The sequence below is a fragment of the Microtus pennsylvanicus genome, chromosome 13 (assembly GCF_037038515.1).
Source record: "Microtus pennsylvanicus isolate mMicPen1 chromosome 13, mMicPen1.hap1, whole genome shotgun sequence".
NCBI lineage: Eukaryota > Metazoa > Chordata > Mammalia > Rodentia > Cricetidae > Microtus > Microtus pennsylvanicus.
The window spans coordinates 7,933,479-8,005,567 of record NC_134591.1 but is presented as its reverse complement, the minus strand read 5'-3'; positions in this window follow the sequence as shown (position 1 = coordinate 8,005,567).

Genomic DNA, 72,089 nt, shown 5'->3' with positions numbered 1-72,089 from the left:
CTGTTTCAGTCAACTTTCTATTGCTATGATAAAACACCATGAGTAAAAGCAACCAGAAGAGGAAAGAGTTTATTGCTTTTAAAATTCTACATGGCAGTTTATCACTGAAGGAAGTTAGGAATGAAACTCACGGTGGAGATTGGGAGACAGGAAGTGGAGTAGAAGCCATGGGAAAATGCAGCTTTCTTATTTGCTTTTCATGGCTTACTTATCCTATTGTTTTATAGTACTGTCTAGAGGTGACACCACCACATGGGCTGGGCTGTTTGTATCAGTCATCAGTAAAGAAAATGCTCAATGGCCTTTAATGTAGACCAATCTTACTGAATCACTTTTTAATTGTTGTTTCCTCTTCTCAGATCATTCCACATAGTATTATACTGACAGTGTCCACAACAAAATCCATGAAAATGAAACCGGCATAACTCTCAAAAACAACAAAAAGCAAGCAACAATAATGGCATCAGTAAAACAATCTGCTGGTCTTATGCAAGCAACCATATTGTTGAGAGTATATGGAGTAATACCCCATCCTATTCAGAAGAATCTATTACAGAGCAGTCATCCAGGATTTTAGGCTCTTACATTCTCCCTCTATTTGTTTTACAATATCTCCTAGATTTTAACAGTAAGGGGTGTATTATAAATGTCCTATTTGGCCCTGGGCATTCAGGGTCATTGCTTATCTTCCTTTTGGGCAGTGTAAATTTTTCCAATGTTCTCCATTTACTGTCAAAAGAAGCTTCTTTGATGAGACAGATATAAGGATGAGTATTTGGAAGGCAACTGGAAAGCAGGTTACTTTACTCACATAGTAGCAGCTTCCCATCATGGATAGATAGCTTTATACCACCAGTCATAAGTTCCTTCCAACTGAGCAGGCTATGAGTCCAATTAGACAGCTGTAAGATGTTTTCAAGAAAGTAGTGCCATTATAGTCCCCATCTGGGATTATCCTCCTGGGTCTGATGTTGTAAACGTCCTCAGGCTTTACCTTGGTATAGGACTGTTCATAACTTCTCTCCCTTGGCAGTTCACATAGCACCTGCCAACATTATAAGAGCTGGCACTGGGTATGTGTCATGGGAAACTTCTTTATCAGGACCCACTTGATTTCTCAAACCAGTGATCAAAATATGCAGTATTTTTGGTAATAGATTTTTACTTTGAACTTCTTGTAGGTGACCAAGAGAACGTACAATAACCTATATTGTTTGGGTGACCTCTAAGACCCCTGCCTCCCAGACAAACAACTTGAAGGGAGGTATCACCACCAGAACCTAGAATTTTGTAAATAATCTCTGACTCTGGGGTAGGGAGGGACATCATTATCCCATTGCATGTGGTAATTGTGATACATACAGTCTTAAGTAGCTTCATAAAATTATTGGTTTTTCTATGACTTTTCCAAACATCCTTAGTGTTATTTTGTCCCTCTTCCCCACTTTCTGGTTCAATCCTCCGTTCCCCATTCAGAGCACCTGTGCCCTGCTACCTCTCTCTCTAGATCCCCTTCTGCTAATACTCCATGATCCCTTCCTATATTGAACAATATTTAGTTATGATAAGAATGGCTTGCAGCTTGTAAACTGTTTCCTGTCTTGGTGGGTTCTCTTTAATGACTGGGCCAGTGTTTTACATAAATTTAAAAACTAACCAATTGTATTTTGTACTGCTAAAGAGTAAGCACTAATTAAATACTCATGGAAAGAAGAAAGAGAATGTGACACCACAAAGGTTTTGAGGAAAAAGAAAGGCATAATAAGTTATGGAAATAAGTAAGAAGGCAAAAAAGAGTTGCAGAGCAAGAAAACAGAAGGGAAGAAATGTGTGCTGTTGTAAGGAGGATGCTTGTTCATTCCCTGGCCTTCCAGACTCCAGAAATAATCACACAGAAACCATATTACTTAAATCACTGTTTGGCCCATTAGCTCTAGTTTCTTATTTGCTAGCTTTTACATCTTAATTTAACCCATCTCCATTAATCTGTGTATCACTGAGGTCGTGGCCTACCAGCAAAGTATCAACATGCCTGTCTCCAACAGCGGCTCCATGGTTGCTCCCCTGACTCCAACTTCTTTCTCCCAGCATTGAGTTTAGTTTTCTCCACCTACCTCTGTTCTACTAAGCCACTAGACAAAACAGATTCTTTGTTAGCCATTGGTACTCACAGCATACAGAGGAGAATCCCACATTAGTGTGCACAGTTTGTCTTGATAGGGTTATCTAATACCGGCATTAATTTCTTATTCATTTTGTATTTCTAGGACTTAAGTAGAATATTAAAAATAACTATAATCATTAAATGAAAAGCCTATATTGTCCTAGGAACTTAATTATTTGCCAAAACTTCATCTTAAATTATATAAATTCACAACAAGTTTACAAAACCAGGTGTAGTTTCTAAACTATTTTTTTTAATGATTAGAAATATGAAGCTTCATAACCATGGTTCTCAAAGTATCCAACAGAGTTTCTTGTTTACATATCCCCATACCTTCTTGAGATCAAAACCCAGAAAATATTCATTGATTGAGTGACTGAGGTCACTACTGAAGTGATTGGAAGGGATGTATTTGTCCAGCAAATATTACGACAAAATTGACTTTATGCTTATCACCAAAAGCTTTAAAGAAGGTCTCCTGCTGAGGAAGACTTCTCATTCATTTAGCCACATATCATCACCCTTGTAGTTGTTCATTTGTGCATCTTACTCCTTACATAGTTTGTGGATTTCAGGTTGGTCTTTGAGATTCAATGATAAACATCTTTGTTCAGATGCAAATCCTCACAATGCTGTTACCCTTGCCATGGTCTTAACTTCAAAGTCAGGTAAACAGTATATGTAGTCAGAAGACCTTTCAATGGCTTGGCTGATGTTTAATATAGAAGCATCTTTATGCCAAAGTAGCATTATACTGACTGGTGAATCTGCAAGCAACAGTTCAATTACTGATGGTATAGGGGGAGGGTACCACAGGAAACCCAATTAAATGCCACAGGTTTTCACTTCAAACTATAAAATTGGTGTGATTGTGCCTATCCCCATAATGCTCAGGTGTACAGAGAGATTCACACAGGCTAATGTGAGTCATAAATTGCAGTAGATACACAAGGCTTTATTATCCTAGTTACACTGTATCCCTCAGTCTCCCTGCCATATTTTATCACCTTCTCGTTTAGTGAAACACTCAATATTCACAGAATGATTTTCTCTAAATCAATAATATAAACAAAGAAAACAAGACGATCTAGTAAAAGAGGCTCAGGAAATTAACTCTCAGGGTGTGTACATATTGTCTTGGAGCGGTAGGCTGCTATAATATGGCACTAACTCTCTAAGTCAGAGAAAAATTTACCAGAGAGCTGCAAGTAAATGCATTTTCTACAATTCACTGTAGTGCAGCATTCTCAGAAGATAACGCCACTAATACTCCACTTCAAATTTAAAAAAAACATATGCTTTTTTCTCCCTTAAAAACAGAAGCAAAGAAACATGCCCCATTTTCTTTCCTTTATGAAAACAAAAGCTTTTAAAATGATAAAAATTACCTCTGCTTGATCAAACAGCCATCTGCATCTGATTTAGTTAAAGGATTCTGTTATAGCTTTTTATATTATTTTTAATTTTTGGTTTGGGAAAATGCATAAACACAAAGAGAGGACTTTTGAAAAGGTCACACAATTTCTAATTCCACCATTAAACTTGATCTCACATTCAAAGTGACCCTAAAATATGTCTTCACCTTTAATAGAAAAATTTGAAATGAATCTTGAGAAACTATTTCTAATTATTCAAGTACCTGGCTTTGCCTTCCCCTCCTTTCTTCCACAATGCTGGTAAAGTGGTGACATTACAGATCTTCAAAATGAGGAATCTCTATAGTGTTTGGCATTTATATGACCCTCGGTTATTGCAAGCATTTTTATTAGTTGTCTTATGTTGGTTCTGGGAGAGAGACTGGATAAGCTTATTATTCAGAGTGGGTGAGTTCCCATATGCTGTTAACTCCAGTATGACGGTCACAAACACCAAATGTCATGCCATATGAAATAAGCACAGGACAGACTTTCCAAGACACAGATAAGATAAGGAGAGATGACATCTTCTACACAAATGTTGCAGCAGCTTCAGAACTTATCTCAGAGAAATGATTTATTTATGTTTAGGACAGAGAGCAGAAGAGAGGTTTGTTCAAAATGTTTTTAAATGGACTATACTGTCATTATCATCTGAAATTTGAAGGAAAAGCAGAGAGAAGAAAGTCCAGATGAGATATGAATTGTACATTTGTGTTTGGGTGGTGGCATAAATAAGGTAGTGCCCCATAATCTAGGGGTGATAGATTCTACGATTCCTCGTGGATACCCAAATCACAGTCTCTCTCTCTCTCTCTCTCTCTCTCTCTCTCTCTCTCTCTCTCTCTCTCTCTCTCTCTCTCTCTCTCTCCCCCCTCTCTCTTTCTCTCTATCTCTCGTGTATGTGTGTCATATATGTGATGGTTAATATTCAGTTAACCTGACTAGACTTTTATGCTTACCCAGTAGGTGGCAAGATGCAATTCAGAGTGTGTCTACAATGATGTTTGTCGAAAAGATTGGCATGGGTTATTAAATAATGGAGGTATGGTAAACTGAGGTTGTGGAAAGGATCCATATAGTACTCTGAGGTGTCTAGAAAGAGGGGCAATCTGATGATAAGATAGTGCAGATTTTCAAGCTCTTCTCTTCCTGAACTAGTGTTTAACAGTACTATTATTATCCACGTTTCAGCTTCTTTGACCTTACAAAGAGGACTTAACAGCAGATATTCCAGATGACTTTCAAACCTTCAGCATAAACTGGGATCATTTAGGCTTTCAAATTTGTGTACAGAAAAACTACCAGGTTCTCTGACTCTTCAATGTATATTTCGAATAATATATTATTCAAAAAATATATTCAATAATTTGTCTGTCTATCCTACTATCATGCAACCTGACCCAATATGTTCTATAAACATATATGTATGTATGTGAATATACACATTTATTCAATATATATAATGCAATATTTTCAATTATTCTAGCTATTTAGAGACTTTAGCTAATATATATTTTCATGTGCATTGTGATAAAATTTAAGTTTTCAGATAGGAATGAAAGAAATTATCAGTAAAACTACTAAAATTGAGACTATTAATGACATATTATAGGAAAAGATATATCAATATACTATTTTTCAATTTATCATTTTTTATTGAAAATAAATTCTTCTCTCATATAATACATCCTGACTTCAGTTTCCTCTGTCAACACTTCTCCCAGCTTTGCTCTTCTTCCTTTCTCCAGCATATTCATTATCCCTACTTCGATCTTCAAAAAGAAGCAGGAATCCAAGAGACACAGCCAAACACAACAAAACAAGACACAATAAGACAATGCTAAAGCCCTTATATTGAGGCTGAACAAGGAAACCTAGTAGAAGTCAAAGAGTCCCACGAGGAAGAAGAGTCAGAGGCACACTAACTCCCAACTGCTAGGTGTCCCTCAAAAACATCAAGCTAAGAGCCATAACATATAACCAGAGGGTCTAGTGAAGACTCATGCAGGACCTGTGCTTTCTTCTTCAGTCTCTGTGAGCCCATATGAGGCCAGCTTAATTTTTTCAGTGGGTCCTCTTCTCCTGGTGTTCTCCATCCCCTCTGACTCTTACAATCTTTCTTTTCTCTGTTCTGTGGGATTCCCTGAACTCAGAGGGGAGGAACACCATGGAGACCTCCAGTTTTGACTCCCTCCACATAATGTCTTTCTGTCTCTGCACCCTCTCCCATATGTTGCCAGGGGAATCCTTTCTGAAGAGGACGGACAAGGTTCTTATCAATAATCACAACAGAATATCATTGAAGGTTTTGTTTTGATTTTTCTAGTTATGTTTGTTTGGTCCTCCCTTAGGTCTCTCGGCTATCCAGTCTCCAATTCCTGGTCATCCAGTCTGTGTCAAACTTGGTCTCCCTCAACCAGCATGGGCCTCAGGTTAAAAAGGACATTTGGTGGCTACTTCTACAATTTGGCCACTCCCACAAGTTGTAGGTCAATATTGCCTCACCACATCTTTCAAATAGAACAGAGTGAGGTCAAAACTTTTGTCGCTTGTTTTGGTGTCCAGGTTTCTTTTTCAATAGTGTGCAGGGTACCTTCTCACACCAAAGAGATTAGAAATTAGGGGTGAAGAAATTCCCATATTGATTTTCAAAGTGGCTGCATAAGTTAGCACTCCACGGGCAGTGAAGGAATGTTTCTCTTGCTCCATATCCTCACCAGCACGAGCTGTCACTTGTGTTTTTGATCTTAGCTATTCTGACAAGTGTAAAATAGAGTCTCAGAGTAGCTTTGATTTGCATTTCTCTGATGGCTAAAGATACTGAACATTTCTTTCAGCATTTCTCAGCTATTAGAGATTATTTTGCAGAAAATCCTGTAAATTGGATTTAGTTTGTTGATGTCTGTCTGGTTTCTTGAGTTCTTTATGTGTTTGAATATTTGTCCTCTGTCAGATGTGGGATTGGTGAAGATTTCTTTTTCATTTTTTGGGCTGCATTTTTGTCTTATCAACAGTGTTCTTTTCCTTGCAGAAGCTTTTTCAGTTTCATGAGGTCTCATTTGTCTGTCTTAGTGTCTGTTCAATTGGCGTTCTGTTCAGGAAGTTGTCCCCTGTGTCAATGATGTCAAGACTGTTGCCCATTTTTTTTTTATTAAAAATTTCCACCTCCTTCCCGCCTCTCATATCTCTCCCCCTGCCCCCACCTTTCTCCCCCTCCCTCTCCAGTCCGAAGAGCAGTCAGGGTTCCCTGCCCTGTGGGCAGTCCAAGGTCCTCCCCCACTCCATCCAGGTCTAGAATGGTGAGCATCCACACAGGCTAGACTCCCACAAAGCCAGTACATGCAGTACAATCAAAACCCAGTGCCATTGTCCTTGGCTTCTCATCAGCCCTCATTGTCCGCCATGTTCAGAGTCCAGTTTTATCCCATGCTTTTTCAGTCCCAGTCCAGCTGGCCTTGGTGAGCTCCCAATAGATCAGCCCCACTGTCTCAGTGGGTGGGTGCACCCCTCGCAGTCCTGACTTTCTTGCTCATGTTCTCCCTCCTTTTTTTTTTTTAAATTATATAGAACTTTTATTCTTGTACACTACTTGTAGACATGTTGATCTTCAGTGTGGGTCTCTGTCTCTACCTCCATTGCCAGATACCAGGTTCAGGGTATCTGGCTTTATGTTGAGGTCGTTGATCTACTTCGACTTGAGTTTTATAGGGGTGAAAGACATAGATCCATTTCCATACAAACATTCGATTATGTTAGCACCATTCATTGCAGATGCTTTTTTCCTATTATTGTATAATTTTGGCTTCTTTGTAAGAAAATCAAGTGCCTATAGGTGTGTGGATTTCTTTTTAGGCCTTTGATTCAATTCCATTTATCAAACTTTCTGTTTTTATGCCAATGACTTGTAGTTTTTATATTATTATTATTGATCTCTAGTACAACTTGAAATCAAGGATGGTGATACCTCTAGAAGTACTTTAATTTTACAGTATTGTTTTATCAGTCCTTGATTTTTTTTGTCTTTACACATCAAGTTGAGCATTGTTCATTCAAAACTTATGAAAAATAGTGATGGAATTTTAATAGGAATTGCATTGAATCTCTAGATTGCTTTTGGTAAGATGGCCATTTTCACTATGTTAATTCTGACAACCCATGAACATGTGAGATCTTTCCATATTCTGATATCTTCTCTAATTTCTTTCTTCAAATACATGAGGTTTTTGTCATGCAGGTCTTTCACTTGTTGGTTTAGAGTTACCCGAAGGTAATTTATATTATTTGTGGCTGATGTGAAGGGTGTTATTTCCTTGATTTCTTTCTCAGCTTCTTTATCTTTTGTATATAAGAGGATACTGATTTCTTTTTTGACTTAATCTCCTTTCCATCCACCTCACTGAAGGTGTCTATAAGCTATGGAATTTCCCTGGTTGAATTTTTGAGGTTAATTATTATGTATACTATCTTACCATCTACAAATAAAAATACTTTGACTTCTTTTTCATTTTGTATCCTTTTGATCTCCTTCAAGTACTATATTGAGTAGATATGAAGAGAGTGGACAGGCTTGCCTTGGCCCCAATTTTAGTAGATTGTTTTGAGTTTCTCTTCATTTAATTTGATGTTGGTTATCAGTTTGTTATATATTGACTTCATTATTCATAGGGATATCCCTTATATCCCTGACCTTTCTAAGACTTTTGTAATAAATGAGTCCTGGGTGTTGTCAAGGGCATGTAGTGATCATGTCTTTTTTTTTCGGTTTGCATATGTGGTTGATTACATTGACAGATTTTTATATGTTGAAACATACCTGCATCACTGGAACCAAACTTGCTTGATTCTGGTGAATGTTGTTTTTAATGTGTCCTTGGATTTGTTTGTCTGTATTTAATTGAGTATTTTTGCATCTCTGTTCATGACGAACACTGGTGTGAAATTGTTTCTTTGTGGAGTCTTTATGAGCTGGCAAGACACCATTGGGGAAAACATCAGTGTATAAGATAAGAGCCTCATTGTGGTAGGATCTGATGGACCTAAAGGGGAACAATGACATCTAAAATGAGATCAAATAAAGGATGTGGTGGGATTCTGTGGAAGGCTATATACAAAAATCCATTGAGAAGTCATGTCTTGGTTCCTTTTTTTGTTGTTTTATCACAGTCCTTTATTGGTTTGAATATTTTGTCTTTGGTATCAAAGAAGTACAATATTAAATAGTTCAGAAAAATAAGCATACTAAATAAAACCAAAAAGAGAAGTGGAAAAATCAAGCAGAAAATCAAACTATTGGTTCCATGTGGGAAAGTGTAGAACGTCGTTGCTGAATGCAGGACCCAAGAATGAATTCTGAATGCATTACCAGTCTACATGACGATCATAGAGGCCATGTGTGTTATCTGTTATCATTTCTTCTGTTGGATTGTACTTTCAAATTTGGACATGACCAGTCAGATGGTGATTGCTGTGTTGTTTGCAGCTGTGGCTGAAGAAAGAGACTTAAGAGAGCAAGACACATCTGAATCAGAAGGCATCTTGTAGTGATGTATCTGTAAGACAGAGGAGGCTTTTTTCACACAAATTTGTGACAACATGGCATACTAAAATCCGCGTGGAATCTGAGAAAGCTTGAAAAGGAAACCTAGACACAAAAACACAGAGTTTAACACAATTAACACAGCTTCCTGCTGTTTGATGCCAGTGTGCAGCATTTCCTTTAAGAAAAGTTTTTCTTACTCAGTGTTAGCAAAAGAAAAAAAAACAGCCATTTTGGTTTTTTGGGGTATTTTTTATTGATTTTTATTACATGTGATAATTGTCTGTCTGTATCTGTCTCACTCAAAATAATGTTTTCTGGCTCCATCAATTTTCCTGCAAAATTCAAGTTGTTGTTATTTTTCTCTGCAGTGTAGTATTCAATTATGTAAATGTACCACATTTTCCTTATCCATTTTTTAGTTGAAGGGCATTTAGCTTGTTTCCAGTTTATGACTATGACAAACAAAGCTGCTATGAACATAGGTGAGCACATGTCCTCGTGGCGCGACTGAGCATCTTTTGGAAATATACCCCAAAGTGTTATTACTGGGTCTTGAGGAAGATTGCTTCCCAATTTTCTGAGAAATAGCTACACTGACATCCAAAAATGTTGTACCAGCTTGCATTCCCAACAGCAATGCAGAAGTGTTCCATTTCCCCACAACCTCTCCAGCATTAGTTGTCATCAGTGATTTTGATTTTGGCCATTCTTATGGGTGTAAGATGGAATCTCAGAGTTGTTTTGATTTGTATTTCTCTGATGACTAAGGCTGTTTATCATTTCCTTTAGTGTCTGTCAGCCATTTTAGATTCCTCTGTTGAGAGTTCTCTGTTTAGGTCTGTACTCCATTTTTTTTATTGGATTATGTGTTATTTGGTGACCAATTTCTTGAATTCTTTGTATATTTTGGAGATCTGATGTGGGATTAGTAAAGACCTTGTCCATTCTGTAGGCTGTTGTTTTGTCTTGTTTACCATGTACTTTGCGTTATAGAAGATTTTCAGTTTCAGGAGGTCCCATTTACTAGTTGTTTCTCTCAGTGTCTGTACTGCTGGGGTTATATTTAGGATGTGGTCTCCAGTGCCAATGGTTTCAAGTGTATTTCATACTTTCACTTCTTTGAGGTTCAGTGTGGCTGGCTTTATGTTGAGGTCATTAATCTATTTGGACTTGAGTTTTGTGCATGGTGATAGATATGGGTCTATATTCATTCTTCTACATGTTGATATCCAGTTATGTCAGTACTACTTGTTAAATATGCTTTTTTCCATTTGATAATTTTTGCTTCTGTGTCAAAAATTAGGTGTTCAAAGATGTGTGGCTTGGTATTTGGGTCTTCTATTCAGTTCCATTGGACCTCCTGCCTGTTCTTATGCTAGTACCAGGCTGTTTTCAGTATTGTACCTCTGTAGTAGTGTTTGAAGTCAGGGATTGTAATGCCTCTAGAAGTTCTTTTATTTTACAGGATTTTTCTGGCTATCCTGGGTATTTTGCTTTTTCATATGAAGTTGAGTACCTTTCTTTCAAGGTCTTTGAGTTATTTTGCTGGGATTTTGATGGGCATTGCATTGAATCTGTAGATTGCTTTTGGGAAGATTGCCATTTTACTATGTTAATTCTGCCTACCCAGGATCATAGGAGATCTTTTCATTTTCTGGTGTCTTATTCAATTTCTTTCTTCAAAGATTAAAAGTTCTTATCACACAAGTCTTCCACTTGTAAAGTTTGAGTTATTCTAAGACAATTTATGCTATTTGTGTCTATTGTGAAGGATGTTGATTCTCTGATTTCTTTCCCAGCCCTTTTATCATCTATGTACAAGAAGGCTACTGATTTTTTTTTGAGTTAAGCTTTCATCCTCCTACATTACTGAAAGTGTTCATGAGCTATACATGTTCCTTGGCAGAATTTTTGGGATCGCTTATGTAAACTATCATATCATCAGCAAACAGTGAGAGTTTGACTTCTTTTCCAATTTTTATCCCTTTGATCTTTTTTTGGTGTCTTATTTATCTAGCTAAAACCTCATATATTGAATAGATAAGAAGAGAGTGGACAACTTTGTCTTGTTCCTGATTTCAGAGTAATCACTGGGAGTTTCTCTCATTTTAGTTTGATGTTGGATTTGGATTGCAGTATTTTGCCGTTATTTTGTCTAGGTATATTTCTTGTATCCCTGTTTTCTCCAAGACCTTTATCAAGAAGGGATGTTGTATTTTGTTGAAAGCTTTTCCAGCTTCTAATGAGATGATCATATGATTTTTATTTTTCAGTTTGTTTATATGATGGATTATATTGACAGATTTTCATATGTTGAACCATCCCTGAACTCTGGGATGAGGCTGACTTAGTCATGGTGGATGATGGTTCTGATGTAAAAAAGCCAATTTGCAGTGCCAGATTTTTGGGTCATACTGCCAGTGCAAACTATGACTCTTTCAGACAGGAGATTCGGCTGCAGAGCATTTTGATGGGCCTTTTAGCAGACTGCTGCAGCTTGCTTAATGGCAACATGGACTGGCTCTGTGCCTGAGAATGGGTCTGTGTGCATTGATCAGAGGTTAGTGAGCAGCTCCACAATAATGAACTGGGCAGGCAAACAGGAAGACTGTATTTATTATAGTAATGGTGCAACTAAAGTTTTAGACTGGGTGGGCAAGCAGAAAGTACCATATATATTATAGTAATGGCTCAGCTTAAATTTTAAGAAGCACTTAGCATTTTAAAAAGCACTCCTGGACAGTAAAAAATTACAGATAGGCAATAAAGACAAATCCAGATGAGGCATAGTGTTGGATAAATGTTTGTAGGTTTGGAAGAGAGAAGAAAAATAGTATATAGAGTTATAAAATAAAGTTAATGCTTAAAAAAGGGTAAAGTCTTTAAAGACACAGACTACAGATAAACATAGATTAAAAGGAGTTAAAAAATGAACAAGCCACATAAAGATGGAATATACACAGAGTCTGGTTTATGTATATTATTGTGCTTTTTTTGATTTTTTTGACTATGAAGGAGCTAAGTACAGAGAGACATTTCATTGTAAGGACTGCTAAGCTAAACCAGCATGTATACTATAAAGGAATCTTGACTTCAAAATTTGGGTCTAAGAATATGTTGCTTTGAAAAAGAGATTTTTCTCCTGTTTCCACAGAGGATGAGAACCTGTAGATTGCTTCTAGACTAATAGATAGAGCATGATCCCCTGAAAGATTGCAATGAACAGCCTCAAAAATTTACTTTGCCCAACATCTAACTAAGAGGAACCTAGGACATAGGATACACCATGAAAGACCTGATTAACAGTGTCCCCAAACAGCAGGAACCTGTTATTGGAGTTTCTGTCCTGCCCAATTAGCCATTTAGTCCAAAGAAATCACAGAAAGGTCTATATTAGTTATAAACTGATTGGCCCATTAACTCAGGCTTGTTATTAACTCTTTTAACTTAGCCCATTATTCTTGTCTATTTTAGCCAGATGGCTCAGTATATTATTCAGCAAGGCAGTCACATCTTGCTTCTTCTGTGGATGGGTCATGACTCTGGATCAAGCTTTCCTCTTTCCAGAATTCTCCTGTTCTCATTAACCTACCTCTACTTCCTGTCTGATTATCCTACCTATACTTCCTGCCTGGATACTCACCAATCAACATTTATTTAAAATACAATTGACAGAATACAGACAATTGTTCCACACCACTTCCCCCTCTTTTTTAAAATTAAAAAAAAAAACTGAATCTAATATCCTTTGTTTAGCTTTTCTCCTGACATTATCCATAACAAGTTGTAACAACATTCTAAACAAAGGAAAATATCCATAGTCCATTTTGGGAAATGTGGGTGTAGTTCTCTAGGCTACTTCCTGTTCATTGTGGGGCACTGATAATCTTATGGGGGGACCTGAGGAAAAATTAAAATTATGATCACATCCTGAACTGGAGTATCCCTGTGACTCTTAATCAACTCAGCCAGCAGTCTTGAATCTGTTCTGGATGTAGAGCTCAGACATCTGGTCTATCTGTTATTACCAGAGATTTCTCGGGTGGTCTTCTTTGATCAAACCTGATTTTTTTTAACTCAGTATGAATCCATATCCTCTCATTTTCTGTGGAAACAAAAGCAAAAACTCTTCTCAAAGTAACATATCTTTTGACTTCAATTTTCAAGTCAAGGTATTTTCAAAATACCTATCTTGGATTAATTCAGCAACATTTATAAACAAATATCTTTTAGCAGCTGTTTTTCCTTCCTCAGAATTTAAACAATTCAAAAAGACCATAATTATATACAGTATCCAGACCTCTGTGTATTTTTCATCTTTATGTTGCTTTATTTTAACCTCTATTTCTTTTATTTTTACTTTTAATTTCTGGCTATTTGAGATAGGTTCTCTGTGTATCTTTGGTTGTCCTGGAAATCCCTCCATAGACAAGCTAACCTTGAACTCACAGAGATCTTCCTGTCTCTGCCTCACAAGTGCTGGTATTAAAGGTGTGTGCCACCACACTTTGAACTCACAGAGATAAGTCTGCCTCTGCCTCTGCCTCTTCCTCCCAAGTGTTGGGATTAAAGGTATGTACCACAATACCCTGAACTCACAGAGTTCTGTCTGCCTCTGTCTTCTAAGTTTTGGGATTAAAGGTGTGTGCCACCACACCCAACTACTCTCCCTTTTTATGGACTTAAACCTTTTTCTTTTCTCTCCCAAGCCTGCATATATTTTTAACAATGATCATTCCAATGTGGCCAAGTAAATTCACATAAAACCTGATATGGCTTGAAAAGTAATTCTAGATGAAAAAAAATATAGAGAGAATTTAACACAGCTTTTTGCTGTCTGGCAGCTTGCCACAGAGGGATTTTCCTGACTCAGCAGCCACATAATAAAAAACTGATAGATTTAAAATGCCAGCTTTCTGGGCTATGCTGCTAGTGCGACCTCTGTCCCTTGCGGGAGACAGAGCATTTGGCTGGGGTTTTGAGCAAAGTGTGATGGCTTGCTTTATGGCAATGTGGACTCCCTGTGCGACTGGAAGTGGGGCAGTGCAAGGGGCTCAGAGGCACATGTGGCTCTGCCATGCTGTACTGTGCAGAGTAAGAAGGAACTACCATATTTATATTAATAATAGCACAACTTAAGTTTTTGACTGGATAGGCAAACAGGTGGTACCATATTAACCTACAGATGGCACAATTTAAGTTTTTAAGAAATTCTTAGCATTTTAAGTTCTCCTGGACAGTAAATAATTACAGATTCACAATAGGACAGATTCAGACATAGACCTCTTAATGGGTCCACAGTGCTGGATAAATGTATGTAGGCTTGAGAGAGATAAGAAATAGAGTATAGAGCATCATAAAATAAAGTTAATTCTTTAAATAAAAAAGGGTAAAGGCTGTAAAGAAACAGAGTAGAGAGAGTCATACATTAAAAGGAGTAGATAAAAATATAAAATTCACAGAGAGTCTGGATTATGTATATTGGGTTTTTCTTTGAACTTTTTGACTGTGAAGGAGCTAAGTACAGAGAGACAATTCATTATATGGGCTGTTAAATTAAAAGAGCATGTATATTACAAAGGCACCTTGATTCCAAAATTTGAGTCTAAGGATATGTTGCTTTGGAAAAGAGGTTTTTCTCTTGTTTCCACCGAAGACGAGAACCTGTAGAATACTTCTAAACAAATATGGTTTGATAGACCACATCCCCCTGAAAGGACCCGTGAACAACCTCAAAAAATTACTTCCCCCAACTGCAGACTGAGATCACCCTAGAATACAGGATACACCATAAAAGACATGATTAACAGTGCCTCCAATCAGCAGGAAGCAGTATGGATGAATCTATGCCCATATTCTCAAATATTGTTTATAAATATTCTTTTATAGTTAAAGAAAGATATGTTATAAATATGCTATAGAGATTTGCATTGGTATGGATCTTACTTTATTGATATAAATTCGAGGTAAATTTTGTTATATATATTTGTATTTCTGATCTTTATTAAGGTATTGTGATTATGTAGCTTACTTAAAAATGTAATATATAATTAAGAAATATAAGTTACTAGATACTCATCTATAATAGTTAAGCTCGGAGTCATGTTAGATTTTCTAGATGTATAGAGATATATTTCAGTTAGATAGGTATTCTTTTTTTTTTTCAGAGATAGGATTTCTCTGTAGCTTTGGTGCCTGTCTTGGAACTAGCTCTTGTAGACCAGGCTGGCCTCAAACTCCCAGAGATCCACCTGCCTCTGCCTCCCGAGTGTTGGGATTAAAGGCATGCACCACCACCACCTGGCCTAGATAGGTATTTTTTAAAATCTTTCAGGGACCTGCATAATATGGCATGTAAAATGTTTTAATAAATTTGTACTTTTCATGACCATGAGACACATCTGCTCCCAGCAGCACCAATCTACTTCAGGAGGAGGATGGATATTGAAGAGACTACTTATGGAGATGGTTAGCCATTAGGGCAAGAAACTGCTCTTGAATGGACTGCTTCACTGGACATGCAGTACCCACAAAGAGATGACTGCTGAACTTGAATAAAGGTGAGATATTCCTTCAGGGTTCGTGCTTCATGAAAGATTCTGTGAGACATTCTGCAGGACACAGAAAAAAAATGATCAAATTGTCTTTGAAATTTCCTGCTTCATAGAAAAGCCTGCTGGATACTAAGGACATGTAGGCTGAAGATGGATGCCCCAATGGTACAGAAGAACTTTGGGTGACTGTCCAGGCAGTGAGATGTCTCTGTCAATTCTACAGTTTTGGAAGTTGCTTACAATGCACTTCCTATTTACTTAGGTAATATATCATTCTGAAGTCTTTGATGGTGTTGAAGAATTTATACTTATAATTTTATTTGGTTATGACAAAAGATAAAGTAGATATAAATATTGTAACTAATTTTTGCTTAATAATTGTTTTGTTATATGTAATTTAACTATACTAAAGCCTTCATTTTTGTTTAAACAGAAAAGGGGAAATGGTGTAGGAGGTCCTTCTGTTTATGCATTACTTTCATTGGTTAATGAATAAAGAAAATGCCTTGGCCTTTTGATAGGGTGGGACTTAGGTAGGCAGGGAAGACAGATCTGAATGCTGAAAGGAAGAAGGCAGAGTGAGGGAAAGAAATGATGAAGTCGCCAGAGTCGAACATGCTGAATATTTCCTGGTAGGCCACTACCATGTGGCAATGCAAAGATTAATACAAATGGGTTAAACTGAGATATAGGAGTTAGTCAATAAGAAGTTAGAGCTAAAGGCCAAGCAGTGTTTTAATTGATATAATTTCTTTGTGGTTATTTTAGGGCTAAGCTAGCCAGGCAGTTAGGAAGAACAAGCTGGTCCTCTCCCCTGCAATAGAAAGCAGTTTGGATAAAACTACGCCCATATTCCCAAATATTGTCTATAAATGTTTGTTTACATTTAAAGGGAGGTATGATAAAGATATGAATAATTTGAATTGGTATGAATCTTGGTTTATTGAAACAAATTTAAGATCAATTTTGTTAGATGTATATATATTTCTGGTTTTGATTAAGGTATTGTATTTGTGTATCTCATTTTAAAATGTAATGTATAATTAAGAAATATAAGTTAATAGATAATTATCTATGATAGTCAATATTTTAGTCGTGTTAGTTAAGTTTTCTAGATATATAGAGATATATTTCAGTTAGTTAGGTAATCTTCAAATCTTTCAGAGATATTCAGAATATGATATTTGAATGTTTTAAAAACTTAGGACATTTTTATGACAATGAGAAATGTCTGCTTTCGGCAGCACCAATTACTTCAAGAGGAAGATAGGCATCAAAGAGTCTCTTTATTGACTTTGCTAGCAATTTGGGCAAGAAACTCTTCTTGCCTAGACTGCTTGACTGGACATGCAGGACCCGTAGAGAAATGACTCCTGAGCTTGCCTAAAGGTGAGATAGTCCTTTGGGGTTCCTTATTTATAAAAGACTCTACTAGATATTCTGCAGGATACAAAAGAAAGTGACTGGCAAACTGCTAATATAGGCAGAACTGTCTTTGAAATTTCCTGCTTTGTGGAAAAGTATGCTGGATACTATGGGCCTGGGCTGAAGATGAATGCCCCAATGATAAAGAAGAACTTCGGGTGACTGTCCATGTAGGAAGATGACTCTGTCAATTCTAGAGTTTTGGAAGTTGCTTACAATGTACTTCCTATTTACTTATGTAATAATATATCCTTCTGGGGTCTTTGATGGAGTTGAAATATAGATAGTAATAATATAGTTTTCCTTAGATATGATAAAAGATAAAGTAGATATAAATATTGTAACTGTAATTCTTGCTCGATACCACTTTTGTTTTATGTAATTTTACTATGTTAAAGCCTTCCTTTTGATTAAACAAAAAAAGGGTTAATGGCATGGGATATCTCCCTGTCAATGCATTGCTTTTATTGGTTAATGAATAAAGAAAGTGTCTTGGCCTGTGATAGAGCAAAAGAACAAAGTTAGGAGGAGAAAACTACAGTGAATGCTGGGAGAAGGAAGGCAGGGTCAGAGAGACATCATGTAGCCTTGCTGGAGACAGATGCAGGAACTTTAGTTGGTAAGCCACAGCCATATAACTATACACAAATTAATAGAATTGGTTTAAATTAATATGTAAGAGTTAGCCAATAAGAAGCTAGAGCTAATGAGCCAAACAGTGATTTAAATATCATTTCTGTGTGATTATTTTGGGTCTAAGCTAACTGGGCAGCTGGTAACCAACAAGCGCCCTCCCCCACAACAACCTTCTGTCCCTTACAGTGTTCCAATAGCCTCCCTCTGCTTCTGGGACCAGTAACATTGTCCTCATGATTATAGAAACCTAGAAAATCACAGCTCCAAGAGTGGGTTAATTAAAGAGTGACCTTGTATTGGTTGATGTTGATATTAAAGACAATTGAGTTTATAATGACCAGAGTTTTTATTCATGCTGTTTTTCTTATCAATGATTTTGCCATACTATGATTACATGAAGGTATTAATTTTATTCAGTTATGGACAACAATAATGTCTGCTTGTGCATACTTTATTTTACTTTCCTCCCTTTACTGTCTATGTATAAGCACATTGATTACTTTTATTACTGAGTATCAAATAAGACATTATAAAATACTCATCAGCAATGTGCTTACAAGATAAAAGTTGAAGAATCAGCAGTAATTCTATTGTCTATAGAGATCTTTGCTATCTACCTTGGATCCCAAACAGACACACACACACACACACACACACACACACACACACACACACACACACTAATTATTATGAAATAAGTAGAACTCTTCAAATAGCATGTTTCTAGCGGTAATTACAAAAGACACCATGCTACTAGACAACACACATAGAGTCAAAATCAGGGAGGTAACTCTGAGACACATAGTCCTTGCATTGTAAATTTCAATGCCCATATTAGTAAAGAGACCAATTATACTGTGCACCAGTATGGCCATAACATGATAAAAGATGTGAATAAAAAATCACATGAGACATAAAATCATAAGTGCTAACATTTTGGATAAAAAAGCACTTTTTAGTTATGGAAGATATTATTTATAACTATCAATATTTACATTTCTTGGTTTAATATACTATTCCCAACTTATGGTCAAGTTTATGCTCAAAGATACTTATGGAGACTTATGGAAGTACTTTTTACTTTTCATGACTGAGGAAGGGTCCTATTGCCATGTAAGGAGTTAGGGATGCACATTTAAATACAAAGAAAAAGATTCTTAGGATAAAACATCATCTGATCTCCAAATTCCAATGGCATATGGTTAAGAAATTCAGATCTAAGTAAGTCATGCTACCTCTTTCTTCCTTTCTTTCTTGTTCCTGATTGGTTCAAAAATCCAGCCACACTCTGATGAAAGTATCTTAGCATATTTCTGCTACTCATTCATTAAAGTTCAGATTGTTAATTGAATAAGAAAAGACCCCATTTCTCAGCTGAGAACCTTGCTTCATACTCAATATGAATTTTTAAAGATATCATTAGAAGGGTTTATTTTATTATTTCTGAACTTTGAATGAGGCTTTCCTCAAAGAGTTCATGGACTTGAAACCCTTTATTCAGGTGTTTCTGGGATTGGAAGGCTATGGAGAAGTCAGGCCAAGAATAAATCCATAGGTTAGCTGGGGGCATCATGTTCTTAGTATCGATTGTGCAGTTCATTCTGTTTCTCATTTATTGTTTAGATACAGGATTCCTCTCATACACCCACATGCTCCTATCACCAACCATGAGGTTCTCATCAGAGACAATACCAACATTTAGCACCAAAATTTTGAGTCTCCACAACTGTGGGTAAATGAATTTATTCATAAAATTAGTCCATGTCTGAAATTTCATTATAGTGAATGATGAAAACTGACTAATATTTCTGCTGTCTCATGAACTTTAAGGAAATGACACTGATGATGGAACATATATTCTAAAAAAGAAAGCAGCAAAGAAATGGACATGGACAGCATCCAATTCCTTACAGATACTGAATTTATCTAGTCTGAAACTTGTTCTATATGTGGAAATGTCATAATGCAAATAAGTAGACAATAATACAAAAACTACCTTATATTATGGCTTTTCTTTTTTAGCTCAGAACACAATTATAATATTAATACACATCACAGGTACATTAGCATTTCTCTAGAGTATTGCTTTTTTCTGTGGGCTATTTCTTAAAGTGAGACACTTTCTGAGTCATGCCTTCCTTTAATGGAATACCTTGGCTCTTCTACATACATAGTAGTTCACACCTGAGACAACGTAAAATTTTTGTTATTTGAAAATTTTGTACATGTATATATTGTGTTTTGATCACTTCCAGCTCCGACTTCCTCCTCTTGTCTATCCCACCAAGTCTTCCTAATTTTTCATTTTAATCCACTAAGTCTTATAGTTTTGTCTGTATGTGTTTGTGTATAGGACTGTGTATTGGAGTCTCTTAGGGTATTCATCTCTGAAGAAGACTAACTCTTCTTCCCCCAGCATCAATCAATTGTCCATAGCTCCTTAATTAGCAATGGGACTTCATAGGCTCTTTATATGTTGAGTTTTATCTTGCTTGATTCTGTGCAGGTCTTGGGCATAAGTCATAGCTGTTGTGAATTCTTATGTGCAACAATGTTATCATATCTAATAAAATTTTTTTCTGAAGTTGTCTACTATCTCTGTATTCTGTCCAATGATAAGCCCAATCCTTGGGAGGCAGGGTGGTGTGGGAGGTCCTTCTGTCCATGTGCATATTTCATTGCTTAATGAATAAAGAAACTGCCTTGGCCTTTTGATAGGGCAGAACTTATGTAGGAGGGGAAGTGAATTCTGGGAGGAAGAAAGTAGAGTCAGGGAAATGCCATAGATCTGCTGCCGGAGATAGACATGCTTTGCCAATAAGCCACTGTCACGTGGTGATACATAGATTAATAGCAATAGGTTAAATTAAGATATAAGACTTAGCCAATGAGAAGCTAGAGCTAATGGGCCAAGCAGTGTTTTAACGAATACAATTTCTCTGTGGTTATTTCAGGGCTAAGCTAGCTGGATGGTCGGGTGGAACAAGCAGCCCCCTCCATGCAACAGAAAGAGTTTGCTATAAATATCTCATCTGTTCTGAGCACTAATCTTTAATTTCTGTGTGATTTTAAATAGGTTTTATGACCACTGTTTGCTCATATTATTGTTCATCCCTCTCTACTATTGAACTACAGGAGATTGGTCCAGTACTTAGCTGGGTTGTTTCCATCAGTTACAAATCGACAGAAACAGCTGCTTCAAGCTAATGGGAGCTCATTGACTCTAGACTTGAATAGGCCCAAAGTAGACCCTCTGAATGTGGGGAACAGTTGTGTGGCTTGGGCAGTTTGTGGAGCCAATGTCAGTGGAACCAGTATTTATCCCTAGCACATAAACTGGCATTTTAGAGCCCAATATCTTTGGATGGATACCTTGTTCAGCCTAAATATATGAGGGGAGGCCTTGGTCCTGCCTCATGTGATGTGACAGACTTTATTGATGATAGGAGGCCTCACCCTCTCTGAAGAGCAGATGGTGTGTGGGGTTTGGGGAAATTTTGGGGGAACAGAAGGATAAAGAAGGAACAAGGATTGATATGTAAAACGAAAGATTGTTTAAAAAATACTTTTAAATAGTCTGTAAAACAAAATAAAAAAGAAATAAAGGAAAAAGGAAGAAAGGAAGGAAGGAAAAAAGAAAGAAAGAAAACCAGAAACAGGAGAGGTAAATGAGAACTTTAGAAAGGAAAAGAAGTTTATACTAGCAGATGTTCAGCATTTTGATATTGAAACCCCACATCACCTGCAAATGTTCTTGGCCAAAATCCTATCTAGTTTGCTATATATGCATGCTGTTCATGAATCACGCTTTACATATACCTTTATAAAATATGTAACCCCATAGGTTGTTAAAATAAGAGGGTTAATCATCATCTTTAGGTCTATATTTACTGGTGAGCTGACCAAGTTCTAATGCAGTGGTTCTCAATCTTGAGAATGCTTCAACACTTTAATATACTTCTTCAAGTTGTGGTCATTGACATCCATAATAATATTTTTGCTATTACTTCATAATTATAATTTTGATACTGTTATGAATCATAATATAGATATCTGATAAGAAGGCTATCTGATATGAGACCCCTATGAAAAAGTTGTTCAACCCATAATGAGATCATGACCCACAGCTGCTAATGGATAGCAAGTCCAAGGTCACAAGACAGTCCTGGTTAAATTACAAAGAAAAAAGAAGAACATGAAAAAGGGATTTGTGGGGGAATTGAAGAAAGCTAGTAGGTCTGGGAGGGAAATAAGGAAGGATTGGGTGAGAATAATTATAGTGATATATATATATATATATATATATATATATATATGCATTTGTATGTATACATATATATGTTTATATATAAATGTATGTAAGAAATTATCAAAGCACAAACACTGAAAGAACTCATCATTCTTCATTGGGGGTACACAGATACAACAGGCAGTGGTCTTTTTTTTTTGAACCCACTGTCTTCTCTTGTAGGGAAGAAAAAAGAAGAACATGAAAAAGGGATTTGTGGGGGAATTGAAGAAAGCTAGTAGGTCTGGGAGGGAAATAAGGAAGGATTGGGTGAGAATAATTATAGTGATATATATATATATGTATATATATATATATATGCATTTGTATGCATACATATATATGTTTATATATAAATGTATGTAAGAAATTATCAAAGCACAAACACTGAAAGAACTCATTATTCTTCATTGGGGGTATACAGATACAACAGGCAGTGGTCTTTTTTTTTTTTTGAACCCACTGTCTTCTCTTGTAGGGAAGATGAATTAGCAGTTCAGGATAGTATAGCAAGCTACAATAGCATACACACAGCACAGGAGCATGCACAACTGAGAGGAAGGGGAGACTTAGAGGGTCATTCTCATTTGTTTTTTCTTCTGTGTCTCCTGGTCTATTTGTAGGTGAATAATTTTACTTTACTGTTTGATTCATAGAATTATGTTGCAGAGACTTTGATCCTGTTGCAATCAATAGCAGAAAAGATAAATGTCCTCTCTAGCTGCAACAGATGAGTTTAGTTAGAGAGATATGGTATGTGATACCATTTTGATACAGATACTGGAGGAAAGAATACCTGGGTAAAATCCACAGAGTCAGTGAGATAATCCATGTAGCCCTGATTTATATTCAGTGCAACACTCTGTAAAACTACAATGATGCCATACAAAAATGTGATCAAAATAATAAAAACTGCACAATCCCTAATGAGAGTCAACCTTCATGAGTCTTTACAAGGGATACATTGAAGAAATGTACAATTACTTCTCAGAAAAAATCATCAGAAATGGAACAAGGCAAGATAAATATGTCTAGAATTTGAATGCAAAGTCACCTGGACAGTCATTGTGTCACTAAGGGGCTGAAGGAGACACAATGTGAGGATCCAGTCTTAGGAATATGAATTTTTTTCTAGCTCAAAATATCTGCAAGAAATGCTTCACTATTGCAGCCTATTTCCAGCCTTTTTTGGTAATTTTGTCACATCCAAGCTCTTCCTGAAGATCATATGAGAATAGATAAAATGAAGGAGACTACAGAAAGAAAAGAAAAGCATTTTTCTGAACTCTGCCTTCCAGTGGTCAAAGATACCTAGACTTGATGCGTTTCTTCTGATTTCTGCCCTGACATTTCTGTCAAGCATAGACCAATTTGTCACCATATTTGCATAATGTCAGCTAAGTGTGCACTGCTCTTTTCCCTTATCAGGCGCTGTATAAAGGAAAACAAGTGAGCAAGGCCAGAAATGGTAGGCAAGGAAATCTGCTGTTGTGTGGGGAATGGAAAAAGAGACTTTCGGAAATTGTACTGGGTTTATCACATAAATGTCGCTGTAATCACTGCAGTAAGATACCTTATTCAAGGACAGCCATATGATGTACATTTCAGGAAAGTTGATAAGGAGATAGTGTAGATCTTCAAACATCTGGAGCAGACCATTAAGGAAGCAGACATCCTTGGTCATTTGCTTGGTCATATGTTGGTGAGGTAGTCCCCTCTGTGTGCTGTGATACCATTAATGAATAAAGAAACTGCCTTGGCCTGTTGATAGGGCAGAATGTGGGTAAGTGGGGAGAACTGGACTGAATGCTAGAAGAAAGAAGGGCAGAGTTGGAGAGACACCATGGAGATAGACATGCTGAAACTTTGCTGGTAGGCCATAACATCATGGTGATGCACAGAAATAGAAATGTGTTAAATTTAAATGTAAGAGTTAGCCAATAAAAAGCTAGAGCTAATGGGCCAAGCAATGATTCAATTAATACAGTTTCTGTGTGATTATTTCTGTTCTGGGCAGCCGGGATGAATAACCAGCCCCATGCACAAATTTAATCCAACGTGGTGGACTAAATCCATGTAAAACTTGAGAAAGCTTAAAAATTAATTCTAGACAAGATAACAGAGTTAAGCATGGTTTGCCAACAGAATTTTCTTAGATGGGCTTTGTTTCCTAGAAGCAAGCAGAGGCATGACTCCTTATAAAGAGGTTTTCCTAATTTAGCCATAACAGGAAAAAAAAACCCACACCATTTTAAAGCACAGCTTCCTGGTCCATGCCACCAGTGTAAACTTCAGCTATGGATCATTTGTGGGCCCATTTGGGGTTTGGAAGAAAGTAGCTGAGACCATGGTCACAGCTCAGTGCTCTCTGCCTAGGCTGGTGGTGAGATCAGGTCTGCTAAGAGTACACAGACAGGAAAGCATGACAGATACCTGCTGCCATATATTGAGTTATTTCCAGGCTGTGCAATGTGCTGCATGACAGATTTAGCTATTACTCAGATAAAAAGGGTTTATGTGATACATGTTCATTCTCAGAGTTAAAATGCAGTGTGCAGCTCCTACCAGGAAGCCCCAAAGCTAGCAGAAATGGTATGTCCATCATTTTGAAAGTGGAGAGAGCATCCAGAGCAGCTGTAACAAAGCTACTTAACAATTTAAAAGCTCTTCAAGAGAGTAGGGAATTAGAGATAATGCAATAAGGACAGATTCAGACATAAAAGAATGGGTTACAATGTTAGATAAATGTATGTAGGCTTGGGAGAGAGAAGAAAGAGTATAGAGAGTTGAAAAAGAAAAAAAAAGGCTTTAAAGAGACAGAGTACAGACATAGATTAAAAGAGTAAAGAAAAATAAGCCATGTAAAGATGGACTATATACAGATAACCAGGAGCTAAGTACAGAGAGACATTTTATTGTATGGGCTGCTAAACTAAACCAGCATGTATATTATAAAGGTATCTTGACTTCAGAATCTAAGAACATGTTGCTTTGGAAAAGAAGTTCTTCTTTTGTTTTCACAGAGTATGAAAACCTGTAGATTGCTTCAAGACCAATATGGTGTCATGGACCAAGACCCCCTGAAAGGTTGCCTGAACACCATCAAAAGTTACTTCGCCCAACTGCTAATTGAGATGAACTTAGCACACAGGATATACCACGAAGACCTGATTAACAGCCATAAAACAGCAGGAAGCAGTATGGACAGAACTATGCTCATTTGTTTATAATTATGTATTTACATTTAAAAGGGATATGTTATAGAGATGAACAATTTGCTTTGGTATAAATCTTTGTTTATTGATACAAATTTAAAGTAAAATTTGTTATACTGTATATGTATATTTCTGCTCTTGGTTAAAATATTGTGTTTGTGCAGTTCATTTTAAAATATAATGTATAATTTAAAAATACAAGTTAATATATACTCATGTATAATAGGTAAGCTTATAGTCAGGTTAGTTAGATTATCTAGATAAATAGAGATATATTTCAATTAGCTAGGTAGTCTTCAAATCTTTCAGAGATGTTCAGAATATGGCATTTAAAATTTGTAAGAATTTAAGACTTTTCATGACAGTGAGACACATCTGCTCCTGGCAGTACCAGTCTACTTCAAGAAGAAGATGGGCATCAAAGAGGCTCCTTATGGAGTTTGGTAGATGAAATGGACATGCAGGATCCACAGAGAAATGACTGCTGAACTTGCCTAAAGATGAGATTATTCTTTGGAATTCCTGCTTCATGAGAGACATTCTACAGGATAAAGAAGAGAGTGACTGAACTGTCTTTGGAATTTCCTGCTTCATGGAAAAGTCTGCCAGATATTATAGGCCTGGAGGCTGAAGGTGGATGTCCCAATGGTACAGAAAAACTTTGGGTGACTTTCTAGGTAGCGAGATGTCATTGTCAATTCTAAAATTTTGGAAGTTGCTTACAATGCACTATCTGTTTTCTTCAATAATATATCCTTCTGAGGTCTTTGATGGAGTTGAAGAATAGATATAGTTTTCCTTAGTTATGATAAAAGATAAAGTAGATATAAATATTGCAACTGTAATTCTTGTTTGATAACTGTTTTGTTATATATAATTTTACTATGTTAAAGTTAAAACCTTCCTTTTTATTTAAATAGAAAAGGGGAGGTGATGTGGAAGTCCCCTCTCTGGGCTGTGATTATAATTAATAAATAACAAAATTTCCTTGGCCTGTTGAACTTAGGACAGAACTTAGGTAGGCGGGGAGTACTGGAATGAATAATGGGAGAAAGAAGGGCGGAGTCGAAGAGAAGCCATGGAGCTCCCGGAGACAAACATGCTGAAACATTGCTGGTAGGCCATGACCTAGTGGCAATATACAGATTAGTAGAAATGGGTTACATTAATATAAGAGTTAGATGATAATGGTCCAAGGAGAGATTTAATTAATAGAGTTTCTGTGTGCTATTCCTGTTCTCGGTGGCTGGGATGAACGAGCGGCTCCCTGCAATAATATATGTTGTAGAATTTCAGTGGTAGCTTTATGCTTTCTTATAACCCACAGGAGAACAATGAAAGATAGGAGGGTTTTAGAAGGAATGCAAAAACAAACAAACATGCACCTTCCTAAGTATCATTAGAACATAACATTCTCAACTACAAGGAGAAACAAAAAGACACAGTTGAGTACAGGATAAACAAATAGCCCAGTTGCCACCTTTAACTTGATTCAATCTCTTCTCTAAGCTTTCTGAAATCATCTTATAAAAGTGGCTCAGGGGGCTCAATTGTGAGGAATATTAGCTGCTCTTACAGAGGACCTGTGTTTAATCCCCAACACCTACAAAGTGGCTTACAAATATTTTTGCCCTTATTTACAAATCTGACACCTTCTTCTAGATTATGTAGGCCAGAGGCATGCACATATAATTTTTAAAGATAAAGTCTCCTCATGTAATTCTGGCTGACTTGGAATTTGCTATATAAACCAGACTGATGTTGAACTTAGAGACCAACCTTCCTCTGGATCCTGAGTACTGAGCTTGAAGGTGTGCACTACCATACTTAGCCCATCCCTTTTCATTATGGTTGTTCCTTTGATTTTAGTATTGTTTACAATAATTCTTTGGTGACAGTGCTGCATTCTGACCATGGAGATTTCATAATGCCCATCCTCTAATTCTTCATTTTCTTATTTATCAACACTTTGATTAATGATATGTGTGGGAATAATATATCAAAAGTTCTCACTATCTGCCCAAAATAAGCCCTTTTAAAGAATTTAATTTGAAGTTAGCCTGTATTGTATATTTCATTTATCTCTCACATCTGTGTTACTTGTCAAGTGACTCAGAATCAGAGTAATCTTGGATACAGAATCCAGGGTTCTTTGTTGGTCCCAAGGAGAGATCTTCCCTTCCAAAAGAAGCTGCATAATGAACTAGAGAAGGAAAAAATTAAACATCTTAAAGACTGATGTTGATGTTTGCATGTGTAAAACTAGAAGAAATGCTTCAATCCCTGCAAAACATCAAACTGAACAATCAAAAAAAAATGAAAACTAGTATCTCTGCAGTTAATTTTGAGATGTAAGATGCAGATCTTTTATTTAATGATAAATGTGGACACACTTAGGCAATTTCTTTTAGTTTTTAAATGGTAGAACAAAAATACAGTGCAAGGGTTTGAATCTAGTTCCTACTGGAATAAAACAGCATAAGGCCTAGCATCCAGCAGGATCGAAAGCCAAGTCTCTGTCAGCATTCTATTCTCAATATAGGGCTCAGAACTCAGTGTAACATGGATTACTTGATATGATCTTTGTGTGGTATAAAGTAGGGGTATGAAGAGACAGATGTATGCTCATTTATGGATTGGAGAAGCTGACCTTGAATAAAGTAGGGCATCTCTATTAAAGTAAACTCTTGGTTAAGTGGCTATTAGTACAAGATTAGATACACAGAAGGTATTTAATCAATACTTCTTGAATTAAACTAAATGTCTTATGTGGCATACATATGACTCTTCAATCCATCTTCTAATTGTTCCCTCCATCTTAAGTCTTTGGCGAGTCTATGAGTTAAGAATGGCAATTTGTCCTGCAGATAGCAAATTACCAGCTATTATAGCCTACCAGATGAATAACTTGGATACAAAAAGACTACACTGAGGCTTTCCTACCATGTCATTAAATTGCTGGGACTAGAATCCAGTGCCTCAGACATGCTTGAAATTATCCTAACCTGCCACCAAGTTTTATCTCTAACCTGAATCACCCTCTCCTACTCATGACAACTTTTCATGTGAGAGCTCATAACAGGTTTTGTGGATAAGTGATCACTAAAGTAGAGAGTTTTCATTTTCTCCACGATCCTCCTAATAATGGAGGATGCTCACATTGTCTAATAATTACAAGATACTACAGTTACTACTAATGAAATGGTGAAGACACACAAATGATATGTGAATGATAAAAGGCAACAATTATTCAATGTAGCTGAATGGACGCTCAAAGCAGACCTCCTAGAGATGAAATGTTTAGTGGGATCTCAAGAGGTAAATGAAAACAAGGAAAACTACTTTTAAAAAATGCTTAGTAAAAGCTGGTAAGAAAGGTAAATTATGGGGCTTGGATCATCTAAACCCCTAAATTGGATATCATCAGCAAAGACATGGAACTCTATGTGATGAGTTGAGTAGTGCTGGGAAGAGTTGAAGATGTAAAGCAAGGAGGAACTGATATCCATTATGTCAGATCAAGAAACTAGAGTGAATGTAACATGAGACTTTGTTTGAAGTAGAAGGGTAATTTGATCAGCTATGCATTGCAAAGGATCGATTTGCTAACAATATAGAAACTAGAAAGAAAGGAAGTAATAACAGAGAAAAGTGAATAATTGGGGACGCTTGAAATAATAGACAAGGACATTGCATATATGGATACAATGGCGACGAGGGGGGGAGAGGTAGAAAGAAATTAAGGCACAATCTAATGGGCCTTGGTGAGAGACTGAATGTAGAATCTAAGAAAGTGAGAAGGTTAATGTACCACAGCAGGCTCCTTTCACCATGGCATAATCAAACTCCCTGTAGATAAGTATCCCAGTACTCTTGCTTTGGGTTCAAAGGACTCAAACTGTAAAAGGACACTCTTTTCTCAAGAGGTCACTATGTATGTGGCTCCTAGCTTACATCTTCTTCTAGCACCTCTCAATCCTATTGTATTTGTCATTTTAACTGTTTGTCTTTTTTGGGGGGGTGGTTAGACAGTGTTTCCTGGAACTAGCCCTTTTAGACAGGCTGGCGTTGAATTCACAAAGATTTGCCTGCCTCTGCCTCCCAGGTGCTGGGATTAAAGGCGTGTACCACCACCACCAAACTGAAATATTTGTCTTTACTGAGTAAATGTGACCATATATTTTCACAACCACCTATGAAAAAAAGATGCTTTTATTTTCCACTGTCACCCTGAAGAAATTGGTGATACTTCTAGGAAAGAAAACAAGGCAAAAAGGAATAACCAATGGCATTGGTGATAAAAAGAAGAAGCTTAGCCTCTATTTCTAACCCATTTTTATATGTAACTACATAAACAAATCAAGACAGTGTTGGTGTATCAGTACCACACTGACTTTCACCAATTGTTTGTACACTTGTGTATGTGACAGTCTATTTCTTACAGTGATAATTCCCTGTTTTGTAATCTCAGATAACAACAGATTTTTGTAAAACTTTACTATGGGTGAATAGTTTTCAAAATCTTTTAGTAAAAAAAAATATTTTAGTAATGTATAATGCCTGAGCCTACATTATTAAACCTTTTAGGTAATTCTATACAATATAAGTTCAATTTACTTTTCTCTCAATAGCTTCCAATCCTTCACCTCAAACATTCAAAGCCCCACTGAATGAAGGTATCTGTGTTCTTAGAATTAATTTACTTATTTTTTCCATCTCTATTTTGTTTTGCTCAGAATGATGTTTTCTTGTATCCTCTCTGACACTCAGTTCCTGGATCTCACTTTTCTCACATCTTTCTATTTTACACAAACATCTTTGCTCTGTTTTTGAGATCTTTTCTCAAGACATTTACTCTTTACTCTTAATCTTCTTTTAATCATTTATTATGGAAACCAGTGCAGTTGTCACTTCTTTGGGGGATGGGGAAGCAGGCCTTCCATGAATATACTTCCCTAACAACAGCAGATCAAATGAGACTTTCCTTACATGTCTTAGTCATTCAGTATCAGACAGCAAGTTTTCAAACCTGACATGGTATTTCTCTTTAATTTTCAGGGTTGTGTGACAACATAGCTTCTGGGAGGTCCTTCCCTTGATCACTAGATAGAACCCCTTAAGCATCTATTTGTAAAGTAAGAGTAGACTGTGTTCCACCTTAAATGTTTCAGTGAAGGATGATGAGGAATATGCTATACTTAACAGTGAAAGGTGATACACAGAAATGAGTGGCAAAACTTGACCTGAAACTCAGATTTCCTGATGTCTAAGTTAGTCATTTCTTCAATATTTTATTTTCATGGAAATAAAGAGATTATACAAGAGGGGGTAAAGGCCTACTTATTTATTTCTTCCTGTTGGTGTAAATACCTTTAATAAAATGTACATAGACATTATGTATCCTACATAAAGTTAGTATGTTCAATCATGTTGGCCAAGTCTAGCAAAAATTTCTCTAAAGAATTGCAAATATTTAATTAGTCATATTCAGCACACATTTACATGTTCCTGGAATGACACACACCAAGAACAAAGGACCCTAAATTTAGGTGTCCTTAATAACTAAACTTGATTTTACAAAGTAGACTATTAATAGTAAGATATTCATAATTATAGGTCTTAAAATTACTTTGGAATATGCATAGCTTTCACTTGAATTTATATGTATATAAAAGGTGAGAGGTACAAATTGGGTGTGTTTTAGATTCAAGACATTTTAGGAACACAGTATAGTGTTATAGGGAAGATGACTCTATTTTAAACTTGCTGTGCAGCATTAGGGATATTCATTACCCTCTCATATTTACAGTTTGAGCAATAAAACTGTGTTGTCCAGGAAACCTGACCTAGGCCCTCTACATATTTCTAACAGTTGTGTAAACTGATCTACTTGCAAGACTCCTAAAAATGGGAGCAGGGCCTGTCTCTAATGTTTTGGTTGGCATTTTGGGAACAATTTCTCTTACTTTGTTGCCTTGCCCAACCTTAATAAAAGGGGAGATTCTTAGTCCCACCACAACTTGAAATGGCATGTTTTATTGATATTCATTGGAATCCTACCCCTTTCTGAATAGAACTGTAGGAGGGTGTGAATGGGGAGTGCAAAGGGGTGGTAGGGGGATGTGAGGAGAGGAGGAAGGGGACATTTCAGTCAGGATATAAAGTAAATGAGTAAATTTAATTTAAAAATACCTGTTTGTCATATTTACCAATAGCATTCTAAGATCAATTACTTTGTATCTGTTGTATTCAGCCATAACAGTTCAGTAGAACACATAGGCTAGTTAGTCATACACTTTTGAGAAACCACAGAAAGATGGTCTTCAGAGAAAAGCAAAAGAGAGATTCTGACTCCAGGTTGTATAACAGCCTAAACAACAGGTATGATATATAAATATCTAAATTGAGAAGGATTGAGAAGGTTAAGAGAAAACTAACACAAGCCACCGCAAGAAATAGAAAGATTTTAAGGCACTGCAGTAAATAAAATGATAGATAAATACACTGAGCCGCACTTTGATGATAAACATGAAGACACCTAAGGAAAAATATTTTAGAAATCAGGGAATATTTGCTCTTTTGATGATCAGTTTCTTGAGTTCTTTGTATATTGTGAAGATTAGCCCTCTGTCCTATGTGGGGTTGGTGAAGATCTTTTCCCATTCTTTTCTGTAGGCTGCCGTTTTGTCTCATTGACCATGTCCTTTGCTTTAAGAAGCTTCTCAGTTTCAGGAGGTCCCATTTATTAGTTGTTTCTCTTAGTGTCTGTGATCCTGGAGTTCTATTTAGAAAGTGGTCTCTTATGCTAATGTGTTCAAGTGTATTTCCCACTTTCTCTTCTATGAGGTTCAGTGTGGTTGGTTTTATGTTTAGGTCTTTGTTCCATTTGAACTTGAGTTTTGTGCATGACAATAGATATGGATCTATTTTTATTCTTCCACATGTTGATATTCAATTATGATAGCACAATTTGTTGAATATGCTTTCTGTTTTCCATTTTATATTTTTTGCTTCTTAGTCTAAAATGAGGTGTTAGTAGGTGTGTAGATTGACATCTGGGTCTTCAGTTTGGTTCCTTTTGTCCCCTTGTCTGTTTTCATGCTAACACCAGACTGGTTTCAGTATTGTAGTTCTGTAGTAAAGCTTGAAGTCAGGAATTGTGATACCTCCAGAAGTTCCTTTATTGTACAGGATTTTGTCTATCCTGGGTTTTTTTTTTGTCTTTCCATATGAAGTTAAGTATTGTTTTTTAGAGCTCTGTAAAGAATTTTGCTGGGATTTTGATGGAAATTGCATTGAATCTGTAGATTGCTTTTTTACTGTGCCAATTCTATCTACCCAAGAGCATGGGAGATCTTTCCATTTTCTGATGTCTTCTTCAATTTCTTTCTTCAAAGATTTAAAGTTCTTGTCATACAGGTCTTCCACTGGTTTGGTTAGAGTTACTCCAAGATATTCTATTTTATTTGTTATAATCCAATAAAAATGTGGGGTATAGACCTAAACAGAACTCTCAACAGAGGAATCTAAAATGGCTGAAAGACACTTAAGGAAATGCTCAACATCTTTAGCTATCATAGAAATGCAAATTAAAACAGTTCTGAGATTCTATCTTACACCTGTAAGAATGGCCAAAGTCAAAAACACTGATGACAATTTATGCTGGAAAGGATGTAGGGTAAAGAGAACACTCCACCATTGCTGGTGGGAGTACAAACTGGCACAGTTGCTTTGGATTTCAGTATGATGATTTCTTGGAAAATTAGGAAACAACCTACCTTAAGACCCACCATTACCGTTTTGGGGTATATACCCAAAGGATGCTCAATAATACCACAAATACGTGTGCCCAACTATGTGTTCATAGCAGCATTGTTTGTTATATTCAGAACATGGAAACAACTCAAATGCCCCTCAACCAAAGAATGGATAAGGAAAATATGGTACATTTAGACAATAGAGTACTACACACCAGAAAAAAAATAATAGCATTTTGAAATTTTGAGTCATATAGATGGCTACAGAAAATATAATATTTAGTGGGGTAACACAGACCCAGAATAACAAATATCCTATGTACTCACTCATAAGTGGCTTTTAGACATAAAGCAAAAAACAAAAAGCCTACAATTTACAATTCCAAAGAACGCAGATAAAAAGAGGACTCTAAGAGAGAAGTACATGGATATAATGTGCATGAAAAGTAGAAAAAGACAAGATCTCCTGAGTAAATTGGAAGCATGGAGACCATGGGAAAGGGTAGAAGGGGAAGGGAGAGGAGGAGAAGGAAGCAGAGAAAAATACACAGCTCGATAAAAACAATAAAAATAAGAAAAAAAATCAGTGAATATTATCAAGATTAATACAATAATACACAGAAATTTTGAAATGCATACTGGTCATAGATGTGATGCAAAAACAGTCTACAGAATTCAGAAATGTGTAGCATCTTGAGTGCTTAATGGAGAGAGCTTAAAAATTTTATAGAAAACAGGTATAGTTGTTAAACACTGAAGAAAGAAAGGATACTTTCAAGGTTTTTTTTTTTGCTAATTTGGAATAAATACCAAGTATATTTTAAAAGCATAAAAATATAGCATACAATTTTATCTATAAGCAATATGGGAAATTGCATTAAAATGCCATTAAGTCAGGGTCATGACTTCCAGTAATGACTTCTAGATGAGAACAGGTGATTTTTTTGTAGGTAACAACATAAAGAAATGGATCACGTTAATAAAAAAGAAACCACCATTTAAAGGCACTCCAAAATAGCAAACAGGAGTTTGGGCCTGAAGAGAACTTATATTTGAAAGATTATTACTATGCCAAAAATGAGCAGAACATTTTTTAAGTCTTTCCTAACAAGCACAGGTTGGATATTATAAAATGACAATCTTATTTGTTCTAGATTCAAGGTGACAAGATTTTAAGAAAAAGAAATAAGAAAACTTTCAGAGAATATTTCAGAGTCAGAAATTCATTGATTAATTGATATGCCTAATTTCAGTAATAAATTCCTGACTTGTTACTAAATTATAAACACAAAAGACTCTAGAAAACTCAAAAGATTCAAATTAAAACATTAAAACTAAAGATGGAGCCAAGCAATGGTGGCATAAGCCTTTAATCCCAGCACTCAGGTGACAGAGGCAGGTGGATTTCTGTGAGTTCAAGGCCAGCCTTGTCTACAAGAACTAGTTCTAGGACAGGCGCCAAAGCAACAGAGAAACCCTTTCTTTCAAAACTAACTAACTAACTAAATAAATAAATGAAAATAAAAAAACTAAAGATGTCGTTGACAAATATCAGAAATCTACAGAGTGAGATCTGAATACTTGATTCCCTTTGGTGGGATTTAATTGTCAAGCACATGGAGGTTCAAGACCAGATGCTGGATGATCTCTTAACTCAAGGCACTAGCAAACAACAATGAGAGAAATTGATTAATTAAGGAAGAAACCTTGGGTTTATGGAGTTCACAGAATGCAGATATTCACAGTTCTTTAGAGGAACATATCTGATAAAATCTCCCTCTCTCATTTATTAGAATCAGATTTATTAAAAAGACTTACAGGCTGTGGTCCAGATAGTGTAATAATGGCTGTAAATCCACAGAAGTCCAAGAATCCAGTAGTTTCATTCCATAATGCAGGTTTGTCTCAGCTGATTTTCAGTATATGTCAAAGTCCTAAAGAAGTCATCTTTGATGCCAGGGAAAGAATGAATTAGCCAGTGAGAGCAAGGGCAATCAGGCAAAGAGAGCAAGCTTCTTTCTTCCATGTCCTTTATAGACTGCCAGCAAAAGTTGTGACCAGATTAAAGGCAGATCAAAAGACTTGGATTAAAGATATATCTTTCGCTGATGAGGGAGGGGGACTTGATCGGGGGCGAGGGAGGGAAATGGGAGGTGGTGGCGTGGAGGAGGCAGAAATCCTTAATAAATAAAAAAAAAATAGACTAATAAGGAATAGGATTTATCTGTTCACATCCCTTCTATCATTCACCAAGGGCCATTTCTAGGACATCAACTCCTGAGCAGTATTTGCTTGTTCTGTGTAGACATCAAATGTGTACGCAGATTCATTAAAAAAAATAAGATTATACAAAGATGCAGTTGTCTAAGAAAACAATCAGATACATATTGGAATTAATGCCAGGAACTTATGGGCATTGAAATGAACATGCCTGCTATATATACTTGTATATACACACAAAAAGATGTTGCTATATTCAGTTTTTGACAGTTTTTGTGGCTGTGAATCATAACCATGGACTCCTGGACACTAGGGATTAAAATAGTGCAGTGTGTTGCCAAATAATACTGTATTTAAAGTTAAAGCCTTGCAAAGACCATGATTGCATTTAAGACTAGGATACTAGTAATAGACTGTCTCAGAGAATCATTTTTTAAAGGTTATCTGGTCAATTCCAATTAGATTCTTCCAAGACCTGTATCTGAAGTGTGTGTTGACTTCAGCCATAGTTCTTGAAGTCAACCAAGGGCAATGGTAAAATCCCAAATTGTCTAGTGAGTCCCATAGACTCCTCTGATCAAAAACATGAAAGGAGATTTCATATATTTGTGTGTGTACACACACAAACACACATACACACACATATGAAATAATTAAGTAAGATCATAAAATAACATTTTTCTCTTCTTTTTTGAACGTCCTTAGAGTTATTTTTCTCTCCTTCGTCCCTCTCCCTCTATAATCCTTTGTTCTTTTCCTGACTTGTATAGATTCTTCAGATTACATACTCAGATCTGAAGAGTCTGTGCTAGGATCCACTAATAAAAGTGAGCATGAAAAGTTTGTCTTTCTGGGTTTTGGTTACCTCACTTGGTAAATTATTTTGCAGGTACACCTATTTACCTTAATTTTTAATTATTCCATTTTTTTTCTTGTGGCTGAATATCATTGTCATTATATAGTTCATCAGTTGGAGGACATTTAGTTCTCACTATTGGAAGGGTCTTTGCAAGTTGTCAAAGAAAAGCAATGAATAATCATTCCCACTGTGGGAGTTTGAATGTAATTGACCACATATAATCAAAGGAGGGGTGACCTTGTTGGCAAAGCTGTGACCTTGCTGGCAGAAATGTGTCACTCTGGGAGGTTGGCTTTGAGTTCTCCTATGATCAAGCTACTCCTAGTGTCACAGTCTACTTCCTGTTACCTGCATATCAATACTTATCAGCTCCTTCTTTCTGCAGCAGCCTTTCTGCCTGCATGTCACCATGCACTCCACCATGATGATATTAGACTAAACTTCGGAAACTATAAGCTGCCACCTCAATTAAATGTTCTCCTTTATAAGAGTTGCCATGGCTATGGTGTCTCTTTACAACAATAGAAACCCCTAATTAAGACACCTACCAATAAAGCATATGACCCACAACAATGAAGAACATGATACTTTCCAATATGCAATATTGACAGAATTATTTGGGGGGGTGTTAATCAATAGCTGTCTAATTAGAATTAAAGTGCACTTAACATTAGGGAATTTATGTTTGGTGCTATAAACCTGGTCAACTACCTGTGGCTGGAAAGGTCATAGATCCTTGAAAAGAACCTACTGCTGCCATTTTTCTAAATCAATATGACTTCTAGCTGTATTTTAAATATTTATCTTTATGCCCATAAATAGATGTAACTTTTACTCCTTGTCAAGGAAGATTCTTTTTGCAAAAGAAGGAGACTATTACAGGGAACCACACATAGTCAAAATATAGAGAAAAGTGAATGTGTGTGCTAAACCAATTAATACATCTACAATGCAACCTCTCAACGGATGCTCAGGGAACATCAAGGAAGAGTGAGCAAAAAAGATGGTAAAAGTCAGAAGACCAGGAAGTCTCCTGATAGCCAGTATCTTTGAAACATGGTAGAACTGTGGTTCTAATGTCTTAATGATATAGTTTTCCTATATAAGATCTTCATAATGACAACCCTAGTCAAGATGCCAACATGGATATGCAAAATTTCACGAGGCTCACTCCTAAGAGAAGTATTACAGTCAATCAGTGGCTACTGAGAGAGGAAGATTCAGTCTTCTCCAGGAATGGGTCTCTAGATAGGTTATCCAATTCCGATCTGCAGTAATTTGATGTATATATAGAAAAGTACTGAATAAATTCAATATATACATAAAAAATAAAGATATATCTCTTCACCTCACAAAATCTGGATCAAAAGTAAGTCATCCCACTTTGAATAATTTAATTAAGAAAAAAATCCCCCACAGGTGTATCCAGCCATTTGGGTTTTAGCTAATTCCAGATGTATTTAAGTTGAAAACCAAAAATAGCCATCTCATTTGGAAACTGAAACTTTAGCTGACATCTAAAATATATAGAGATGTGAGTGATATGGAATTCTGTCTGTATATACTATAGAGCAATAGTTATTAACACTGCTAAATGCCTATGAGAAGATAATATTAACTATAACCAGAAGAACACAGATGATTCCAGAATCCATGATATGCCATAGTTTAATTTTCAATTAAAAATTTTAAATATGCAAATGCCTGGTTAAATATGACTTAAATGGTAAATATCAGGCAAGCTACAGCCATTAAAATTTTACTCCTAGTCTTCATCTACTGGATTTTGTGGATACAGACATTGAAAGAATTGTTTCAAATATTTAAAGAAAATGAAGTTTAAGGAACTAAAAACATGAATGGCTCTCTAGAGATTTCTGATGTAACAAAATAGGGGAGAAATTTCAACCTAAGGGAAGGAGGATTAATTTTAGTACTGGGGTTGGAAAGTACCAGCCACCCTGGTGTGGAAGGCATGAGAGTTTATATCTACAGAAGTAAGCAGCTGAGTTTCCTCGTATCTGCGCAGAGTAGCGAGCAGCCAGCAGGGCATGCTAGGACTGTATTGTCTATTTGGATTAAGTCTCACATATTCCAGTCCATGGTCAGTGTTTCCTGCTCATTGGAACTTTTTTGTATTTACTTGAATATCCTTAGAGACAAGTTAAGAGATTGCATCACCTGCATGATTCCAAATCTGCTCAAGTTGACAAGGAGCACCACTTTTCACTGACTGTTTGAATTCATAAATAGAACATTAAAAATAACATAAACTATAAAAATTCCAATAAAGTATAAAAAGTGAAATTAAAGTTTCACATCATGGGTATGACAAACATAGATTGATATAGAAGATGAAAATAAAATTGACTAACTCAAAAGTAGATCAACCAAAATGTTTCAGTATAAATCATTAGAGAGGAGAAAGTTTTAAGAAAGCTATGAAGGACCTCATATCTCCCATCAGTATTGGGTAGTTCTACAATTCTCAGTAGAAGAAGACATTACAGAACAGCAAATTTCTTAAATCTGTTCTAAAAATCAGATTTACACTTCACATGCACAAACACGCACATATACACCATAGAAAAAGTCCAAATGTGTGTGTGCATGCACACCCGTGCTTTGGTGTATGTGATAGAAAAAAAGTGAAAACAGTATAAAATCAACACATTTCATACAGGGACACAATGTTATGATTAATGGTTGAATTATATATGAACAATAAAAGACAGAAGACAATGTATGGAATATTCAGAATGCTAGAAAATATAATGGCGTAAGAAATTTTTCTAATAAAGAAAATCTGAAAGAATAAGTTGGAAAAGTATTATGTAATCTAAAGAAATATTTTAGAAGAAAAACATTTATGCTTTTAAACTCTCAGATCATACTTAGGAAGAACATTGTAAATAGTACAAAACACACACACACAAACACAAGCTAGTATTTATTTTATCCACTTTCTTGCTATTTTCAGTAGTACAAGATGCCAAGATAAGGTTTTGTTTTAGATATTTATTGAGGGGAACATCTGCAAAGAATAAATGTGGATAGAATGTGAGTAGGCAGAAAGACACTACACAATAGCAAAGAGCAAGACTTTAGAACAGAAAGAATGAAAATGAGAGTGGAAAATTTGCATATCTTTGGTTTATGTTATTATTTGAGTTACTGACATGAATTTTATTAAAAAATATTAAATAAAATTTAACTTTGGATTATAATACAATTTCTACAATGATGTTAAACAGTTTATACTTTGTATTTATGCAAAGCAGCATTTTCAGCATTAAAAGTTATACAATCAAAATATTGGTCAACTCTGACAAAACACTGAAAATGCTCTATGTTCTACAATATCAAATATTCAGTTAAGATTTAATTCCTTATGTCACAACAACCATGTATGCATCAAATTAATATGCAAATTTTTATTATCTTTAATAAACAGTGAAGATATATATATATGTAATCAAAGAATTGACTTGAAACAACTGTTTGTGATTTATTTAAAAAGATGAATTTATTGGGAATTCCAGAAGCCACAATTTAATAAGTTAGTACAAGGATGAGAAAATGAAGGGCTAAGAAATGCTTAACAAAAGTGAAGTGTGTATGATGAGCTAGTTAGGAACCGGGTGATTTCTACAATCAAATAAATACATTTAATAAGAAGGGATAGTAGAGCATCTGTGTTATAATGGAGTTGGGATAATAAAATTGGGAACAATCCTGAAAACAAAAGGTTAAGTGAGACCAAGGATTGTGGTGGTAGCAGGAGATAGAGAGTAAAAAACATTAAGTACATATGAAAAAGCATTACGAAACAACCTATTTTATAAGCCAAATAAAAATATTTTTAAATTGTATTTGAATAGAGGTACCACACAATACGTAACAATGCTGGTTACAGAAAACATAGGTTATTAAAGACAAATCTCAGTGTAAGACATAGTTTACATTTGTATGAATGAATTACTGATCAGGAAGGCCCCAGTCACCTAAAATGACAAACGCCTTTTACATTGTTCTTGGTTTCTCATTATAACTAAATGGGTAAGACTGTTACCAAAAACATCGCAAATTTTGATAGCATATCATAAATATTTAATCTGGATCTATATTTCTTCTAGCTGGCTTTTATGGTGCTAGAATGTACTGTGCTGGGGCGAAAACACATCAGTAATCTTATTCAGTATGGGACTTTACAATACTGAGTGAGTATTCAGGTAAGTATTGACCATTGATGACATAGTAGCAAGAATATTTTGGGGGTAACCAACTTCTCTTTTGTTTGGAGGAACTCAAGCATTATACTGAAAATATGATCAAAACCTATGACTGGAAATATACCAGAAGAAAACCTTCTGACATATTTTATCCCAAATTTGTGCACAACCTTTGTCAGGGAAGCCTTTTTGTGGCATTGGGAAGTGGCTAATTCATTAAGTCATTACTGCTCAAAGTGATGAGAACAGGTAAATGTGAGTGCCCAGGGGTAAGTACTGAGATATACCTAAGTGACACCTATATTACCATAAGGGAAACCTCAGAGAAAGGGGAGGAAAGAATGTGAGAGCCAGAGAATAGGAAGAAGAACTGTAAAATGCTGTTCTCTGGGTGTGATATGGCTATTTCATCCAGGAACATGTAGCACAATATATGGACATGACCAAGCCAGCAAAAACTCTAGCTTCTGTAGGAGATTATTAGCTTGGCCATTGGTAGGCTCCCCATGTTCCCTGGTGACACCAAAACCATATGCATATGTGCAATCCTAATTAGACTCATGGATTAAAAATAAATAGTTTAAAAAGAAGATATAAAGTTGACAGAAAAACTGTGATGGAAGATACAGATGAAATTTGAAGATGATAAATGATGGGCAGATATGATCAACATATTTATTTATAAAATTTTTGAAGAATGAGAACAATAAAGAGTTGCTTATTTTAACTAGAATAATTAAATATTAAAATAAGGTACACCATAATATTTTAAATATACATAGAATTTTTAATTAAAATTCAAAAAGTTGCTGTTAAAATCTACCTGTTAAGTTCAAATGCTAAGCAAAAAAAATGAGAGTTGGGTATATAATTCAAATATAAAACATTTGCCTTTCATGATAGAAGTTCTGAATCCTATCTCCACTTAGTTCCAATAAAAATATAACAATAAAAAGATGACTAAAATAAGAAAAAATGACCATGTGTAAAACAGTAAAATGATAACATGGAAAAATAATAATTCTAAATTTGTAAACAATAATAACACTTTTACAAGTAGGTTAAAAAGGTATCACTTAAGGCAAATTGGATCAAATCCTTAAACATGACAGGAACTTTTCAGAGTACTCTCTTGATAATAACTATGGGAAGTAAACAAATTATCAGCATCGTTCAGGATATATGAATAACATAATAATTTTGAACTAATTTCCACTTGGTCGCAACTCTTTATACACAGACAACTGACACTTTAATCACCATTCTTATCTAAGCCATATCCACACTATTTAGAGAAATTGTCCCACAGTGCATAAGGGAAACCTTTGAAAATCATGAAGACTTCAGGCTATTGTGACCATAGTCCTAATACTATGATTGTTCAGAATCAATAGTTAGTTACAATTTGGAATTATGTATTTCCAATAAATTTAGTAATCATGGGTCAAAGAAGAAATAATGTTAAATATAAAATATTTGAATTGATTATTACTAAAAATGTGACCAAAAAATCATGGTGTATCTCCAAAAATGAGCTCACAATGGACTTTCTATCTGTCATAGATAAGTTCTATAATTGGAAATCAATTACCTAAAATTTACCTCTTAATTTCAGAAAAATGATGTGGGAGTGTCATATATCAATCTGTTGATTTCATTGGTTAAGCAATAAAGAAACTGCTTGGCCCTGATAGGTTAAAACATAGGTGGGAGGAATAAACAGACAGAATGCTGGGAGGAAGAAGTGAGCTCAGACTCGACAGCTCTCCTCTCGGGAGCAGACGCCTCAGAGAGATGCCATGCTCCCAGCTTCCGGGCAGACACACATGATGAAGCTCCGACCCAGGATGGACGTAGGCTAGAATCTTCCCGGTAAGACCGGTGCTACACAGATGATTAGAAATGGGCTAAATTAATAAGTGAGAATTAGCCTAGAAAAGGCTAGATAGAAATGGGCCAAGTAGTGTTTAAAAGAATACAATTTGTGTATAATTATTTCGGGGTATAAGCTAGCCAGGCGGCAGGAGCGCTGGGGACGCAGCCCAGCCACTCCTATTACAACAGGAAAAGGAAAGCAAATTCTTGAATATCAGAAAAGAAGATAGTAAGATTGAAGGTTATTAAAAGATAAAATAATAATTCAGAAAATAAAAAATTAAATTATATCTTAAAACACTAATGTCCACGTTTAGTTGAAATTTGTTTGGAGACCATCCAATCTGCCCTATTATAAACAGCCAGAAGTAGTTTCTTTTAAGAGAAACATAGTCATGAAGAAATCTGGATATAGAAAATGAGAAGTTGTTTGTAGGAAAGAAGAAAATTGCTATTGCTTCCTTCTGTATGAGAGCAGAAGAATGCAAATTGGTTTGTAACACATTATGCTAAAATAAAAGTATCAAGATTTTTTTTTTTTGCTAGGATTACCAGGCTCTCCTTTTCCTCCTGCCTAAACCTTCCACATGCTGGGATTAAAAGTGTGCTCCACTACACCTACTTAATGTGGCACTCCTGGTAGAACCCAGCATTTTTAGCATGCTAGAACAGTGATCTATCAAATGAGCTTCAAGCCCAGTCTAATATCTAGAGATTGTATATAAATTTCATATTTGTGCATAGTCTCTTGTGATGGGGTTCTTAAGAAGCCCAGTCACAGAGCATTCCTGAACCAGTTCACCAGTTTTTCCCAATATTCATGATTAAGAAATTTCACGTGACCCAGTAGAGAAGTTGAGTGGTCATTTTTTTTTTTTAATTTCAGGGTCTTTTTCAAGTGCCTAATGAATGTTTAAGAGACAGTAGGAAGTGAAAGAAGTCTCTCTAAATTGTATTACTGGCAGCCATAGACTTTAAAACAAGCTAAATAAAATCCACTAAAAATGTTCTCATTAAAAGAGTAGTAGCACATTACTTTATTTTTGCAGACAGCCAATATATTTTTTATTTTTATAAACTTTCTGATATTCAACCTACCATAGATACAAAAATTACTAGAATTTGAATATGCACATCATATTGTAAAAAATAACACAATATACTATATTAAAACTATAGGACATTGTGCTATTGACATTACAACATAATAAGCATTTGAAAGTAAACTTAAGAAAAATATATAAAGCTTACAAGTAAAAGTGCTTACACACTACAAAGAAAATATAGTTAAAAAAAAGAAAACTGAAAACATAGTTAAGAAGATAAGAGTACTTAGTGTTTTTACAGCTGACTTGGGTTCAGTTTCCAGTACCCACATTGGATGAGTAAACACTATCTGTTACTCCAGTTGTTGGAGGCAGCCACTTGTTTGTCCCAGTCACCTGGCTTAGTCCCAAAATAACCACACAGAAACTGTATTAATTAAATCACTGCTTGGTCCATTAGCTCTAGCCTTTTATTGGCTAACTCTTACAACTTAATTTAACCCATTTCTTTTAATCTGTATATTACCTGAGTTTGTGGTCTACCAGCAAAGTTTTGGCATGTCTGACTCTGGTGGTGGTTCCAAAGTGTCTTCTTGACTCTGCCTTTCTTTCTCCCAGCATTCAGTTCAGTCCTCCCAACCTATCTAAGTTCTGCCCTATCAACAGGCCAAGGCAGTTTCTTTATTCATTAATAAATGAATAAAGCATTCAGAGGGGACACCCACATCCCCTCTTCTTTTATGTTTAAATAAAAAGAAAGATTTTAACTTTAACATAGTAAAATTACACATAACAAAACATATAAAATAAGAATTTTTATATATACTTTAGCTTTTATTATAACCACAGAAAACTATAACTATAAATTCTTCAACTCCATCAAAGACTCCAGAAGGATATAATATTACCTAAGTAAACAGAAAGTACATTGTAAGCAACTTCCAAAACTCTAGAATTGACAAAGATATTTTTCTACCTGGACAGTCATCCAAAGTTCTTCAGTATTGTTGGGGCATTCATATTCAGCTTACAGGCCCATAGTATCTGGCAAACTTTTCCATGAAGCAGGAAATTTCAAAGATAGTTTAATCACTTCAGTATTCCGCAGAATGTCTCAAAGACTCTATCATGAAGCAGGAAATGCGAAGAATCATCTTACCTTTAGGGAAGTTCAGCAGCCATTTCTCTGTGGGTCCTGCATGTTCAGTTAAGGACCCCAGGCAAGAGCAGTTTCTTGCCCAAATGGCTAACAAACTCCATAAGGAAACTCTTCAATGCCTATCTTCCTCTTAAAGTAGCTTGGTGCTGCTAGGAGTAGATGTGTATCACTGTCATGAAAAGTCCTACATTTTTAAAACATTTAAATGCCATATTGTGAAGGTCTCTGAAAGATTTAAAGAATACCTAACTAACTGAAATATATCTCTATATATCTAGACAATCTAACATTCAAGCTTGAATATTATAGATGATTATCTATTAACTTATAATTCTTAATTATACATTACATTTTTAAATGAACTACACAAACACAATACCTCCATCAAGGGCAGAAAGATACATATACAGTATAACAGAATTTACCTTAAATTTGTATCAATAAATCATGATCCATACCAAAGCAAATTATTCATCTCTATAGCATATCTCCCTTTAAATGTAAACAAACATTTATAGACAATATTTGGGAATATGGGTATAGTTATTTCTCTCCAAACTGCTGTTTATTTTGTAAAATAACTTTTTGAGGGTATTTTTTGGGTATTCATGGAGACCTTTCAGGGGTCTTTGGCCCATCAAACCATATTTGTATGGAACTAATTCACAGGTTCTCATCTTTTTTAGAAACAAAAGAAAAACTTCTTTTCAAAGCAATATATCCTTTGACTCAAATTTTGGAATCAAGATGCCTTCATAATATACATACTGATTTGCTTTAGCAGCCCATACAATGAAATATCTCTCTGTACTTAGATCTTTCACAGTCAAAAAATTCAAAGAAAACACTATAATATAGTCCAGACTCTCTGTATATAGTTCATCTTTATGTGGCTTATTTCTCTTTACTCCTTTTAATCAATGACTGTCTGTACTCTTTCTCTTTAAAGAAATTTTTTAAAAAAAACTTCTTTTCAGCTCTCTATACTCTTTCTTCTCTCTCCCAAGCCTACGTATATTTAACCAACACAGTGACACATTTAGAGTTCTTTTATGTCTGAATTTGTCCTTATTATTTTTATTGCATTATCTGTAATTCTTTACCATCCTGAAAAGCTTTTAAAATGGTAAGCCCTTCTTAAAACTTAAGCTGCTGCATTACTAGGTCAATTATAGTATTACACACATGCCCAGCCTAGTCTAAAATTTAAGCTAGGTCAAATAAGGTAAAACAGTGCTTGCTCTGCCCAACCCACCATGGCAGAGCTGCTTGTACCGAGCCACTGGCACACCGCCCCACTTCCTGGCATTCAGCTGGCTCACTTTTTCACCAAGCAAGCCATAGCATGTTGCTCACAAACCCCATCCAAATACTCTGTCTCCAGTGGCAGATGTCATGCTGGCAGCAAAGCCCAGAAAGCTGGCAAAACTGCCACATTTTTTTCTGCTGCAGCTGAGTCAGGAAAATCTCTCTTAAAGGAGCTGTGGCAAGCTGCCACCAAACAGAAAGAAGCTGTGTTAAACTCTGTATTTTTTTTGTCTAGAATTTCTTTTCAAGCCCTCTCAGGTTTTATGTGGATTTAGTTGGCCACGTGGATTTAGTTTTCCTCTCTGTAGAGAAGAGAGGGCCTGCTTGTTCTTCCTGACCACCGGGCTAGCTTATCCCTGAAATAAAAACACAGAAACTGTATTAATTAAAAAACACTGCTTTGTCCATCATCTATAGCTTCTTATTGACTAACTCTTACATCTTAATTTAATCCATCTCTGTTAATTTGTATATCACCACGAGTTCATGGCCTACCAACAAAGTTTCAGCAAGTCTATCTCTGGCAGCGGGGGTTCCATGGTGTCTCTTGACTCTGCCCTTCCTTCTCCCAGCATTCAGTCCAGCTTTTCCTGCCTACCAAAGTTCTGCCTTGCTATAGGTCCAAAGCAATTTCTTTATTCATTAATGGTAATCACCACATACAGAGAGGACTACCACATCATCCAGTTCCAGAGAATTCCCTCTTCTGACTGCTGCTGGTAACTTCATTCACATGGTAAGCATACAGACAAGCAGGCACTCATATATATATGAATACAATTTAAAAAATAAAGGCTTATCATGTCATGAATTAAATATTATTTGTATACTGATTGTTCGGGTATGTTGTAACCTCAACCTAAATTCTAGCAATCTTATCATATTTTATGTGTTTATTGGTATTAACGTATGTGTGTGTGCTTGTGTGTATGCATTTGTGTGAATATGTGTGTGCATATGTGTATGTGCATGTGTGTATGTGTGTGTATCTGTGTGTGCCTATGTGTATGTGTGTGCATGTGTATATGTGTTCATGTGTGTATTTGTGTGTGAATATGTGTGTGCATGTGTGTATGTGTGTGTGCATGTGTGTATGTGTGTGTGCATGTGTGAATGTTTGTGCATGTGTGTGTGTACATGTGTGTGGTATTAGAAATCAACACAGGAAAACATAGCGTGCATCAGGAAAGCATCTCTTCCTGTGCTACACTCTATACATACTGTTATTTTAAAAATAGAAATGGATAAATTGGTACTTAAATATCTGTAGAACTGAAAAGAAAAGAGGTAGAATAATCTTGAAAGTGCAAAGAATCTAAAAGAAGTAGAATAATCTTGAAACAGCAGAACAAATTTGTCAATATACTATGTTTAATTTCAAGATTTAACTACACAGACACAAGAATCAAATCATAAGCCATTGACTGAGAACTGAACTACAGAGCAAAGGAGCAAAAGAGTCCAGTGTGGTAGAACATGTCTTCAATCCCAGCACTAGTGATGTAGAGGCAGGTAGATCTCTGGAAGTTCAAGGTCAAGCAGGTCTATATTGTTAGTTAGTACCTGGCCAGACAGAGTTATATAGGGAGACTCTTTCTGAGACAAAATAAATTAGTCCTATATGCATATGTTTAATTCTTTTTTTTAAAAAAAGGTTAAGATAATTCAATAGAGACATCATTTTTAAATAGGTTCAAACAGCTGTACACTTCTGAGGAAAAATAATGAATTATATCTCATGATTCTTTGCAGTCATATGAATTTCAATAACTCAAATGGATCAAATACAGTATGTATCAAGTTTAAATTTAACATACACAGAGAGGGAGAGACAAAGACAGAGTCAGAGTTAGAAATGGAGACAGTGAGATAGAGAAAAGTATAAATAATCTTAGCATCTGGAAAGTAAGGGTATTCAATGTTACAAAAATGAATTTTGTTTTTTTAAGTAAAAGGTTGACTTGGGACTGTGATTCAGATCTGTAATTCTAGCTACTTGCTGAAGAAGAAGTAGCACAAGCTTCAGTTGTACATTTCAGCATATGTATCAAATGTTTCAAGCTAGTGTTGGCAATCTATGGAGACTCATGAAAGAGAATGTACCAGAAAACTTTTTAAAAATGACATAGTGATATCAACTTTATCAGTGGTAAAACTTGATGATTTTTAAATTTGCGTGCAAATGGATGGAACTAAAAAGAAAACATCCTGAGTCAGTTAACCAAGACCCAGCAAGACGAGCATGGTATGTTCCCACTCATAAGTAGATACTAGATATAAAGCAAAAGATAATGAGCCTATATTCCATGTTGCGAGAGAAACTAAGTAACAAGTATAATCCTAAGAAACACATATATGGATCCCTCTGGTAAGGAGAAATAGACAAGATCTCCTGAGAAAATTTGGAGCATATGGGTAAGGGGGGAAGGGAGGGTGCAAGGGGAGAAGAGGAGGGGGAAGGAGAACTTGAGCGAACTGGATAGTCAGAATTGGGGAAGGACAGAGTCAGAGAATAAGGAAAGAGATATTTTGATTGAGGAAACATTAAGGGACTAGCAAGAAACCTGGTACTAGAGAAATTACCAGGAATTCACAAGGATGACCCCAGTTAAGACCCTAAGCAATAGTTGAGAGGGTCCCTGAACTGGCCTTGCCTTGAAGTCAGATTGATGACTGTCTTAAATGTCGCCATATTTCCTTCATCTAGTAACTGATCGAGGCAGAGGCAGAGAGCCACAGCGAAGAACTGAGCTGAGCTCCCAAAGTCCAGTTGAAGAGAGGAAGGAGTGAGAATATGAACAAAGAGATCAAGACCATGATGGGGATAACCACTAAAACAGCTTACCTGAGACAATGGAGCTCACCAACTCTGGCTGGACATGAAAAGAAACAACATGAGACTAAACTAGGCCCTTGAAATGACTGGGGCAGACTCTGGGGCCACTGACAGCGGCACCAGCATTTATCCCTGCTGCTTGTCCTGAGTTTTTGGAACCCATTCTTTTTGGAGGGATACCTTGCCCAGCCTAGACATTTGAGAGAGGGCCTTGGTCCTTCCTCAAAACAGTGTGCCTTATGCTTTCTGAGGAGTGGTTGGGGGTGGGTTGGAAGTAAGGTAGAGGGAACAGAAAGAGGGGAGGGAGTGGAAACTGAGATTTACATCTAAAATGAAAAAAATATAGTTTTTTATATAAAAAAGAATATAGGATTGTGATTACTGCAAAAAATACATAGCAAATGAAAAACAAGGCAAAATATTAGAATAGATATTTGTAAATTTTGAAATGACACAAATATCTGAAAGATTCATGTAAAGACCTTCAACAGCATAATTGTAAATCTATTATGACTTTTCAGAGCTGACCTGTGAGAGCATTGGTAATAGAAGTCTCAGTAGCATTCCCAGCATTCTGACAAATTTGTTGAGCTGAGAGTAAGTTATATGGATATTCATGTATCATACTTTCTACATGTAGTGTGCTGGACCTCATTAAAAAGTTAACCTCAAAATGTACTTTTATTTAAAGAGTAAAATATATTTTAAAATTCAGCTCTAAGAAAATAACATCTTCACATAGGTACTAGCATTTTGAAAGTGAATACAGAGGAAGAATTTACCTGAATTTGGAATCTCGGTGTTTTGGTTCCAGGCTGACTTCAATTTTTCTCTCATTTCTTCTAGACCAGCATTTCTCAATCTGTGAGTCATGACCACTTTGGGGATCAAGCGACATTTTGAGAGGTCACATATCAGATATTTATATTAGGATTTATAACAGTAGCAGAGTTACCATTATGAAGTACCAACAAAAATAAATTTATAGTTTGAGGTTACCACAACATGAAGAACTGAATTAAAGGGTCACAGCAGTAGGAAGGATAAGAATCACTGCTCCAGATAAAAAAAAATCTCCCACTATTAATTTGCTAAATGAAAACATCATATTGTGAAGGTCTGAAAAGGAGAGGCCCTCGTAAGCTTATGTGTTTGAGTGCTTGATCTGTAATGAGTGACACTATTAAGGTATGTGGTCTTGTTGGAGGAAGAGCTTCACTGTCAAGATGGGCTTTGTGGTCTCATATATGCTCAAGTCATGCCTGGTGTTGCAGTCTTCTGCTATCTGCGAATGGAGGTATAAAACTCTTAGCTCCTTCTCCAGTGTCATGTCTGATTGCATGCAAGCTGGCAAGTGTCTCACCATGATGATAATGGAAGAAACCTCTGAAACAGTAAGCCTGCCCCAATTAAATGTTTTCTTTAATTAGAGTTGCCATGGCCATAGGTCCTCTTCACAGAGACCCCAACTAAGACAAGTATCAATAACAATTGGACAATTGGTGACTATTTCATGCATACCTTTAAAAGAAGAAAAGAGAGACTTTTACAATAATATTGAGCACTCCATATTGAAGTGCGCGCGCACACACACACACAAACACACACATATATATTAGCCTGTGATGAGTAAATGGTACTATTATGATTATAATACTATGAATAAGAAAAATATTCATATTAACACAAAAAAATTAATATAATCAAAGAAAAAGCTTGTGTGTTACTTTAAATCTTTACTGATCTGAGGAGATCACCAATCAATATACAATACTGGTAGCCTTTCAAATCAAGGGGTTTAGATGTATTGCTTTCATAAACCATTTTTAGATTTAAAGGCAACAGACAAAAGAGGGTGCAATTTGGTGTGGCATATATGACAAATGATGATATTAAAGTATCTCTCATTTGAACCATTGTTAAAATCGGTAGATTGTACCCCTTCCTCCACAGCCTCTCCAGCAAAGGCTATCCTTGGTGTTTTTGACTTTAGCCATTCTGAGAGGTGTAAGATGATATCTCAAAGTTGTTTTTATTTGCATTTCCCTGATTGCTAAGGAAATTGAGCACGACCTTAAGTGTCTTTTGGCCATTTGAAACTCTTCTGTTGAGAATTCTCTGTTCAGTTCAGTGCCCCATTTTTTAATTGGGTTAATTAGCATTTTAAAGTCTAGTTTCTTGAGTTCTCTATATATTTTGGAGATCAGACCTTTGTCTGTTGCAGGGTTAGTGAAGATCTTCTCCCAGTCAGTAGGTTGCCTTTGTGTCTTAGTGACAGTGTCCTTTGCTTTACAGAAGCTTCTCAGTTTTAGTAGGTCCCATTTATTCAGTGTTGCCCTTAATGTCTGTGCTTCTGGGGTTATACCTAAGAAGCGATCACCTGTGCCCATCTGTTGTAGGGTATTTCCCACTTTCTCTTCTATCAGGTTCAGTGTTTTCGGGCTGATATTCCATTGCTGGTGGGAATGCAATCTTGTGTAACCACTGTGGAAGTCAGTGTTTCGGTTTCTTAGGAAATTCGGGATCAACCTACCCCTGGACCCCACAATACCACTCTTGGGAATTTACCCAAGAGATGCTCTATCACATGTCAAAAGCGTTTGTTCAACTATGTTCATAGCAGTATTATTTGTAATAGCCAGAACCTGGAAACAACCTAGATGCCCTTCAATGGAAGAATGGATGAAGAAAGTATGGAATATATACACACTAGAGTACTACGCTGCGGTAAAAAACAATGACTTCTCTAATTTTGCATGCAAATGGATGGAAATAGAAAACACTATCCTGAGGGAGGTATCCCAGACCCAAAAAGATGAACATGGGATGTACTCACTCATAACTGGTTTCTAGCCATAAATAGGGGTCACAGAGTCTACAATAGGTGAACCTAAAGAAGCTAAGTACGAAGGTGAACCCAAGGAAAAACATATAGTTATCCTCTTGGATAAGGGAAGTAGACAAAATTGCCGGGGAGAAAAGTGGAATCTTGGGGGTGGGGTGGGATGGGGGTAGGGGAGATGGGGAGAGAAAAGGTAGAAGGGAAGGAGGGGGGACTTGGGGAAACAGGAGGATCGGGATAAAGGAAGGTTTGATAGGGGAGCACGGAACCACAATTCTTAGTTAAGGGACCCACTTTAGGGTGGGCAGGAGACTTGTCTCTAGAGGGGCTCCCAGGTGCCCAAGCTGAGGGTCCCCAGTTAGTTCCTTGGGCAGCTGAGGATAGGGAACCTGAAATGACCCTATCCTAGAGCAATACTGATGAATATCTTGCATATCATCCTAGAACTTTCATCTGGCGATGGATGGAGATAGAGACAGAGACCCACACTGGAGCACTGGACTGAGCTCCCAAGGTCCCAATGAGGAGCAGAAGGGGGGAGAAGATGAGCAAAGAAGTCGGGACCGCGAGGGGTGCACCCACCCACTGAGACAGTGGAGCTGATATACTGGGAGCTCACCAAGGCCAGCTGGACTGTTACCAAAAAAGCATGGGATAAAACTGGACTCTCTGAACATGGCGAACAATGAGGGCTGATGAGACGCCAAGGACAATGGCACGCGGTTTTGATCCTACTTAATGTGCTGGCTTGGTGGGAGCCTAGCCAGTTTGGATGTTCACCTTCCTAGATATGGACAGAGGGGGGAGGACCTAGGACTTACCACAGGGCAGGGAACCCTGACTGCTCTTTGGACTGGAGAGGGAGGGGGAGAGGAGTGGGGGGAAGGGGAGAGGGGTGGGAGGAGGGGGAGAAGAGTGGGAGGAGGGGGAGAAGAGTGGGAGGAGGGGGAGGGAAATGGGAGGCTGGGAGGAGGTGGAAATTTGTTTTTTTTCTTTATTCTCCTTTTATCAATAAAAAAAAATAAAATCGGTAGATTGATCCATAAACAAAAGAAGCAGGACTCAGTCATGAACGTCAATGAAGCATTATGTATATGCATGTACATCCCTGTTTGCAGCTATACCTATAGGTTGGCTATTCAAATAGAAACATTCTATATTTTATGGATGAATTATACTAGATTAAAAGATAAACTTATTACAAAGAAGAAGAAATAGTATGTATTTATATTTATCCTCTCAATAAATGGACATCTTTGTTTGGGGCATATAAATAGTAGGATTCTTGTAGAAGAAAATTTGAAAATTTCATTGGAGGTTACAAACAGGTGAATCCTCGATGATCATTTCTGTCAAGATTTATCAAGGAGATGTAACCATGACTACACCTAAGGGTTTGGCTATAAAGAGAGTAATTACCTTCCCATTTTAATGTGAAATTTTAGATATAACTGTATTTTAAATAATAGGAAATTGCTCCATTCGTCTAAGGAAAATACTTTTCAACATTGACAATAATATTAAGAAACAATTTTAAAGTCAGGAGATAATTTTTACAAATGTACCCTTCCATTTCAAAAGAGCCCATTATAAAACAATACCAATAGCATTATTATATTTTTGAAAAATAAACAGATACATTCAGAGAAAAGACTAGCAGTGCAGTCTGCCAAATGTTAACAACAGTTGCAACTGAATGACAAAATTATGGATGATTTAATTTTTTGCATTCTGCTTGTCTATATTTGCTGAAGGTTTTGCAAGGTGAAGATACTACTTTACAATGAAAATAAAGTTATAGTATTTCTATGCAGTACGTGTAATGGTAGCTTACCCATTTGAATCATGAATTGTAAGAATGGAGTAATAAATGTTCTCTGCAAAGATAAAGATTATCTTTTCAAATAAACCAGTTTGGTGGTTTAAAAAAATAAAAAGTAAAAGACTATTACGGATACCTTTATAGCAAGCATGAGAAACAGCATATAATGTGGGCAAGGATGCAGACACTATTTTCCAGATAATAGGCGGTCATTAGATGTCTAGAGTTGCTACATAACTAACTTCTAGTTGTTATGGGTTATTTGTGAAGTTAGTCAGATTACACTAGAAAATCATATCTCATCACTAGGGTGTACAGCTTTAATTCTTTAAAACATGTAGAGTAACTGAATTTGCAGAATGTTCAGCTCCACTTTCTAAAGAGATTTCATTTACAACATAGGTGGGAAAAGAATGTCATTAGTGGAATACAAAGATAATCAAACTCCATCCTGCTGCAGTGGACATGCATAGGTGATTGTGGGCTGGCAGTAAGATGGTCAGAGATCATGAAGAGCACAGTTAAAAACAAATCTAGACAATAAAGGGAATTGGAAATTACTGTGACATAGAATCAGAGAAATGGCAAGGGATTTCCAGTGCTGTTCCAAAGGATACGTGAAAATATAAAACAGAACACATTTTTCATCTTGTTTTGTCTGTACAACCCAATGGCTAAAGTATATATATATATATTATATATATATATATATATATAATATATATAAACACATTCACACACTTAAAGATATTAAGACACATCTTTATACTTAAGCAAACCAAACCCAAACAACTATTTTTAAATGAAGAGATGAAATATTCCAGGTCTTTTCCACCCAGAAATTATCAATTTTTATTAGCTCAATAGCTTATTAGCTCGGGCTGGACTTCCTGCCCACCTCCCCTCTCCATGAGATACTTTTGAGTAACTTGAGACTGTGCAGGTTTACCCATGCTGTGGCAGTTCATTTGTGCAGCTGCCTGCTATATCTGGGGAGAGGGTGTGGCTCTGTATACGTCCACCAGGCTCCAGGGGAAGACCGCAGTGCAAAAATGTAAGTGCAGCACAAATTTTATTTTGTGGAATTTAAGAAGGCTGTGGACAAATTTTGATGGATAAGGAAGCAAAAGTGGATATTGGGGGAATTTAGGGTGGAACATCGGGCTGGAAGATGACTTTCAAAACACACTATAAGCTTACAGTACCAAAAATTAATTCCAACTCCTACTGGTGAGGCCATAAGTTCAACTAGACATTTGTTTTTACCTCCCAAATATATGTTCTAGTATTATATCTCTCGGGATATCTTCTGATGGTGATTTAAGAGGTTTAAAGGCACCTAAGATAGGTCCATTTTTAATTTTATATTTTTTATTTAATCACATCATTTCTCTCCTCCTTCTCTTTCCATGTCCAAACCCACTCCCTCTCAAATTCAAGCCCCCTCCTTTTGTAACCTCTGTTGTTACACAAACATGTAAATGAATCTACATATAAACACAACCTTCTGAATCTTTTTCGTATCGCTACAAATATATCTTTACATCAACCACTCAGTGCTAGACAACTTTTGGCCCATCCTTGAGGACCTTGATTCTAATTGCTTATCGCAGCTGCTGACGGTCTTGCTCACACAGTCGTATTTGTGAGAGTTCACGAGTGTAGCTTCCCTGCTGTAGCTAGGATGTCTCAGAATACTTCCATTGTTCCCTTGCTCTTACAGTCTTTACTTCTCCTCTTCCTTCATGTCCCCTGATTTTGGCCATGCGAGTTGTGGGTAGGTTTCATAACACTTTTTCCCTCTGCAGATTGCATAGTAACTTCTGGTACTGTCACAACTATTCCTGGGGGAAGAGGCTTGCAAATCACTTCCAATGCGTGACGTGGAATTCCCTTTTGTATGTTATGAATATGTTTTATTGCCATTGGTTAATAAAAAAAGCTGCTTTTTTTCCAGTAGCTTAACAGAATATAGCCAAACTGGAAAAGATACATAGAGAAAGAGTAGGGAGAGTCCGTTCGATGCCATGTAGCCACTGGAGGAGACAGACACTCGTACTTTGCACAGTAAGACACAGCCACGTAGTAATTCACAGATTGATAGAAATGGGTTAAGATGAAAGAGCTAGCTAGAAATATGCACAAGCTAATAGGCCAAGCAGTAATGTAATTAATACAGCTTCTGTGTGGTCATTTTGTGTCTGGGCATCTGGGAACAAACAAGCAGCCTCTACCAACAAATGTGGTTCTTCGAAGTCGTGTTTCTGAAGTATGTTCTGTCTTCAGCATTAAGGACTTGCTCCAAATTCTAGAATCAACCAAGGATGATAGCAATAGCCTATAGATTTTTTTTTGCAGTTTCTTGAACTCTCCTGACTAAGAGAACAAAAGGACATATTACACCTCTTCTACTATTTTTTTAATTATTATTTTTGATAATCTATATAGCTCATGGGGGCTAATAAGGAGAGTTACTTTATGAAATATACTATATACTCACATATGTGTAATTTTATATAAACAAAAGAATCATTCCTTATGTAGTTTTTAGCATCCTTAGTACTATTTATACCTCTTCTGACTGTCTTTTGACTGTCTTTGTATTGTCCCCAATCATGACTCCCCACATAAACTGCTTCCTCCCCTGTTTTTCCATTTTCCTCTGCATTGTACCTGTGTCCTGTTATTATTTTTGCTAGAATCCCTTATCCTCACACCCTCCTCCATGGTCCCTTTTACCTTCCCGTTTTTTTAATATTTATTTATTTATTTATTATATATACAATATTCTGTCTGCATGTATGCTTGCAGGCCAGAAGAGGGCACTAGACCTCATTACAGATGGTTGTGAGACACCATGTGGTTGCTGAGAATTGAATTCAGGACCTTTGGAAGAACAGGCAATGCTCTTAACCACTGAGCCATCTCTCCATCCCTACTTTTCTGGTTTTTAAGGTTAATGGAGGTTATGGGATAACATCTAAATATTCACAACTAGGAACCACAAGTAAGCAAGAATATGTGACATTGTTAAGTCTAGGTGTCCTCACTTAGTACTATATTTTCTATTTCCATTCATTTACCATCATGTATCGCTTTTCTTTATAGTCAGTTGAAATTCTATTGCATATATGCATCACAGTTTCATGAGTTGAATACATTTAGATTATCTCTTTCCTAGTGATTATGTATAGTGTTTCAAAGAACATGGTTGAACAAGTATCACTGGAGAAGCATATAGATCCTTTGGCATGAACTAAGATGTGATATAACTAGATCACTTTGTGTATCTATTTTTATATTTTTGGAAATTGTCTACATCAATTTTTAGATTTAATTGTTTTATTCATTTATAAACCAGTTATAATACCCCTACCACACCTCTTCCCACTCTCTCTACTTGCTCTAGAACCCACTCCCATCCACTCACCTGAAAAGATAAGACCTCCTACTGGGAGTCAAGAAAGCATGGCACATTAAATTAAGGCAATTCCATGTCCCTCCACCCACATCAAGGTTGAGCAAGGCATCCTACCAGAGGGAATGGGCTCAAAAAAGCCAGATTATGCACCAGGGATAGATCCTAGTCCCAGTGCCATAGGCCCTCAAACAGAACAAGTTACACAACTGTTGCCAACATGCAGAAGGACTAGCTCAGTCCCAGCAGGCTCAAGAGTTAGCTTTCTGTTTAGAGTCTTTGAATTCCCATGAGCTCCAGTCTGCTGTCTCTGTGGATTTTCCCATCATGATCTTAAGATCCTTGCTCATACACTACTTTCTCCCTCTCTTTGACTGGACTACTTGAGCTCAGACTAGTGTTTGGCTGTGGATCTCTTCATATGCTTCTATCAGGTACTGGATAAAGGTTCTATGATGACAGTTAGGATATTCACCAATCTGATTACAGGGAAAGGCCAGTTCAGGCAACTTCTCCACTATTGTTAGGAGTCATCCCTGAGTTCATACTTTTCCTGGAATTTCCCTAGCACCAGGTTTCTCCCTAACACCATAATGGGTCTCTCTAGCAAGATATCTCTTTCATTACTCTTGCACTCCATTTCTCCCCCACAAACCTATTCCCTCATGTTCCCATCCCCTTTTCCCTCCCCTCTCCCTCACCCACCTGAGTTTACCAATGAGATATCATCTACTACCCATTCCCAGGGTGATCCATTCATCCCTCTTAGGGTCTTCCTTGTTACCTAGCTTCTCTGGAGCTGTGAATTGTAGTCTGGTTATCCCTTGCTTTACATCTTGTGTCCACATATGAGTGAGTACATATCATGTTTGTCTTTCTGGGTATGGGTTACAGTCACTCAGGATGATTTTTTTTTTCCAGTTCCATCCAATTGCCTGAAAATTTCATGATGTCATTGTTTTTTAGAGCTGAGTAGTACTACATGTATAAATGTACCCCATTTTCTTTATCCATTTTTCGGTTGAGGGGCATCTAGGTTGTTTCCAGGTTCTGGCTATTCTAAATAATGCTGCTGTAAACATAATGGAGCAAGTGTCCTTGCGGTATGTTGAGCAACCTTTGGGTATATGCCCAAGAGTGGCAATGATGAGTAGATAAAATCCCAATTTTCTGAGAAATCGGATACTGATTTCCAAAGTGCCTGTATATTTGCACTCCTAATAGCAGTGGAGCAGTTTCCTCTCACTCTACATCCTTTCTAACACAAAGCGAGAATTGCTTGTAATTTTAATTTTAGCCACTCTGACAGATATAAGATGGTATCTCAGAGTCATTTTGATTTGCATTTCCCTGATGACTAAGGATGTTGAGCAATCCCTAAAATGACTTTAGGCCATTTGAGATTCTTTTGTTGAGAATTCTTTATTTGTATATGTACCCCATTTTTAAAATTGGATTATTTGGTATTTTGATGTCTAGTTCCTTGAGTTCTTCATATATTTTGGAGATCAGCCCTATGTCAGATGTTGGGGTAGGGAAGATCTTCTCCCATTCTGCAGGCTGCCATCTTGTCTTTTTTACTGTATCCTTTGCTGTACAGAAACTTTTCAGTTTCATGAGGTCCAATTTGTTGATTGTTGCTCTCGGTCTCTGTGTTACAGGTCTTATATTTAGGAAGTGGTCTCATGTGTTAATGTGTTCAAGGCTACTTCCCATTATCCCAAAAGTATAACTCAACATCATATGGAAAACAAAACAAAAACAGGATAGCTAAAAAATCATATATGATAAAGGAACTTCTAGAGGTATCATCATCCCCAACTTCAAACTCTACTATAGAGCTATAGAAACAGCTTGGCATTGGCATAAAAACAGACACATGGACCAATGACATCAAATTAAAGATGCTGAAAGTAATCCATACACCTATGAACAAAGAAGCCAAAATTGTAGAATAGAAAAAGGAAATGACCTTAAGCAAATGGTGCTGGCACAACTGGATGTCAACATGAAGAAGATTGCAAATAGATCCATATTTGTCTCTTTACACAAAACTCAAGTCCAAGTGGATCAAAGACCTCAGCAAAAATTCACATCAATTTTTACAATGTATGCACAAGTCTGAAATCACATAAACAGTAGATGTGAGTTCTCTTCCCACCCCCATTTGTTTGCCGGAATTTGTTGTCATGATCTTAGCCACGCTAACTAGTGTAAGATGAAATCAGAAACTGACTTTTATTTGTATTTTTCTAACTGGTCCGAAGGTTGCTCTCTTTAGAAGACATTTTTTAGACATTTTTATTATTTCTTTTTAGAACTCTCTGATAAGATGTATTGCCTGTTGTTTTTAATTATGTCATTTTTTTGCTCTTTGATTTTAAATTTTAGAGATGATATATAGTAGGGCAAAGGATAGCTCCAAATTTGTGAACTTCCTCTTCACTGAATTGATAATTTCATTTCTTGTACAGGAGGTTTTATTTGTTTCTTTCCATTTTTATGAGGTCCCATTGGTAAAGGGTTGACCTTAATTCTTTGCCAAATGACATAGTATTCACAAAGTCCTGTCCTTTCCCAAGCCTATATCTTGAAGGGTATTTCTTATGTTTTCTTCTACCAGTACTATTTCAGATTTTATTTTAAAGTCCGTGATCAAGTCAGAGTTAATTTTAGTTCAAGGTGGTCTATATAAGTCTAATTTTCTTCTTCTAGGTATAGTCATACATTATTTTCAAAATCTTTTTGTTGAAAATACTTTTTAATTTCCAGTGTGTATTTTTGACACCTTTATCAAATATGAGATGCCTATGATTTCGTATGCTTACGTTTGGAACTTCTAATTTGTTTCACAATATATATGCCTTTTTGTGTTAGTGTCATGCTGTTTTGATTACCATAGCTCTATAATATAGCTTCAAAATTGGAACGGTAAATTCTATTTCTTTTTCCCCATTAGAATTGCTTTGACTATTCTGTGTCTTTGTGGTTCTCTTTGAATTTCAGGAGTTATATTTGTTTTTTCTCTGAAGAGTGTTGGGGGATTGCATTCTAAGTACTTATAATTATACCCTAGGATAATTACAGCTCTCATGTTTCATCAAAACAGATTTTTAGCAGTAGAAGAAGAGCACAGAGAAAGCCATACTTGTCAAAGTGTAGAGAACAATTGACTGTGGGGTGCCCAGCCCCAAGTGATATATGTATAGCAAAACTCCTACACATAATGCTCAGGTAACATTATAAAAGAATAAGAAATGTTATAAGAACTGGAGAACTGGGTGTTCTGTTTTGAATAGTGCCTTGTATATATGAGAGGGAATCTGCACCCATGACATCTTAGTTGCCAAAACAAGACCTGATCAATTACAGTACCATTTGACTTGCCAAAATGGATAAGGAAAATCTCATAATGGCCATCCCTAGATGAAGATATACAGGTAGTTAACACCTGTATTTATATGAAAAAAATTTAATTAAATAGACTCAGTAGGTTGTACCTATATATTTATGTATGTGTACACATGTAACAGTAATAATTAGAGAAAAAGAATATCCCATCACAGAAAACAAAACAAAGAAAAAGAATAATGATATCATCTAATAAAATCAAAAACAAATAAACAATCAAATATGTGCTGGTCAGAATTCTCAGGGAAGAATTAAAAGTGAGAAAAAATAGGTCAATAGATATGACAACTAGGAAAAAAAACAACAGCAAGGAAAATAGAAAATTGCTCAGCATTACTTTGCTGTCAAGTAAAGCCTTTTGTTTATCAGAACAATACAGGCAAATCCATAATTCAGATCATTAAGAAAGGACAGGTCTTCTTTTCCTGTGTGTTCTAGGTTTTATCTTCCATGGAAACACATACATGATGTGGATTTTTGACTGAAGTGTGCTTTTTAAATAACAGATAATTCAACTTTATTTTCTGTTTTCTTTGCTCTATTTGTAAGTTAAAATTCATTTCAAGATTATTTTTGCTTGCTAAGAGCACAGCTATAGCATTATATAAATGTTCACTGTAATCGTGACATTCTGTGTTTGTCTCAGAGAAATAGGTGTGGGTAGGAAGGCACCTTGGTAGAGCAGAATGTACAATTTTTCTAGTCATGAGTTCTTTTCTTGGTTCCGACATCACCCACTCTTATCACAGTTCTTCTGTAGTGCAGAGTAAATAGGCACTTACATCATTTTGTCCTCTGTTTATGCATGCATTTTGTGGGGGTTTGTTAGGAAGGCAGATAAATACATTATGATAGATGATAGAAAGACAGATAATTTGTAGATAGATGTTGACTAGCAGAAATGATAAATTATAGATAGACAATAAATAGTGGATAGTTATAGATTATTGATAGTAGTTTATAGAAAGGGAAAGAGTAGATAATAAAGATAGATGGTGAGTTTAATATCCCATGGCCTTAATAAAATATGAGTAATAAAGATTATTTACTGAAAGCTAAAAAGAAAAATATTAGCTAGATAGATATTGATAGATATATAGATAGATATAGATAGTTGCTAGAGATAGATAATAGATTAGATTGATAGATGATAGGTAAATAGATAGCTAGATAGATTGATAGATGATAATATATTAGATATTTATTTTGCTGCTGTAACAAATTCCTAACAAAAGCAACACAGGGACCTAATTTGGCTCCTGAGAAGGAAAGTGTGGAGGCAGATCAACAGTATATCCCTGGAAACGTGCTCATTTGTACACAATCAAATAACTATAAACTTTAAGCCCTGATTTCTAGCTCCTTGTATTCACAACCTCCCACAATAACCAACAATAGGAAACAAAATGCTAAAGATTAGAACGCCAACATGTGCTAGATAAACCTATATAACACCTGAGAGAATGTAAAAAGGTTATAGAAACATCCCCCCCAAAGTTTAGCTGCATTTTTTGGAGTAGATGGGCTCTGTTTGCTGGTGATGAACAGGGGTGCCCTGACTTCTTTAGGAGGGGTCTTTCTGATTCAGCATTAGCAGCAAAATAAGCATGCAGTTTCGAAACAGCAGCATCCTGGTTTATGCTAGTTCCAGGAACAGCTCTGGCTCTTTCCAGAGGCTGAGCACCTAAATGGGGTCCATGAGCAGCATGTCACAAATTGCTTAATGGTGACATAGACCTGCTGCATACCTGGAGCTTTGGCAATGTGCATGGCTCTCAGAGACAGTGAAAATGCCTCAACCATGATGGACTGCACAGAGCCAACAGGAAGAACTGTGGAGTTTGGCCTAGCAATGTCTTTGTACCATTACAAAAAAAGCACTCATGGTCAAAAAATAATTACAGATATGCCTGCAATAAAGACAATTCCAGATGGAATAGACCTTTGTTGTGGTGTTGGATAAATGTACATAAGCTTGGGAGAGGGAAGAATAGTTATGTAAAGAAGTAAATGTTGTTTTTTTTTAAAAATAAATAAAACAAAATCTTTAAAGAGACAGTACATACAGCCATAGATTAAAGGAGTAAAGAAAACTAAGCCACATAAAAATGGAAAATACACAGAGAGTCTAGATTATGTATATTATTTTGCTTTCTTTAAATTTTTTGACTGTGAATACACTAAGTACAGAGAGACATTTCATTGTATGGGCTGCTAAGTTAAACCACATATATACTTTAAAGATACCTTGACTTCAATATTTGCAAATAAGGATATGCTGTTTTGGAGAAGAGGTTCTGCCTTTGTTTCCACAGGGCATAAGGATCTGTGGATTCTTTGCAGACTAATGTGGTTCAGTGGAACAAGACCACTTGAAAGGTCTCTGAAAACCCCTAAAATTGTCCAACAAAAAGCAGGAAGCAGTTTGGAGAGAACTATGCCCAAATTCCCAAATATTGTTTATAAATGGTTGTTTCCATTTAAAGAGGGACCTGCTATAGAGATAAATATTTTGAATTGGCATGGATCTTGGTTTCTTGGTACAAATTTGAGGTCAATTTAGTTATATGTATTTCTGCTCTTGATTAAGGTATTGTACTTGTGCAGGTCATTTAAAAATGTATAATTAAATACAGGTTAATAAATAGTCATCTATAATAGTCAAACTTGTAGTCATGTTAATTAGGTTTTCTAGATGTACAGAGATTCATTTTAAGTATTTATTTATTTATTTATTAAAGATTTCTGTCTCTTCCCCGCCACCGCCTCCCCTTTCCCTCCCCCTCTCACAATCAAGTCCCCCTCCCTCATCAGCCCAAAGAGCAATCAGGGTTCCCTGCCCTGTGAAAAGTACAAGGACCACCCACCTCCATCCAGGTCTAGTAAGGTGAGCATCCAAACTGCCTAGGCTCCCACAAAGCCAGTACGTGCAGTAGGATCAAAAACCCATTGCCATTGTTCTTGAGTTCTCTTAGATAGGTATTCTTCAGCCTTATAAAAACTAACAGAATAAGAAGTTTAAAATGTTTTAAAAACTTAGGACTTTTCATGACAATGAGCACATCTGTTCCTGGTAGCACCATTCTACTTCAAGAGGTTTATGGGCATCGAAGTGTCTCTTTTGGAGTTTGTTAGCCATTTGGTCAAGAAACTGCTCTTGCCTGGACTGCTTGATGTTATGCTGTATTAATTGTACATTCATGACCCACAGAGAAATGACTGCTGAACTTGAGTAAAGAAGAGACAGTCCTTCAGAGTTCATGAAAGAGTCTGCCAGACATTCTGCAGACACAGTAGAAAGTGACCGACAAACTGCCAATATAGATGGAACTCTCTTTGAAATTTCCTGCTTTATGGGAAAAAAAATGCCTGTCCGATACTTCTGGTCTGTAGGCTAAAGATGGATGCCGAAATGTTACAGAAGAACCTTGGGTGACTGTCCAGGTGATAAGATGTCTCTGTCAATTCTAGGGTTTTGGAAGTTGCTTACAATGTACTTCCTGTTTATTTGGTAATATTATATCCTTCTGGAGTCTTTGATGAAGTTGAAGAATAGGTAGTTATAATTATAGTTTTCCTTAGTTATGATAAAAGATAAAGTAGATATGAATATTGTAATTATAATTCTTGCTTGATAACTTTTTTGTATGTAATCTTGCTATGTTAAAGTTAAAACTTTTTATTTAGACAGAAAGAGGAGATGATGTGGATTCCCCTCTGTATGTTGTGAATAGTATTGGTTAATAAAGGTTCTGCTTTGGGCTTATTGTAGCACAGAACAGGGCAAGGCTGGAATTCCAAGCAGATTAGAAAAGAAGAGATTAGGCAGAGTCAGAGAGAAGCCATGTAGCTACCGCAGGAGACAGAACAGATGCCAGATACCAAATGGAACCTTAGTGGCAGGCCACAACCAGGTGGCGGTTCACAGATTAATAGAAATGGGTTTATTTAAGATACAAGAATTAGTCAAAAATATACCTACATCATTGGCCAAACAGTATTACAATTAATATAATTTCTGTGTTGTTATTTTGGTTCTGGGTGGCCATGAATAAACAAGTAGCCTCTGTCAACAGAGTTTTTTTTTTCCTTTTTTTCTTTTTTAAATTTCATTTTATATTTCAACCACAGTTCTCCCTCCCACCCCTCCTTCTCCTCTTCCTGCCTCCCTTTATGTCTCCGACCCCCCCCCCCAGCCCACCCACCATTCATTTTTCCCAATGGATGAGAGTAGTCAACAAAGCCTAATATATTAAGTTAGGGCACTTTAAATTAGGTCCTTGCCCCTGCATTATCTCTGAGCATGTCATTCTACCATAGGAAATGGGCTTCAACAAGTTAGCTTATGCATGAGGGAAAGATTCTGGTCCTACAGCTAGGGACCTCTCAGATTAAGCTTCACAACTGTCTGCCACATATGGAGGGCCTAGTTCATACCCATGAAGGCTCCATAGCTGTTGGTCTAGAGTTCATGAGTTTCCACGAATTTGGTTTATCTTCTCTGTAGATTTCTCCATCATGATCTTGATTTACCTTGCTCATATATTCTCTTCTCCCTCTCTTTGACTGGATTCCTGGAGCTTGGCCTGCTCTTTGTTTGAGGATTTCTGGATCTGTTCTATGATGATAGCTTGAGTATTCACCAATCTGATTACAGAAGAAAGCCAGTTCAGGCAATCTCTCCACTATTTCTAGGAGTCTTAGCTGAGATCATAATTGTGGATTCTTGAGAACTTCCCTAGCACCAGGTTTCTCACTAAACCCATGATGGGTTCCTCTATCAAGATACCTCTTTCATTGCTCTCTACTCCATCCCTTCCCTCCTTGACTATTGTGTTATGTTCTTATCCCCATCCCATCTCCTTTACTGCCCCCCAACCCCAATTTGCCCAGGATATCTCATCTAATTTCCCTTCCCAGGGTGATCCATGCATCCCTTTTAGGGTCTTCCTTGTTACCTAGCTTGTCTAGGTTTGTGGATTGTAGTATGGTTATCCTTTGCTTTACATCTAAAATCCTCACTCATGATGGATTTTTCTAGTTCCATGAATTTGTCTGCAAATCACATGAACATGGGTGGAACATTTTACTTCTAAATTGTAAGAGTTATTTTGTTTGATCGATGGACAGATGAGTCATTGAACCCATTCACATAGCAAATGTCCTATGATGTCCCTTTATAAAATATAAACCAAATTCCTAACATAATGGAGTGCTTGCATTTCCCAGTTTCTTATATCAGTGAGCACAACAGGCCATGGACACAACCCAGGCAACGTAATCAGCTGTCATTTGTGTGGGGCCTAGAATTTAGGTTTAAGAGTTTGTCTTCTAAATCTAAGAACCTACACAAGCCTTTGTCTTCTAAATCTAGGAACCTGTATTACCAATGGAGCTTTTTGTTTTTATACTCAAAGATTTTATGCATTGAGAGGAGTTAAGTACAAGTAGTTTAGACGTAGGTCCTTCATAAAGTGAATGGATGTGGAAGGCAGATTGTCCAATGTAAATCTGAGAGTGGTCTGGTCCACAAAAACTACTGAGTGTGTCAATTAATGCCAATGAGAAGGACTTGGGCTTGCAAGTGTTTCTTATGTAGGGGATTGGTCAAATGTCGATAATTAAGAGCATGACCCAGGGAATTATCTAACTCAAAAGTCCTTTATTTTACCAGCTTTATTGAGACATAGTTAACAAATTAAAACAGAAGTTACTTAAGTTATGCACAGAAAACACATTCAATAAGATCAAAAATGTGACTGGAACTATATTAAACTGAAAAGTTTCTTAAGGGAAAGGCAATATTAAGTTAACTTAAACTGTAATTTGTAAGATAGGAGAAAATATTTGTAAGCTACATATTTTGTAAATGACTAATAGCCAAACTAGACATTTAAATTATACAAAATTAATTAATTTTGCTAAAAATTCTTGCCACACTAGTCATTTAACTTTGGTTATTTAACTTTTAACTTCTATGTCTATATAGTTAAGAAAACAATAATTGTCATTTACTATATGTATTCTCTTTTGAACAGTGTAATATAAGGTTATTTGAGCTTAAAATTGCCTATATGAGGGAGCGAACAGTAGTTCTCAACCTTTCTAACATTGCAAGCTTTTAATATAATTTCTTATGTTATGGTGACCCCAGTCATAAAATTATTTTCATACCTATTTCTTAGTTAACTTTTCTACTTTTATGAATTTAAATGTATCTGAGTTTTCTGATGGCCTTAGGTAACCCCTATGAAAAGGTTGGTTGATCCTACCCACAAAGGGGTCACAACTCAGGAAGAGATCTGTCCAGAAACCAATCTCATTTGATCTAAAAAATTGAGACCCAGAAAGGCCCAGTGACTTCCTTACCTTGTGGTAAGCAAGTGTTGAAAGTCATAAATGATAATCTGGTTCCACCACATTATTGTGCCTCTGTCTATAAGTTATATGCTGTAGTTGCATAATACTATAGAGTGGTGGGATAAGAAGCAGTAGAAGTGAATTGCTGGCAAACAGAAAGCCCCATTATTATAATGATAACTAGCATTGCCTAAGTCTATATAATAGCATAAGCAATAATTTAGATGCTTTATATACTTCATTCCATTAAATGTTTTCACAGTTCGTGCCAAGTAGTTGCAACTATTCTGATTTTATGGCTAAAGAAACTGAGAGGTTAAATAATGTGTCAAATGTCCCACTAAGTTAATAAGTAGAAGAGACATAATTCAGACCTGCCCCACTCTGAGACCATGCTCTTTTCTATGTGTCATAGATCCTGTCTATGAGTGAAAAGTCAGAGGTGTAAAATTACTGTCTCATAGTTTATTGTGACCCAATGACAGAAAGACTAGTAAAAGATGTAGCTGAATTCAAGGCTAGTTCAATTACAACATGCAAACTAAGAACCATAGGTTAGGACTTGAGGAATGATAAGCCATTTGCAACAATGTGAGCAGAAATTTCCGCATAAATATGCTTTGAGGACCTCTGCTTCTCATTTTGCTGGCATTGTAACTGCATGAGTGATCTCAAACTTGGGTTAGACATCTCTGAATAAGCAAGCAGTCTATGGTAGTTTTCTCTTTATTCTTTACAGTGGTGGATAACATTCTCTGTGAGCATCTGCAGAGATACTTGTTATACTTCACATTCTTTGTTTTATCCAGATCATATTGCCCTGAAAACTGGCATTGTATCATGACTCATGTTTATATGTAGTTGAAACTTAAAAATGTCAACTATTGGCAATGTAAAGGTTATGACATTGATATGAAAAGACTGTGACATCTTCAATGGGGCAAGTTGTGAAAGAAAATCCTCCCATACGGAGTGAGAAGGTCTAAGTACAAGGACAGCAAGTACAGGTCCTTGGCTTTCTCAGCTATCTAAAAACGCCACCATTTCTGATGAAAATGATAAGGAAGTGCCAGAAAAGTTTTTCTCGCACATGGCCTTGTTTTGCTAATGGTTCAAGCATAGAAGGATGATGTAAATTTAGAATTAAAACATCCTAAATTTTAATTATGTCTAAATCTGGGTGTGAGTCACCAGCTTTGTATTGATGTGTGTGTCTTCTCTCATCCCGTATTTATATGTATTTCAGAATGTGACTGTACTTGAAGGCATAATATTCCAACAATTAACTATGTTCAGAAAAGGCCCTATGAATGGGCTTCAAAACTAGAAGTATTAGTATATATACTTTGAGAAGAGACCACACAAAGACCACAATGATAAGGAGTGAGACTTCCATTTGAAACCATCCTTGTCAATGACTTGCTACCAAATTTTACTCTCTAAAATCATCAAAAACTAAATTTCTGATGATTAAGTCATCTGTCTTTGCTGACATTTTACTGCAACCTAAGGAAAAGAATCTGCTACTTAAGTTTGTTGTGGAAAAGATTACTATGTGTGATTGTCAGTTTTAGTTGTCAACATAACACAACCTATAATCATGGGGAAAGGAGGTGCAGTGGAGCTGCTGTGAGGAATTGTTTACATCAGGTTGGCACGTCTGCAGGGAATTGTTTGGATAGCACTACTTGATATGGGAGGAGCCAGCCTAAAAGTGCAAGCCTTTTCTGGTAGTAACACATAAAGTGACATGAGAAGGAAAGTTTTTGGTGTGCTGGGACTACACTCGCATCTGGGTCATCTGTGTGGCTGCTATTGCCATTACTGAAATTAGAACCTACATTTTCAGACTTCCAACATGACAATAAAGGCAGGTATCTCTATAGAAGTCCATCAGACCTTCTTTGCCAGATTGGAATCACTGAGACAACCAACTTTATGAGCTGTATGAACATCTGATAGGTTCTCATACGTTTTAGTGTGAGAAACAATTCAACCATTGTTAGACTGTTCTCATCATGTCAGGGAAGCCAGAATAATAAACCTTTTTCCTTAGATAACTTTGACTAATACATAAAGTGCATGTACTGTCCCAGTGACTCTGTAGGTTGAAGCGATGGTCATAGAAGTTAGAGAATGAGAACAATATTAGTGATTATTGACCAAATGCTATTGAGGATGTCAAGTTAGATTACAAGTTTTATGTAAAATATAAATCTCAACCTTGAGTCTCAAAGTCCCTTATAGTCAACCTTGCCTCCACAATTGTTCTTTCTGATTGTAACTGTACTCAACATCTCCAGGTACCATCTCTGCCCTATTAAGTACAATTTGTAGATCTGGTCTCTTTGAGTTGATGGAAAGAGTAACTAATCCAGTGCACTTATTAAAGATATAGGTATGCCTTGAGAATCACCTTAAATAGTACTACTTCAATTAATAAGCACAGAAGACTTGGAGGTTGGGTATTTTGCTCTTCTTGCTTTAATAAAGTAGGAAAATGACAGAACTGGGGTCACTTGTTCCAAGTTAGAGAGTAAATAATAGAATGAGGGTTAAAATTTATGCAGAAAAGGAGAGATGAAGAAAATCATAAAATATGTTAATTCATGAAACATTTTATTATTGGATCTTCATATGACTTTTTATTTAGCTCATAGGAAGCATTGCATTCTTTTGAATTAAAGACTTCATGAAAGAATTTGGAGGCATGTTTACCCGAACATTATTCTGGCACAGTCACTCCTTGGAATCTTGTGTTCCTGACTCTCTTTTTCTTAGATGTCAATGCTCTTATCTTTGATAAGAGGATGAAATTTGGTCTTCCTTGCTGGGGAGTGGGAGCATATGCTTAGTTACAGAATTGTAAACAAGTAAGTTTGGACCATTTATTTGCTAGTATGAGATTCTTCAAGACTGTTTCCCTTTGGCATGGTTATCAGCAGTGGTTGTGGTAGCCAGAACAAGTCAAAATTACAACAAACCTAAAGTTTAAATTAGAAGCTTCAATTGGTTAAAATTTATAGGATTTTTGTGACTGCAACATATCTTGGTGAGAGCTGATAACTCTTCTCACATTTGGGTCTTCTCTTTGCTGCTTCTGAGAGTCTTCTATTGGATTATACTGTCAACTACCACACCCTTTCGCTTCTAGCTTTCTCATTTATCCCCCTATCAACTTTAAGTTCTATCTATATGCCTCGGGTAATTCTTTTCTGCAACGCTGTTCACTTAGTGGTTTCTCCAAGGAGTACTTAAGTATAAATGTATTAGGGACAGAGTCATTCTGCCTCACTCTCAAGCTCAAATTAGTATCAGAAAATGGAACCAATCCTATGTCCTTCTTGAAGAATCCAGTCAGAAAGCCTTGTCTCTGTCAGTGTAGCTCAGAAATTCACTTCTAACTTTTTCTTCCTCAGATAACCATATTCTGTCCATGACTTCATGGAGAATATCCACTAAAGTAGGAGAAGCCAGTTTGTCCCAAAAGGGTCTTGAAAATTCACTCTGCTAGTATGAAATGGATTAATAAAGAGAAGAAATGAAATTGAGGGAAGAAACTTTATCCAGAAGATACAGTAAACAGCAGATAAGGTATCATCTATCCTCTTTTTCCCATAGTGTTACCGTCTAGTTATCAGTAAAGAGTCTGATGAAGACCTAGATTAAATGGAATAACTTCTACAAGTTGTCCCGCAAACCACACTTCCCTGTCCCAGCAGGAAACCAGAAGTTATATGGTATTCTTGCAAGCTGGGCTGCAGTCTTAATAGAAAAGATCATTTGTATCGATTTCTAATTCCTGTAACTATACACTAGTGTTGTGTTCACCAACTATAGTCAAGGATTTAGCAAATATAATTATATTATGCATTCCTAATAGGAAAAATATTGTTCAAGATAAATCTCAACACTCAGTGTAATTGAGAGCACATTATAAATATAATTTTTGTTGTATGATTTGGTAAATGTTAAGTAAAAACTATGTATGTTGTTCTGTTCTCTTTCTTCTACACAAACACAAATGCACACACACACTCTATCCCTTTGTCTCTTTGTCTCTCTCTGCACCCCTGTCTCTGTCTTTCTGTCTCTCCTTGTCTTCTTTACAACTGTGCCTCATGTATCAGCCATTGTGTCCGACTCAGAATACTGCAATAAAGATTTTGGAATTAGTGATATAATTTTCTTGTACGTAAGGAGAACAGGATGGAGGCATCCAAAAAAGGTCACTCATAAGATTACTTAACCAGAGTGTCGACAATGTGCACTAATTAACATTCAGATAATTTAAATAAAACAAAGTTTTGCTCTCCTTATTTAGGAAAGGAAGTTAGGTCTTCTCACAAAGGACCTCGGAGTTTAAGTGCATAAATATGGGAGTAGGTAAGAAAAGACACTTTCCAAGAGGAGAGAGGTAGAAGAAAAGATGACCTTATGGATGGGTCAGCCTTGACCTGACCTCAAAAGGGCGAGTTGGAATTCACCATGTGTGTTCATGAGGCAAAGAATATCCCAAACTAAGGCAATAGAATTGGAACACAATGCTGTAGATCATCTTTTGTTTTTATACTTTCTAACATTTGACCTTTCTGATAACCTTGAATGTATACCTAGGATTAAAAAAAAGGTGTGCTACATTGAATGTTTTCAGAAGTACTCTAATGTCTGCAGCTTCCTGCATCATAACAAAAGGTACTCCAGCGTGGTTTCCTCAGTCCTTCCAAGCTTAACCTGAGCTTAGAAACGTTTTTTCTTTTTTGTCTACCAAATTAATGTAAGAGCAGCTTTTCCTTGCCTGTGTAGTGTAATTAATATAAGAAAATAGCACAAGGTTTGACATAGTTACTCCATAAATGTTTATTAAATCTAAACCTTAAATTCTTTGCCATCTAATTGGGGAGTACACATTCTGCTTCTTCTTTGCAGTGATGTGGCAATGTTCATATGGTATCTGTATGTAGAAGGCAAAGAAGGCTGCACAGGAATGAAGTCTGCAAGCTTGGACCCAAAAGGTGTAAATTTGGATGGATCCCACTACTTGCTCACTGGGAAGACTTAAGCAAGGTCATTAACAGTTCCTTGTTTCATTTTATTGTTTGTAGAGAGTCAGCAAAAGTAAAATAAACAACAAAGTGAAGGACACTGAGTAAACGCAGAAGCATGTTAACAATAGTAATACCTGGTGCACAGTACATACAGTCCTTCAGACACAAGGATTCAGATTTTTAATAACTATTGCAATAATGCTTGCAAGTTCATTTTACTGCTTTTCGTCTCATTCCGATGTTGATGTCAGTTAGGAAAGCAAAGAGTGACCTGGAATCAAGGCTACTTAAAGAAAATTCTAACTCCTGGCCCAAGTTCCCTGGGTCTGGGTCGTGAGTTTATATGCTCCTTGTTTACAAATCAGTCCTGTGAATCAACCAGGCTAGAAGCACTCTTTCCCCGAAACCTTTTGCCCTCTTTCTTTGCTGGAAGATGCTATGGGGTTATCTGGTTTTGCTCAGCAATGCTGGTAAGTCAGGATTTTCCGCTGCTAAAAATATGTGACTTGAGATTCAAGGTGAGCCAGAGCATTGATTTTCAACTTGAACAAAGATAAAAAAGAAGAAAAATGCTATTTAAGGACCTTTCTGCTTAGCCTTTTAGGGAGTAGGAACTAGGAGAATGGAAGCTTTATTTAAAATAACGTAAAAGGTATC